Source organism: Micromys minutus (assembly GCF_963924665.1).
Source record: "Micromys minutus genome assembly, chromosome: 3".
NCBI lineage: Eukaryota > Metazoa > Chordata > Mammalia > Rodentia > Muridae > Micromys > Micromys minutus.
In genome coordinates this window covers 24,732,694-24,803,972 of record NC_137972.1, presented here as the reverse complement: position 1 = coordinate 24,803,972, position 71,279 = coordinate 24,732,694, and the positions used below count along the sequence as shown (strand labels likewise).

At 43.9% G+C, this 71,279-nt stretch overlaps 3 protein-coding genes across 5 annotated transcripts in view; 1 reads left to right on the top strand and 2 right to left on the bottom strand.

Moving 5' to 3' along the window:
* Positions 1-6,280, bottom strand: part of KLRG1 (killer cell lectin like receptor G1) — a gene marked incomplete at both ends in the record, with an annotated part of 12,207 nt that extends 5,927 nt beyond the window's left edge. The window contains 3 exons of the mRNA XM_080914412.1: positions 484-656; positions 2,617-2,721; positions 6,199-6,280. Of these exons, the coding sequence (XP_080770538.1) occupies positions 484-656; positions 2,617-2,721; positions 6,199-6,280 (360 nt within the window). The remainder of the gene's footprint in view (positions 1-483; positions 657-2,616; positions 2,722-6,198) is intronic.
* Positions 6,281-32,893: 26,613 nt separating this feature from the next.
* On the top strand, positions 32,894-41,535 carry M6PR (mannose-6-phosphate receptor, cation dependent). Its single transcript, XM_080913869.1, has 7 exons — positions 32,894-33,259; positions 36,240-36,419; positions 37,048-37,214; positions 39,069-39,178; positions 39,316-39,446; positions 39,952-40,078; positions 40,212-41,535. The coding sequence occupies exons 2-7, from the start codon at positions 36,241-36,243 to the stop codon at positions 40,332-40,334; spliced, it is 837 nt and encodes a 278-aa protein (XP_080769995.1). The 5' UTR covers positions 32,894-33,259; position 36,240; the 3' UTR covers positions 40,335-41,535.
* Positions 41,536-41,647: 112 nt separating this feature from the next.
* PHC1 (polyhomeotic homolog 1) lies at positions 41,648-62,980 on the bottom strand. 3 transcript variants are annotated; one of them, XM_080913830.1, is made up of 15 exons: positions 62,776-62,980; positions 60,032-60,189; positions 58,196-58,306; positions 57,258-57,338; positions 56,503-56,652; positions 55,710-55,865; positions 49,122-49,611; positions 46,833-47,623; positions 46,108-46,255; positions 45,666-45,877; positions 44,702-44,816; positions 44,029-44,137; positions 43,725-43,875; positions 43,147-43,378; positions 41,648-42,531 (listed from the first exon to the last, which is right to left on the bottom strand). In XM_080913830.1, exons 2-15 carry the CDS (start codon positions 60,143-60,145, stop codon positions 42,377-42,379), a joined length of 3,015 nt encoding a protein of 1,004 aa, XP_080769956.1. In that variant the 5' UTR covers positions 60,146-60,189; positions 62,776-62,980; the 3' UTR covers positions 41,648-42,376. The 3 variants fall into 3 exon arrangements, with proteins under 3 accessions (XP_080769956.1, XP_080769955.1, XP_080769957.1); XM_080913829.1 differs by lacking the exon at positions 62,776-62,980 and adding an exon at positions 62,680-62,756; XM_080913831.1 differs by lacking the exons at positions 55,710-55,865; positions 62,776-62,980 and adding an exon at positions 62,680-62,756.
* Positions 62,981-71,279: the final 8,299 nt, after the last annotated feature.

Here is a 71,279-nt window from a genome sequence, read left to right as displayed (position 1 = left end):
AACACTCAGCAGAGGACATTTAAGTCCCTGTGTGTAGCCCTTTGTCCCTGTGGCCCCTCCCTCTCAAGTTCCACTGACTCCTGTATAGAACTGACCTGTACGTTTCAGAACGTCATGCCTCATGTAACTAGGACTGTGTTCTAAGTCTACTTCTTCTCTGCAGTGCTTACCACCATCTTACCACCATGCATGCACTCACACACGCACATATGCACACCATGGCATGCGTGCACACAAATAAATAATGTTCAAACACATTAGTAAACAATTGCTTAAAAAGATAAACACATACACAAATGCAGATAAATTAATATTTAAACACACACAAAGAGCTAGGAGGCTGAGGAAGGAAAACCACAAGTTCAAAGCCAGCCTGGACTACACAGGAAGATGTCATCTAAAAGGAGGGAGAGAATAGAGGAGATGAAAGGAAGAAAGGGAGGGAGGAATAGCTCTATAATGTTTCTACATGTTTACATTTACCAGTCCTTGGTTGTCTGGAAATGTAAGGAGATGTGAGCCTTTGGCTGCACAGAATTCCAGACTAGAGTTCCAGTCCTTTTCCTCCACTGAGATATAGTAACAGTGGCTACCATTCCTCATCCAGAAGTTGGGGCAGCGGGGGCATTGGGAACACATAAAGGAGTCCTTGGAGCCTAGAAGGAAAAAGGACACAGTTCACATGTTTATGGACCAAATCATCTTGGGAAGTTGTACTGGCTGATTTTGTGTCAACTTGACACAAGCTGGAGTTATCACAGAGAAAGGAGACTCCATTGAGGAAATGCTTCCATGAGATCCAGCCGTAAGGCATTTTCTCAACTAGTGATCAAGGGAGGAGGTCCCAGCCTATTGTGGGTGGTGCCATCCCTGGGCTGGTAGACCTGTATTCTATAAGAAAGTAGGCTGAGCAAGCCAGGGGAAGCAAGGCAGTAAGTGACATCCTTCCATGGCCTCTGCATCAGCTCCTGCTTCCTGACCTGCTTGGGTTCCAGTCCTGACTTCCTTTGGTGATGAACAGCGATATGAAAGTGTAAGCTGAAAAAAACCCTTTTCTCCACAACTTGCTTCTTGGTCATGATGTTTTGTGTAGGAATAGAAACCCTGACTAAGATAGAAGTAAAAAGGAGAAACAGGAAAACATGGCCTCTCCAGTGTCTACCTTGCCCTACCCCCTTTCAAACTAAGGTTTAGGGAAATCTGTAACAATGACCTCAAACTAAATGGTCCACAATGTCCAACTCATCACTTCTGAAGTGCTTTCCACCAAGCAGACATAGATTCTGAGCAAATGTCTTATCACCCTGAAGAGCACATGTACACTGAAAATTGTCAGTATCCATGAGATATACACACAGCACATAAAGGATGCATATGCTATCATGGTACATGTCTAGGTACTGTCTCTGTATCCCCAGTGAGTTCACATTATCAGAATCTTTCACCAAGTCCAGTCTCAAGACAGCATATAGGAGGTGTATAGGAAAAGGAGACAAACTAGAAAGAACGAACTGATGTGATCATCTGGAACCAATAGGAACTGGGAAAAGATTCATCTTCAGCCAAAGTTACTACTTAAACATAATTTTTTTCTAACAGAAAAGCACATCAGATACCAAAGTCAAAAGTGATAGAATTCTCATTGCCAGATTCCTCTAGAAGATACAATCCTCAGTCCTTCAAAGAGCTTGAAATGAGTGGCCACTGTGTAAACATCTCGGGGACTTAGAAATAAGGTTCCATGACCTATTGATTTTTTTTTTCTTCCATAAGACTCATTTGCATAAAATCACCATAAGTCATCCCACCACAGGACACATGTACATACATGAACAACTGTGGTACACATACATATTCTAGATCGAGAACTAGAAGTTAGGAAAAACTTCCTGTGTGTTTTTGTGAGGATTTCTATTCCTGCACAAATCATCATGACCAAGAAGCAAGTTGGGGAGGAAAGGGTTTATTCATCTTACACTTCTACATCGTTGTTCATCACCAAAGGAAGTCAGGACTGGAACTCAAGTAGGTCAGGAAGCAGGAGCTGATGCAGAGGCCATGGAGGGATGTTACTTACTGGCTTGCTTCCCCTGGCTTGCTCAGCCTGCTTTCTTATAGAACCCAGGTCTACCAGCCCAGGGATGGCACCACCCACAATGGGCTGGACCCTCCTCCCTTGATCACTAGTTGAGAAAATGTCTTATAGCTGGATCTCATGGAGGCATTTCCTCAACTGAGGCTCCTTTCTCTGTGATAACTCCAGCTTGTGTCAAGTTGACACAAAACTAGCCAGTACACCCTGTCACACAAAGATTAGGTAACTTCCTGAGGAAAGGCTACACTGGGTGTCAGGCTGAAGTCCTCAGACTGAGGTGTCAGATAGCATTTGGTGGTTTCCAGCCTTTTCCAGACAACTGTAGCGTAATCGGCCTGGATCGGAAGAGTTCCAACTTCCTGGGAGTTTTTCTGCTGAAAGTTAGGGCCTGGATAGGAAGTGCAGAGTGCGGCTGAACCCTACGGATGCTCCAGTCAACTCTGTCAAACCTTGTCACTTGCCGTCATCTCGCTTTGTAATATAAAACGAAAGGTTAATTTGGAGGCCAAGTTAGCACTCACCACAGCACAGGATCCGCTGGTACATCAGTAGACTCATGAGAATCACAGTCAAAAGCCCCAAAGACACCATCACCAGGTAGGAAACACAGGGCCGGTGAAAGACAGCTGCAGAGACAAAATCCATGGCAAAATGCTTGAGCCCAGTGCAGAAGCTCAGGCACGAGCCTCTGGTCTCTTGAAGCAATTCTGTCTGGGAGGACAGAAACCCAGGCCACAGGAGGTCCTCTCCCGGTTAGGGTGAGCGCTTGCTCTGTAGTTAAAGGGAACCCCTGCCTTTGCAAACTGTGGCTTCTGAACTCTCACACTAGGACAGAGAGCCAGTGTGTAGACAAGCTGTACCTTTTAGGGACTGAAGGATAATTAGTCATAATTTACCAGAACTGAAAAGCACTTTGCCTTTTGGCTCAGCCATTTCTCCTTGAGACACATTTTTCTAGGTACACACACATGTGCAAAACATACTCATAAGGCAACTTGTGGCAGTAACATCTGCAGGAAGGCCAACTGTCTAAAAAAATCTACCAACCATGAAATATGTAGCTTCTGAAGATGGATTCTTCTAAAGCGAATGTGAAGTGAATTTAAATATAGCCAAGATCACTGCTCAGTCTTTCAGCCAAGATCGGTTGTGGTACTTCACCCAGGCATATATATTTGATAGTGTTTCCCTTTTAAAGAGGAAGTGGGTGGTTAGGAGCAGAAACAGAGGGAGAGGTTTTTGGGTTTTTTTTTTTTTTTTTTTTTTTTTTGCTTTTCATATTTTTATTTATGTGTTTATTTTGTATCCTTCTAATTTGAATCTGGCACTCCAATTTTAAATAAATAAAACTTAAGCTGAAATAAAGTAAACTTTGTCTCAGAAGTACTTGATATAATCCACCTTGTTTTGCAAGGAACTACTACATGTATAGGGCCTTGTGTTTGATCATGGAGCATTGTGTCCTATTAATTATGTGCCATACTTTCTCTAAGAATACTGTATTTCTAGTTTGAGAATGAAAGTGTTTTGCCCAGATTTTTGTTTACAAAATCATTGGTGTCTTATAATTTGATGGTATGAAAATTATGTGTAAAGAAAAATTATAGACTTTTTTTTTTTATTCCTTTGTTTATCTTGAAAGAACACAATTATTTTAAAATTGGGTGAGGTAGCCCATGTCTGTAATGGTGGCCCTTAGGATTCAGGGATTCAGCCCGGCAAATTTGAGGCCAGCTTGGGGTACGTGAGATTCTGTCTCAGAAAGAAAGAGAGAGAGATTTTAGTTTTCCTATTGTAGTCGCGTGTACCTTCTCAAGTTTTAGGTAAACTGTTCTTAGACATTTGAATCGGTAAAGAATTCTCAATTTCTTAAGGGAATTTCATAATGAGAGAGACTTCATGAGTTCTGCATGACAAATGCTTTCACTCAGGAATCCCAAACCCCCAGCGTTGTAGGGAAACAAACAACGACAAAAATAAATTTCATCTTTAGCCTCGGCACTGGGAAAACTGAGGCAGGTAGATTGCGTTTGAGGCCAGCCTGGTCTACAGGGTGAGTTCCAGTATAGCCAGTGCCACATAGAGAGACCCTGTCTGAAAAGGTAAAATTGACAAGGGGAGGGGGAGGAGAGTGGGGTGGGCAAAGGGAATAACATTTTAAATGTAAATAATATCTAATAAGTAAAAGGAAAAAAGATAAAATTAAAATGAACAATTAGAAATACACCAGATCTGTAGCACAGATGACATTTCTGTCACTTATGCCCACCCCAACCCTAACCCCAAACAGGGTCTCTCTTGTAGCCCTGGCTGCCCTGGAACTTGTTCTGCAGACCAGGTAAGCCTTGAACTCAGAGATCTGCCTGCCTCTGTGTCCTGAGTGCTGTGATTAAAGGTGTGGGCCAAGTCCAGCTGTGTAAATGACTTCTTAATGAAATTAAAAACCCTCATTTTAGTTGTGATTTGGTAAATGAAAAAAAAATGTTATCAAATTATAGTTGTATTTGGGTAGCCACCATCTGACTTAGAGTAAAACAAAAGTTTTATTTTATGAATATATTAGCTCCAACTATTATTAGGTTCTTCGCTTAAAATATATTATATAACACATTACTAAGTTCTACACTCCAAAATATACATTCCTCTTGACTTAGCATTTCTATTCCTCACAAATTAGAGCAGATATTAGAAAGGAAAGACCACAGATAAAAAGATGTATAGCTCTATATAATTTACAGAAACAGAAGTAAATCTAAATGCCCATGATTTAGAAAACATGGCAATGTTTTCAAAGGTGCGTTAAAAATTGTAACAAAAAGAAGGGAGTGGGGATAATAAAAAAATTATCAAAATTTTTTATGATAAAATTACATAACAGAGAAGGATCTAAAAACCTATGGAAGAGACTGTGTCCTGGAGTCACCTGCTTGACGTGCAAAATCAAAGATTAATTTTGAGATTGACATCGATCCCTGTCTCAGACAGAATCTGCCTAAAGAAGGGGGTTTTGTGGGTACCATTGGTGGTCTCTGACTCCCCCAGACCTGTAGCCTTCTGTAGCATCCAATGCCTTTCCCTTCTCACCACCACTGAGTTGCAACCAAAGAAAGGGGGGGGAGGTGGGCTAAGAAACAGGAAACAAATCTACATGTATGAATCCATTTCTCATCTCAAGAAACCTTACCATTATCCCTTAATAAGACTGTTGCTTTCTTCACTCGTGGTTAGTGAAACAGACATGGTGGGATGTCAGTCACTAAAACCTACAGGCAAAATTCCTGATCGATAAAGAGTAGCATGCTTGTCTACGTGCATAGAATCCTTAAGAATAAAGAAAAAAATGTAACAACAAAAAAGATAGAGTTGCCATTGCTGGGCCTGATCTGGGATCACAGAAGTAGGTGTCCCATCATGGCTACACTCCACACCACAGGCCCACATCACAGATCCACACTGCAAACTGATCCTCAGTATTCCTTCAGTGTTCTCCGTTGTGCGCTCTCTCCTTCCAGTCATCCCCCTCTCCTCCCAGTCAGTGATCCCCCCTCTCCTCCCAGTGATACCCCCTCTTCCCAGTCTTCCCCCTCTCCTCCCAGTCAGTGATCCCCCCTCTCCTCCCAGTCAGTGATCCCCCCTCTCCTTTCAGTCATCCCCCTCTCCTCCCAGTCTTCCCCCTCTCCTCCCAGTCTTCCCCCTCTCCTCCCAGTCAGTGATCCCCCCTCTCCTTCCAGTCATCCCCCTCTCTTCCCAGTCTTCCCCCTCTCCTCCCAGTCTTCCCCCTCTCCTTCCAGTCATCCCCCTCTCTTCCCAGTCTTCCCCCTCTCCTCCCAGTGTTCCCCCTCTCATCCCAGTCTTCCCCCTCTCCTCCCAGTCTTCCCCCTCTCCTCCCAGTCTTCCCCCTCTCCTCCCAGTCATCCTCCTCCTCCCAGTCAGTCATGCCTCCCTCTCCTCCCAGTCTTCCCCCTCTCCTCCCAGTCTTCCCCCTCTCCTCCCAGTCATCCTCCTCCTCCCAGTCAGTCATGCCTCCCTCTCCTCCCAGTCATTCCCCCCACCCCCACCTCTCACCCTCGGCACAGCCTTCAGTGCTGATGTGCCTAACTCACCTTTGAGCCTCCATGTGGAGTCACTCTGGACTTGCTGTGCAGCAGGCAACTCTAAGGTTGAGTAGATAGGGCTGTCAGCCATCTCTGCCAAATGCCTTTCACACTCGGTGGGAGTGCCGACCATAAAGCAGAGTGAGAAGCACCAGTGAGGAACAGCCCATCCTGTGAAGTAGCAGCAAGGAGACTTGACCAAAACAGAAATGATGTGTCAGGAAATGATTCAGGTTCTAGGGCTGATACAGAAATTGATAATCAAATTGTTCTTCAAAGGCAGCACACCCCGAAGATGCTTGCTAGATACACACTGACTCCCAGGTTATCTTGCTCTGTGGGGATCATAGTGTCCAAGCCCAGAAGTCTGTGTATGAACTCTGCAGTAAGTGTGAATAGTTCCTAGAATTCGTCACAGTGTCTCTTCCCCTTCTAGAAGAGACCAACACCTAGCAGATCTCTTCATCCCATGGACCTGTTGAGCAGGAATAGCTAATGCAATGAACTGTGACTACGTGGGCCTATTTCATGGAAGAAACACAGGCTCCCTTGGATTTTGTGAGTGTGACATAGCAGTCACTGTCTTGCCCAGAACACCATGACCTTTTCTCATTGCTTTACCTTCCTAGGCAAAGACAATTACAAAGAGAAACAAATTCTAAAGCGCCTGCTTTTTCTGCTAGGAGAAAGGCTAACAAAAACTCAAGTAAAAAAAGCATAAAAGTGGTCTTTGAGGAAGAAGAGAGTAAAGTGAGCAGGACTGACTCTCCACCATGGCTTCGCCCAGGGAGAAGGAATCTTACTTAACAGGTTAGCAGTCACTCTCACCAACCAGGCACCAGAGACTGGCATTCTGAGCTATTAATGTGGCCAGAAGTTGTATGGCCCAGTTACTGATAAGAGTTCTGTAGGGGAAGGTACCTGAAAGACTTTGGACTAAAAACTAGGATGCTCCTGCATGAGGCAGAGCTCTATCTCCACAGCACACCCTCCTGTACTGCCAAGGGCTGCCAACAGAGATGGTGTAGTGCTTGCTACATGTACTAACACACACACACACACACATGCCACCCCTAAAAAACACCAAAAAAGGTCCACCAGTGACTTAGCCACAGACATGAGGACAAACACTAACACCGTTAAAAAGAATTTAATATCAAATTTAGTGTATACTTGTAGTAAATCAGTGTTTAAAAGGAAGGAAATTCCACCATATGCTGTGACTGGTGTGGTGATGCTTGCCTTTAATTCCAGCACTGAGAAGGCTAAGGCAGGAGGATCGTGAGTTCAAGGCTAGCCTGGCTGCACGGGGCATTAGTTGATATTCTGATCACCATGACAAATCATTGAGAATAGCACATTAGTGGGGAGACGGGGTCTCACAGATGAGGGGAAAGTGGTACTTCATGGTGGAAAGTTCTAGTGACAGGAGCTTGAGACAGCTGGGCCCATTGAACCTGTACGTCAGGACACAGTGAGAGATGAAGTTGTGTTCTGCCCATGCTTTCCTTTTCATTCAAAGGGACCATTCTTCATAGATGATGCTACCCACACTTGGGTAGATCCTCCCATCTCAGCAACTCAGTTTGGAAAACCCTTCACAGATGCACACCGAGATGTGTCTCCTAAGTGATTCTAGGGGGGAGGACCCCAACCTTCCTAACACTGCGACCCTTTAATACAGCCCTTCATTCAGTGGCAACCCCTCCAACTACTAAATTATTTCATTGCTACTCCGTAACTGTCATTTTGCTAGTTATGAATCGTAATGTGTATATCTGATGTGCAGGATGTCCGATGTGGAGGTCTCCACCCACAGGCTGAGACGTGCTCTTCTGTATCCTGTCAAGTTGACCAACCGCATTAACCATCACAGGTCCACCCTTGCCAAACTGACACTCAGACATAACACTTTAAACCACAGTCTGGAGGAAAAAGCAGGCGACAAGAAACACACATGAGCTAAAGACTGGAGTCGGCGAACAAAAACTGTAACAACTTGAAAATTATGTTTGGACACTTGTTAAAAAGTAGGAGCAGAATGAATAAAAAGGCTGAAGAAATGAAAACTATAAGAGAGAATCAGCCAAATAATCCGGAACGATGTTGAGGTTTGGTCTGCTGCTCTGTGGTGCAATGCTAAATTCTATTCCTGAAGGTCTTGGCCTAGGAGAGGCTTCTCCTGGTTACAAGCTTTTGTGGTGCAAACCTCATTCCTTGATTTAAAATTATTGGTTAAATACAATTGGTCACAGCCAGTTACCAGAGGAGGTGAGTTTGGAGTGACCTGGTTGGGGGTGGGAGACAAGAAAAGGAGGAAGGAGGGGAGAGAGGAAGCTGCCATTAATGGAGATAGACTAAGATCATACAGGCCAAGAGAGACAGTGAGTGTCTGGGGTACACCCTGGGGAGGCAGCCAGGCCGGCAGTTAAAAGGGTAGATTAGAAGTGACCCCCTAGTGATTGTCAAGGCCAAATAGAATAACCATTGTCTGGGTTTCATTTATTTGTAAGCTAGTCGGGGAGAAGCTCAAGGTGGTTCTACTACAGAATAATATTCATGACCTTTAAAAATAACTGAATGTGGTTAATAGCAAATTGGAACATGCGGAAGGGAAGCTCGGTGAACATGAACAAGCTGTAGGATGATATCGAGTAATATAAGTACGACCAGGAGGCTGGGGAGTATCAGTAAAGTGCTTGCCCGGCAAACTTAGAACCTGAGTTCATGTCCCCAGCACCCACATAAAAAGCCAGTCTTGTGGCCAAGCGTCTGCAGTCCCTACACTGGGACAGTGCAGACAGGAGATCCCTGTGGCTCTCCGGGCAGCCAGCCAAACTGATGAGCTATAGGTTCAGTGAGAGACTCTGTCTCAAATTAACAGCAACAACTATAACAAGAATAAGGTCGGACAATTGCAGAAGACACCCAACATTAACCTCTGACCTCTACATGCACACACACATACATACGCACCTGAGCAAGGGGGTGAGGGTTAAAGTAGAAACTTAAGGGTTCTTTGGAAAGTCAGTTGTTGTTTTTGCTGGGCAAATGCACTAAGGAACATTTAGCTGAAATGGACACAGGAGAAAGGCTAAGGCAGACTCATGAAGGGACGCTCGGCTGAAGCAGACACAGGAGAGAGGATGTGGAAGGACATGTGATGAAGAATCCTTTGCTAACGACCAACACCTATTGGTCCCCCTTATATTATAAAGTTGAGCTGTATTTGTTGGGACTCTATAGAGAGAAACACACCAAAAACCTTGTGATAGTGTGCTGCAGTTTCTTCAGCTTCCAGAGACTCAGGATGACTGGTAAAGTGATGTCAGCTGAGGCAGGGCACATGGAGGACACGTGATGTGTGCAGGGTATAAACTGAACTCAGTGGCAGGGCAGAGCTTGGCTTGCTGGTGCAGCTGTGGTCTCAAGTCTTCCCTGAGAGAGGCACAGCTGAGAACTTCTGCTGTCCCTCCTGCTGACTCAAGCCTTAAAAATAGGTTAAAAAAAATTAAAGTTACAGGGGGTAGAGATGGACAACTGGGAGGGGCACTCAACAAATGAAAAAAAAATAGATAAAAAAATCTAGGACTGAAGAGATGGCTCAGTGGTTAAGAGCACTGACTGCTCTTCCAGAGGTCCTGAGTTCAAATCCCAGCAACCACATGGTGGCTCACAAACATCTGTAATGTGGTCAGATGCCCTCTTCTGGTGTATCTGAAGACAGCTACAGTGTACTCACATACATGAAATAAATTTTTTTAAAAAGAAATCTATACAGGGCTGGTAAGAGCACTTGTCACACAAACATAAGGTAATGAGTTCGAATCCGAAGCATCAATGTAAAATATCAGGTACATCGGCACACATCTACAATGCCAAATATTGTGCTGAGTGGAGACAGGAGAATGGCTAGGACTTGCTGGTTGCCATCCGAACTCCAGATTCAGAGAGAGACCGTCTCCAAGGAAAAGCATGATACGGTCATTTTATGTCCTCCTCTGGCCTCCATGTGCACAGACCCCTGCACACACATACACTACACACACTCAACACTCACACTTACATGGAAAAAGACTATATAAGCCAATGAATGATAAACAGCGACGCCTGAAAGAGTGCATCATTGGTAAGAGCCACAAAACGACATAGGTTTTTCTTAATGCTCCAGGGATCAGAAGCCTCCAGTCACTGAGATGAAAGTCACTGAAATGACTGTCCCTCTGGAAGCAATCGATGTCCTTCATTGTTGTCCTGGGGACTGAATGCTGCCTGCATCCACCACCTTCAAAGTCTCATTTCACCTTCCTCCACTGTTGTATGTTTTCTAATCTTCTCACTGACTCCCCCTATTGGAAGCACAAGGACAATCCAGCATAATCCCTCATTAAGTTTTTTTTTTTAACTTATTAATTTTACATCCCACTCACTGCCCCCCCCCCCTGTACTGGCTGGTTTTGTGTCAAGTTGACACAATCTGAAATTATCACAGAGAAAAGGAGCCTCAGTGGAGGAAATGCCTCCATGAGATCCAGCTATAAGGCATTTTCTCAACTAGTGTTGGGAGTGAGGGTGGGGCAGCCCATTGTGGGTGGTGCCATCCCTGGGCTGGTAGACCTGGGTTCTATAAGAAAGCAGGCAGAGCAAGCCAGGGGAAGCAAGCCAATAAGTAACATCTCTCCATGGCCTCTACATCAGCTTCTGCTTCCTGACCTGCTTGAGTTCCACTTCCTTTGGTGATGAACAGCAGTGTGGAAGTGTAAGCTGAATAAACCCTTTCCTCCACAACTTACTTCTTGGTGGTTTGTGCAGGAATAGAAATGCTGACTAATCTTGACTAGCCCTTACTAGCCCTAAGACACACCCCTCCCACAATCCTCCTCTCCTCCTCTGATTGGGAGACCTTCCTGGGTATAACCCAACCCTAGCACATCAAGGCTCTGTGAGGCTAGGTGCCTCTTCCCACTGAAACCACAAAAGGCAGGCCAGCTAGTAGAACACATCCCACCAACAGCTTTTGGGTTAACCTCTACTCCAGTTTTTTTAGACCCGTATGAAGACCAAGCTATACATCTGCTACCTATGTGCAGGGAGGCCTAAGTCCAACCCGTGTGTGTTCTTTGGTTGATGGTTCAGTCCTTGATAGTCCCAAAGGTCCAGGTTAATTGACTCTGTTGGTCTTCCTATCACCTTAGGAGCCACAATCCTTCCTCCTGTTCTTCCATAAAAGTTTCCAAGCCCCATCCACTGTTTGGCTGTGGGTGTCTTCATCTATCTGAGTCAGCTGCCAGGTGGAGCCTCTCAGAGGACAGCCATGCTAGACTCCTGTCTGCAGCATAACAGAGCATCATTGATAGTGTCAGGGATTGGCGCTTGCCCGTGGGATTGGTCTCAAGTTGGGTTGAGTTATTGTTTGGCCATTCCTTCAGTCTCTGCTCCATTCCCGGTCCCTCCATTTCTTGTAGACAGGATAAATTTTGGGTTAAAAGTTTTGTGGGTATTGGTGTTCCTATTGCTCCACTGGGGTTCCTGCCTGGCTGGTTACAGGAGGAAGCCTCTTCGGGTTTCTTACCCCCCAATGCTGTTAGTCACAGCTAAGGACAACCCCCTTTGATTCTTGGTACCTCCCTTATCCCAGGTCTCTGTGTCTTCCTGGAATCAGGCCTATAATCCTAGTACTTAGGAAGCTGAAGTTGGAGGATCAAAAGTTCCAAGCCAGCCTGGGTGCATAGTAGTGCACACACACACACACACACACACACACAGAGAGAGAGAGAGAGAGAGAGAGAGAGAGAGAGAGAGAGAGAGAGAGAGTCACAACTACAGAGTCCCTTTTGCCTTATAAGATAATGGGATTTATTACTAAGCCTGTCACAAATGGTCAGATTAACATAAAACAAAATAGACCTATATCTATACAAAGATACCTTTCATGATTATATTAGTCATCGTACAGAGCCTATCTAACAACTACAAGTGAACACGTGGACTCAGTTCAAAATTTCAAAACATTAAAAGCAAAACTTACTGAAAGTGAAATCAACAAATATATAATCATGTAAAAATTTTTAATTTCTTTCCTCAGGAACTGACAAAAGTACTAAGTAATAATAATAATAATAATAATAATAATAATAATAACAACAGTAGTTATTTTAAGAAACTGTTTTTCACTAATAATTTTCTTCTTGATAGGAAAACTACTGCCCAGATGTAAGACTTCAGACTTTGGCTCAATTCAATACCCCAGAGTCCTTCTAGAGCCAAGAAAGACACGCTTAACCTGTTGGTTTAACCCACAAAATGAATAATGGCTTTATTTCTCTTCTCTCTTTAGAAGCAATGTGGGAGAGATCTTGCTGTGATTTTAGCCACTCTATCTAAGGCCCTGAAAATATCCTGGGGTCAGCACAAGTCCAGCCTTAGAGACCCAGTAGATGGATGCTCTAATGGACTTTGATTTGGACATTTTTAAAAAATTCAGTTTAAGGTTTCTCGGAGTCTCTGCCTAGGGCATTTGCCTTTGCCTCTCTTCTGTGTGTCTTTCCAGGCTCAGTCAATTCTCCACATTACTGAGATAAGAGTAACTTCCTTTCACCTTTCTGCCTCTTCTTAAGTGTGCTTTCCCTAGCAGTGAACATTCTGGGTTTCCTTGGCTCTCTAGTGCTTTGTTAGCTCCTCACTGTGTGGAGACTTTCTGTCCCACCTTGGAGCCAGTTTAAACAGTGTGGCTTTTTTCCCCTACCTCTTTGTCCTGGCAACAGCTAAAATTTACAGCCTGCCTGCCCTAAGGGGTTTCCTGTAGTGGATAATAAAATTGTCCTTGAGCTTAAAAAAAAAAAAAAAAAAAAAAAAAGTAGTAATTTAAAGCATTTCAACCACAGCACTGCCCACCTTGATCTAATTAAATTTACCCCAAAAATTACATTGAACAAGTAGAGAATACAAGGGTTTTTTTCCAAGTCTAAAAAAAAAGCAAAGTTCATAAAAAACCAGATGGTGTATGGAGCTATAATATACATTTCAATAAATTTGAAATACTGGGATATTTTCATCTTTATTTATTAATGGTGTGCATGTGCGTGTGTGCGTGTGCGTGTGCGTGTGCGTGTGTGTGTGTGTGTGTGTGTGTGTGTGTTGGGGGGGAGGGAGATCGGGAGTACACATATGCCACTCTGTGCATGTGTAAATCAAAGAACAGAGGTAGTTTTCCTCTCTTGCTTTTGTGGTCATTCTGGGGATCAAATTCAGGTCACTGGGGCTTGTGCAGAAAGAACTTCACCATCTGAACCATTTCACATGCCCAGTATTAGGGTATTAAATGTATCCTATAGCTGAAAAAAAAATCAACAAGGAAAAAAAATCTCAACAATTGTTTAAGTATTTGAAAATTAAAATTCACTTCTAAATGACTCATAAGCCATTAAAATAAAAGAAAAAAAATAAAATAAGTGAGGTAGAATGTGAGCATTTGCTAATCGGCTGACATGATGCTTAGAGAAACTCTTGCAATTCTCAATGAATAGGGAACAGATTAATACAATCTGACTTTAAAAGTCAGTGATAGGAAGACAGCTACAAATTAAAACCAGAAAAAAAAGAAGAGTGCTGAGAATAAAAATAATTCCAAGTCACATTTTAGTAATAGTAGGAAATTTAGAAAAAACTAAATTTGGTTCATTAATGAGATTAAGGTTGATAAAGATCTCAAAAGACAGATAAAGAAGACACTGGCCACAGGTCAGGATAAAACCCAGTAGTATGTGTGCACGTGTGTGGCTAGTGCCCTTGGGACTGAAGTTACAGACAGTTGTAAGCTATTGTGTGTGTGCTGGGAATTGAACCCAGGCTCTCTAGAAGACAGGCAACTCTCCTAACCTAAGAGCCATCTCTTCATCCCATAATGAATTTTTAGAAGAAAGAACAGAGCATTGTAATATACACTATAATCCTAGCATTCAGGAGGCAGAAAGAGGAAGATCGTTTTTAAATTCAAGGTCAGTCTGGGTCACAAAGCAAGATGGTCTCTACCACCCCTTAAAAGACAAAAAGTTTGAAGCTTGAAGTCTAATTTTACCTTAAGGAAAAAGAAAACAACAAAGTCCAGTATTAGAAGGAAGGAAATGATGGAGGTCAGAGCATGAATACATACAGAACATAGGGACAAAGGAAGAAACAAAGGGGAAAACTAAGCTGTTTTTAAAGGATACGCAAAATCTACAAACCTCGGGCTGGTTTAACCACAAGAAAAAAGGCTCAAACAGCTAAAAATCAGCCTTTGGTAATGTGGACATTGCTGATCAATAAGTATGGGAGACCGTTCCTTTGTCAAGTGTCTGCTATAATTTCTTTCTTTGACTCAATATGGCTTTCATTGTAGAAGTCCTTAACATCCGGGTTGAATTTATGCCTCGGGGTTTTGTTTATTTCTTTGTTTATTGTACTTTACTTTATTTTACTCTTTAACTATCACGAGTGCTGAAAGGACCAGAGTTGGCACAGGACACAGCAAAACCAAGATTTATCTGCCCCATAGAACAAAGACAGGGCATAGGAGACAGTGGAGAAAGAAGGCAAGAGAGAGGAGGAAGAAGGACAAAGCACTGCCTCTAGATATAGAGGAAACAGATATGGCCCTAGGCAAATGGCAGTTCATAAACAGAAAAAGGAAAAAGCGGTGGATAAGGTGTTTAATTTTGATTGGACAGGTTAATTAGGACAGCCAAGGGGGGCTTTAGATTGCTGGGCTTCGATACTTTGATAGCCAGACCTTGGCAGTGAGCCTCAGGAGGAGGAAGGGGCCAAATAAGGGAACAGACCTTGGTTGCCAGCTTTAGGAATGTAATGTAACAGGTTTTTAATCAAGGGAGAGAAGGGTAAAGGTGAAATGTGTCAGCAGAGGCTTGCTTGTCATTCCCAAGCTTGCTCGGAAAAGGAAAAAGTGATATCCGGTTGTAAGGAAATCTAATCTCCTCACATGGGGCACCAATGCTGTTAAAAGGTGACATCCCGGGTTTCAGCACCAATGTTAGGAAAAGGATGAAGAATGGGGGGAGGGGTATGGCCCATGGAGGTGCGGTGAGGCCTGGAGGAAAGGGAGATGCCTTTGGGGGCCCCATGTTGGGAATCCCTTCCCCCTGAGGGACCAGCCACATGATGGTATAGTACAGAATAGAGTTCATTCAAGTCATGGGGGAGTTAAAAGGGTAGTAGAGGCAGAGAGAGAGAAGAGTAGAGAGATAGAGAAGTAGAAGCCGGCCATGAGCACATGGAGAAAGGGGGGAAGGGAAGGGGGAGAAAAGGGACAAGGGGTAGAGTAAGAGCAAGAGAGAAAGGAGGGGACAAGAGAGAGAGCAACAGCCCCTTTTATAGTGTCAGGTAACTGAGGGGTGGGGTATACCTGGCTGTTGCTAGACAACTGAGGGGTGGAGTTTACAGAGTGCCAACATTTAGGGCCTTTCACTTGAGATTTTTTTTTTCTTTGACTTTTTTTTCCCAGAAAAAATCCATTTTTATCGCATAGAAAACTCCCAAAATTTTAAGCTAGAAATGAAAGAGAAGGCTCCTTGTGCAAAAAAAAAAAAAAAAAAAAAAAAAATGGTCAACTCCAAGTGGATCAAAGACTTTAAGGTATGAGACTAGGAGGCGAAAGCATGGGAGAACCATTTCAAGATGGCAACAGCAACATGTCCTAGTCAGGTTCTAAGAGCTTGTGGTGGTTTGTATATGATCAGCCCAGGGAGTGGCATGATTAGAGAAGGTGTGCCGCTGTGAGCGTGGGCTTTAAGACCCTCATTCTAGCTGCCTGGAAGCCAGTATATGCGAGCTACCTTCAGATAAAGATGTAGAACTCTCAGCTCCTCCTGCACCATGCCTACCTAGATGCTGCCATGCTTCACCTTAGTGGTAATGAACTAAACCTCTGACCATGTAAGCCAAACCCAATTAAATGTTGTCCTTAGAAGAGTTGTTTTGGTCATGGTGTCTGTTCACAGCAGTAAAACCCTAAGACATCTCTCTTCCAGAAAAGCAGTTTATGAAGCATGCTCAGCAATCAGCAGGTGGGGAGGGGCAGATCTCTGTGACAGACACATAGTAACTATGGGCCTCAACCTTCCCCCTCACCCTGCTACCTAGCAACACGAGGTGCCTATTATGGGCTAATCACCACCTACTTGGCATAGGACCTACCCCTTTTCTCTGAAGCTTATAAGAGGGGACCCTCATTTTGCCTCATTGGACTGAACTCAGAGACTCCACTGATGTGTCCTCCTATGGAGCTAAGAATTTTCCCAAAAAGGACAAACAAGATGGCTCAGCAAGAAAGCAAACACCACCAAGGCAACCTGAGTTCAAGGCCCAGGACCTACCCAGTTGTCCTCTGACCTCAACATATACATCATGTTTTGAATGCACCAATACACACACACACACACACACACACACACACACACACACACACGATTCCACTGGGCTGGGACTTAGCAAAGACTGTCAGTTGTCACCTGCTGCCATTACCTGCACCAGGTAAAGTATAAAAAGACAGCTTGGTACACCCCCCATCCCCCACCCCAGTCTCTCTCACACTCTCTTTCTCTCTCTGTTCCCACGTGTTCCCAGCCGGCCTCTTTTTTTCTCTTTCTGTCCTTTCTGTCTTCCTCTGTCCCCTTTCTCGTGGCTCTGCTTCTGGCTGCCTCTACCCCTTCATCAGGCCCTCACTCCCCTGCCGTCCCCCAAATAAACTCCTTTATACCAGGTGTGTCCTATGGCATGATTTCTCAGGGGGGACACATTGGTACGAGCCCACCAGGTACCCCTGGCTGCTGCCAAATTGTATTTTATAACAATAATCTCTCCAGTAAATTTCTTACACCGAAGGACAAGCCACTTCATCAATGTCTTTCTTGAACCCTGGATTCTAAGAACTCAGATAATGGTGCTAAAACTTGGGTGTGTACATCGAGGAACAGATAACTCCATAGGGACCCCCAAATGCCTTTGCTACGGTTTTTCCACACCCACACTGGCCTCTGGCTGCACCTGCCTCTCAGGCTTCTGGGACATCTGTCATCTCTGGCCTAAGTAAAATTCCTCATCGAGTCAGATGTTTGGGATCAGACAGGTTGCCCTAAACAAGCTAAGTCTAAGAATGCTAAATTCCAGCCCAATCCCCTTCTGGTGACACTGGTCACATGTTCGGGATAAAATCAAGTAGTATGAAACACCAATTCTGGCTTTCCCCTTCATATAAGGTGAGAAAAGACTTGAGCACTCCAGGGTGTGGTGGTGGGGGGGGGGGTTACTGTAGAAATGAAGAAGAGCACCAGCCAGAGGCATCTGGAAAAATCCAGAGACAGGCGAGAAAGTAAGGTTCAATGTGACCAGTAACCTGAACTGGGCCACGAGAGAAGAATGCTGGTGAGCGAGAAAGAGAGAGGAGAAAGAGGAGAGGGGGCCAGAGAGACCCAAGACAGATGGGGTGGGGGGCAAATGGACCAAGAGAGAGCCAAGAAGATTCATTGCTAAAATGCTAAGGTTATACCGGAAAGAGAAGCTTGGGGAGGGGAAGCCCAGGAGCTGGAGTTTAGGGTAGGGTGTAGAGGGTAAAAGTGCTCATGCGCACGGATAAGCTCTGAAGAACCCAGTAAAGTTAAACTCTGGTGTCCTTCAAAGGAAGCTGATGTTTAACTGCCCTCCTGGAATGCTGGGAATGGATGTAGGTTGTGACCTGCTGATCCTTTGTTTTCTAGTGAGGTAGGCTCTGCCCCTGACTCCCAAGATTTATCTTTTTTTTTTTTTTTTTTTTTTGAGTTAATTTTTTTTGAACAACTTTATTTTAAAAAACAAAGATAAAAGAACAAATTTTAAGCATTTTTGCATAAAAGTATACGAATACATTTTTGTCAGTGCTTGGCTTTTTTTTTTCCCAAAGGTTTGATAGTGTGCATTAAGGTCTTACAGTTACAATGAGCAAAAAGTACATGTAAACATATACCCCAGAGACACTCCAATATACAACAAAGACGCATGCACCACAATGTTTATAGCAGCTCTATTTATAATAGCCAGAAGCTGGAAAGAACCCAGATGTCCTTCAGTAGATGAATGAATACAAAAATTGTGGTACATTTACACAATGGAGTACTACTCAGCTATCAGAAACAATGACCTAACAAAATTCTTAAGAAAATGGCTACATCTAGAGAATATCATCCTGAGTGAGATAACCCAGTCACAAAAGAACAAACATAATATGCTGTCACTGATAATGGGATACTAACTCCAGAAAGCTCTGAACACCCCAGAAACAATTCACAAACTGCGTGAAGTTCAAGAAAAAAAAAAAAAAAAACATTATGCTCAATCCTTACACACAAAGAAAACTTTGACTAATTCCAGGTTACATCCAAAATTTATCTTTTACTTACCCCAGATCCTTTCCCTCTAAATCTTGAGCTTTGCTTTAGGCCATTAAAGGAAGAGGGAGTAAGAGGAGAGAGGTGACAAAGAATTGGGTTCCCCATTGTGTCTGTTTAAGGAAAAGCGCTGTGGCCTGTCAGGCCACACCCTGACTCCCACGGATATTATGTTTACCTCAGACCCTTATCTTGAGCATTGTTCCTAAGTCAGCAAGAACCCCTCTATGAACAAAGCGTATGTATGTACTTCGGAAAGACCTTCAGTGTAAACATGTCTTAAGCTTTGTCTACTCACCACCCACTGAACTGAGTTATCAGAAAACTAGCTTCCCAAATGGTGATGCCCTTACATATGGCTAAAATAAACCGATAGTCCCACTCTCAAAGTCTTGGCCCAACACCGATACCCAATCCGGCTGATTCTCTTTTTCCTTCACTGTGAAGCCTGCAGGTGCCCTCCAGAATAGGGGACAGGGTGGGCAGAGCTGTGAGGAGCCACAGGTATTTAAGGAGCCTGGAAGCCAGCTTACGCTTTGGTACGCTAAGAGGTACCTCTGTTAGCCCTTTGTCTCCAGTTTCTCTTGGACCGGACACCCATCTGCCCACTTGGCCACCAGACTTCATAATGGTATCTCAAAACAACCCCAAACTCAGCTTCAGCCAGCAAAAAGTAAAATAAAAATAAAAATAAAAAGCAAGCCCGGAGGCCTTCCTAACCTCGTCCACCCGCTCCTCTAGCTGGCCTGTCCACTTACACCCTGATCCTTTCACAGACACAACGGGGGACCCTAACTCTTCCCCACCCACCCTATCTCCTCTCACTCTTCCTTGCCAGTGCACAGTCCTTGTACCTCAGCAGGAAAAACAAACAAACAAACAAACAAAAACCCAACAACAACAACCTGAAGCAGCTGGAGGACACCTAACTGCAGCTTTTTTCTGTGTGTGTCCAAAGGGTTGCAAGCTGAGGTCAGCTTTCCTCCCCAGCCAGTCACCCAGCGCTGATCAGATAGTGCGGAGCTCTAACGTACAGGCTGCCTCAGCACGCTTCTTCCTCTCCTTGGAGCTTCTCCGTAAAAGCACCCCTGTTTCTCTGCTTCCCACTATTTTTTCCTGGTCCAGCTCTGCTGAGCCCAGCCCTCGCCCTCCTGGTCGGCACACCACCCCTAACTCCTCGCAGCCCCCTTGCCAGCTCGCCATCTCACCCCCACCCCTACCCCTACCCAGCCTCCAAAACCTCACTCTAGCACCATTTCCAAAAGGGGAAATGGACCACGCCTCCACTCGAAGTGTCCCCTCCTGGCCCGAAGGAAGAAAAGCGAATAGCCACCTTCTCAGCCTCCCTAGAAAGATGAGTCCTTCCCCATTCCCCTGAATCCAGTCTCGGCCTATGAAGAAACCCCCTCCAGCTCAGTACGTCTTACTCTAACCAGCCGCTTCACAACTCCACCTCCGGAGTCAGATCATGACCCTAGCCTATCCAGACATCATTATGTTATGAATATAAATTATATTTGGGGATAATAACTAAGTTCTACAGTGTAATTTCCTGAAGTGTTCATTAAAAATGCAATTGTTCAGGTGACCCAAAAAGGCGAGGGGAGGGTGTTTTCAGGACTTTAAAAACGAAATAAAGCAACGAAGAAACATCTAATGGGAAAGACCGGAGAAAGGAGAAGTTCCATCAGGCCTTGACAGCCGGAAAATGGGCCACAGAAAGATAATAAAGATGGCAAACTTCCTGCTTCTCCCTTGGCCTCCTGACCAGACCGAACAGCTGATTTACTTTCTCTCACCCTGCCAGGAGGAGGTCCCTGCCAGCTAACCAGGAAAGACTAGCTAGATGAACTCAAGGCCTGACCTCAACCTGGTCTCCCGAAGTTGTGGGCTTAGCAGCTTTCCTGGTCCAAACTGGCCAGTCCTAATTATACCTTCATTCGGTTTGAATTGCCCCATGTCTTTGTCTGCAGAGAGTAAGACTGGAAAAAGGAGCTTTTCCCCCACCCCTCACCCCATCCCACCCCACCCCGGTACCGGGCTGGGGACTCAACTTCTCCAGTTCAACTCCAATCATTTCCCCCTTGGAGATAACTTATCTTTCTTTCCTTCCTTCCTTCCTTCCTTCCTTCCTTCCTTCCTTCCTTCCTTCCTGTTGTGATTCTGTAAACCCCACCCTTCAATTACCTGGCAGTAGCCAGGTATGCTCTGCCCCAGTGACCTAACACTATAAAAGGGGCTGCTTGCCCCCTCCTCTCTCTCTTGGCCTCTCTTGCCTCCTGGCTCTCTTGCTCTCCCCACATACCCCTCCTCTTCCCCTTCCCTTCCCCCCTCTCTTTCCACGTGCTCATGACTGGCCTCTACTCCTCTATTCCTCTCTCTCTCTTTCTCTCTCTCTCTCCCTCCCTCCCTCCCTCCCTCTCTCTCTCTCTCTCTCTCTCTCTCTCTCTCTCTCTCTCTCTCTCTCTCTCTCTCTCTCTCTCTCTCTCTCTCTCTCTGCCTCTACCACCCTCTTAACTCAACCATGACCTGAATAAACTCTATTCTGTACTTTACTGTCGTGTGGCTGGTCCCTCAGGGGGAAGGAATGGTTTCAACATGGGCCCCCCAGAGGCATCTCCCTTTCCCCCAGGCCTTGCCACACCTCCATGGGCCATATGCCCCCTATTCTATTCATCCTTCCCCTAACATTGGTGCTGAAACCCGGGACGTCATCTTTTCACAACATTGATGCCCTGTGACTTTTCCTTTCAGTAACTTTTCCTTTCATTGGTGCCCCATCATCTTTTCCTTACACTTCCTTCCTTCCTTCCTTCCTTCCTTCCTTCCTTCCTTTCTTCTTTTTTTTTTTCCTGTGGACAGTGTTTGTCTGTGTAGCCCCAGTGGTCCTAGAACTAGCTTTGTAGACCAGGCTGGCCTCAGACTCAGAGATCTGTCTGCTTCTGCCTTCTGAGTGCTGGGATTAAAGGTGCACATCACCATCGCCCAGCCGGTAAGCATTGTTAATCTCTGGGCCATCTCTCCAACCCAGTGTTGTGTGTTTCTTTACCTTAAATAAAAGTATTCAGAGGTGGGGGTTGGGGGGAGATGGCTCAGTGGTTAAAAGCATGGGCTGTTCTTCCAGAGGAGCCACATTCAATTCCCAGCACCCACATGGCACCTCACCTCTGTCTGTAATTCCAGTTCCAGGGGTCCCACACCCTTACATACACTATGGGCAGTCAAAACACTAATGCACATAAAATGAAAATAAATTAATTAATGTTTTAAAAGAAATATTTTTCATCTGTTGTTTCTACCTATGTGGTTGAGGTCCCCTCACTCCTCACCCTCCGCCTTTTAATTCTTTAACTGGTAAAGAAAACAAACCCAAAAAATAAATAAATAAACCTCTAGGAACAGGCATAAGTTGTATGTTGGATAAAGAAGGTTAAAGAAAAAAGAAAGTGCTTTTAGATGAGAAGAGATGTAAGGTTTGGTCAGTTCAACACAGTTTAGAATCCCCTGGGAAGATGGTCTCAACGAAGGACAGCCTAGACTGGGTTGGCCTGTGAACCATCTTCGGAATTGCCTTTATTGCTTTAATAGAAAGGGAGGATCTGCCCTATGGGCAGCCCCATTCTCCAGTGAGAGATCCTGAACTGTGGGAGTGAGCCAAGCACACACGTGCACATACGTTTTGTCTTTTATCTTGATTCTGGGCATGACAGGCTGCTTCAAGTTCCTGCTGCCTTGACTTCACTGCAATGATAGACTGGAATCAGAAATCTTATTTATTTTACCTCTATTTAAACCTTTCCCCCCTAGGTTGGTTTACATAAGGTATCTTATCACAGCAGCAGAACCAAAACTAAGCCAGCAGGTCAAAACTTGTTCTCACACAACTGTTCACCCCTATAAGACAACGGTCCCAGTAAACAGTTGGCAACACTTGAGCTTCGTAAAGGGTGTCGTGGTGAGAGCTAAGTGCACTGTAACCAAAGTTTGTTAAAAGCCTAAGATCTACATCTAGAGCAAGAGAGCAATGTATTTACAGTTAACTAGAGATTCCTTATGCATTTGGGATCTAGATGGACATGACATTTCAGTTTGACTTAAAGTACAAGATCTAGGCCAGGCATGGTTGAAGGGACTCTGGCCAGTGCAGCTCTGGCAAGCCTTGCCCTTTTCCCCTATTCCCTATGCCTTGCAAAAAACAAAACAAACAAACAAAAAACAAACAAACAAACAAAAAACCCTGCTAGATTATATTTCTAAAGCTATCCAACAAGGTCTAGTCCCTTATTTGGACAATTCCTCCTCCTGAGGCTGACTAACAAGGCCCAGTTCTCAAAGTATTGAAGTCCAGCAAGCAATCAAAAACCCCCTTTGGTTGACCTAATTAGCATATCCAATCAAAATATGCCACTGTGTCCTAGCCCATCCTCTCCTTCTCTTCTTAAAAGTTTCAACTGAAAGGTCATTGGCTGCTGCTTTTCTGAATCAGAAAGCAGCCACTTTGACTTTTCTTCCCTGCTTAATAAAGAATCCCTCCACGAAAGCAGGTGTTTAGGTGTGGTTTGTGCCTAATCCAGGGTAAAAAGGAAACCTCCTCCCCTGCTCTTGGGGGTCTCCTAACAATGGCTTGTTGCCCACACATTTATCCCAGCACTCAGGGTATTTATTTGAGTTCTAGAGCAGACATGGATACATATTGAGATCTTATCTTAAAGAAGGTACAAAATAAACACAGAGTATCACGTTCTTGAGAGTAAAAACAGATGGGAGGGAACAGTCAGATTAGAGAGACGGTAAAGTCGTTAGGAGTACATGCTGCTCTTACAGAGGACCAGGGTTCAGTTTTCCAACACCCACACCCATGGCTTACAAGTGCCTATGACTCTGGTTCCAGGGTACACAGCAGTCTCTTTCGGCCTCCTTGAACACTACTAGGGCACAAACACAGCACATACATACGTATAAGCAAAACACTTATACACATGAAAAAAATCTTTTTTTCTAACATGATGTGGGCAAATGAAAGGACAAAGGAGCCCCCATAAGGAGACATCCATTTGTTCTTAGCAGTATCCTATGCCCTCCAAAAGCAATTTCCCTGCCCTTTCATGTGCTACAGGTTTCTGTGACAGAAACCATACCCTGGGCGAGAAGTCTGAGTCTCTGAGCTGTGGTGAGGAAGTATTTCTTTTACATTCTTGAGTTGTTTCCTCAGCCTTTGGGGTCATAACAATTGCAGAATCACTATTTAAGTATATAAAGAATCATTTATCTCTTAGTACTTGATCATCTTACTAGAAAGCAAATCTTTACAGTTATGTTAAGAAAACAAAAGTAAAGTGGGACAATTTGTAACTGACCAATATTCTCCAAGTTCAAAGGTCAAATAAGATAACTAATTGGGACCTGTCTCTTATCTGGCTCCCATAGCTGAGGCCTGGGAAGCAATTGTAAGAAATGTTTATTGGAACAACTAGTGAAATTGTGCATGACACTGGATATTAGATAATAATAATATTGAGTTTATTTCATGGCTCCTGATTTTGATAATCATACTATTACTACCAAAAAATGTATTGTTCTTAGGAAATACACCCTGATATGTTTAATAGTAATGGAGACAGTGGTCAATAAATGATTCAAAAATCAACTAATGGGGGCAGAATCAGGGGAAAAGAGAATAAAATAAATGTAAACAATTGAACCGAAGCAGAGTCCTGTCTTATTTTATCTTTTGAGACAGGGTTCACTATGTAGCCCAAGCACTCTTTTGAGCCTGCAATCCTCCTGCCTCAGCTTCTCCAGTGCTGGGATTCAGCTAAGCACCATCACCTTTGAACTCCTTCTTGCCTCTCTCCCCGAACACATGCTAAATTAGTAAAAGTGAAAGCTGCAGAGACCAACTATGTACTTAACCTTTGAGATATATTCAATAATATCAGTTGGACAGGCATCAATAAATATCAAAATTAAAATCTGCTCCGAGGTGGTAAGTTAAATACATGCATAACAAGAAAGTACTGGTTTCCAAAAACCCCTAAGCAGAACAGAAGTGGGGCATAGGAAGGATGTGTTTGCTGGAGAAACCAGAGCAGAATCTGTTAACACAATCATACTGAAGTGTCAAGAGGTGGCAGGAGCTCTCCCCACACTGCTCCCCACCTGCTGGACAGCTTTTATCTGGGTCAGGAACCTTGAAGTCTGTTCTGTGAGGTAGAAATTTAAACATGCAGAAGCCCTTGGGATGGGCACAGGAGCCCTGTACTGGGGAGAGTCCACTCTGCTTCCCTCCCACAGAAGACTGGGTCCCCAACCTACTCACTCGAGATCTGTGCTTCCAACATGCCCCCCTCTCTGCAGCCCAACACTACAGCCCAACTACTTCAGATAATGGCTTAGAAGCAAGATTTCTGAAGTGGAGCTTGAAGTAATCCACAAAGCAGGTGGGGACCCTGGGAGCTAAACAGGCAAAAACAGATGAGACGGGGGACAGAGAAAGCATGATTGGAGAGGGATAGACAAAAATTCAGGATGCATACTGAGACATAAAACCCCAGTAGCTGGAAAGCTAATTTAAAACATTTTTGGGGGGCTGGAGAGATGGGTCAGCAGTTAAGAACACTGACTGCTCTTCCAGAGGACCTGAGTTCAAATCCCAGCTACCACATGGTGGCTCACAACCATCTGTTATGGGATCTGATGCCCTCTTCCAGTGTGTCTGAAGACAGCTACAGTCTACTTATAATAAATAAATAAATAAATCTTTAAAAACCACAATGTATTTTTAAAGGAGCTTTAACAGATGTGCCCTATGCGGATGAGCAATGCTGCCTTCGGAGGACAGATTTTTCTTCAATGAAAAAATTTGATGCTAGGCATAAGTTACTTTCCTATGAGCTCCAGAGGCACTTAATACAATTATAGGTTAGTTATTACCACTACTCTTGAATGCGCACCATAACTAAACGGGTCAGATTATTAGTAAAGAAGATACCACCGCACAGTTAGTTAACAAGATACCAAGAAACTGTTCTTGAACTGAGCAGGCACCCCCTGCTGGCTAGCATTCACAGTGTTAGAAGGCACTCTGCAGACCACCAAGAGAAGCTGATCATTAACTTTACCTAGCACTGGACCCTGCATGCTGAACTACCGATCTAGCAGGCAAGAGATGCCAACAGGTTCATGGTGTGTGACAGACTTCTCCTGAGAAGACAGGACACACATACACATGGCTGGCCTCCGAAAGGGAACCTGTGGAAGACCAAAGTAACTACTGGCACTGAAGTCCAATATGGTGAACCAATGAGGCACTGTTTATTGGGGTTACTAACAGGAATGTGGGAGAGGGGTCCCTTACAAGGAGTAGGGATGATCCAAAGGCAGCCACATCATCAGAAAGCCTAACCCAACCTAGGTGATGACTCCTAAAAACTACAGCCCTGAGCTCTCTACCTACTCTATCCAAACGTGGCTTTCTGACCTTAGTTTGGGTGGTCAGAGTCTCCACCCCAGCAACTCTGCACTGCCTTCTTCATTGTTGACATGGGCCCTAATGACTCTCCCAGGCTGCTGTTCTTTGGTACATGACCTGCTTAACTCCTGAGCCCCCCTCTGTCTTCCCATACCTCCTAGAAGAAATATCTCCATTTGGAGAAAAAGGTACTAGCCTGAGGAACATGCTATACAACAGTGCATGAATCGAAAGTCTATTGAAAGGGGTGACTGCTCTCTTGACTGGATCCGAGGACTTCCTTGGGAGGATATTGAGGTCTGGTGCAGGAAAACACTGTCAAAACCCAAGGCTGGGAAAGTATAGGCTCCAGGGCAGAGTCTGATGATAACGGTTTGCTAAGTAGTAGTGCTGTCAAACTGCCTTCTAAATATTTATGTTTATAGGCATAGAGCTGAGCTGTTTCAACCCTACTCAGAGAAGCTTCTTGCTGCAAGTCGATGCAGAGACTCATAACCATTCAAAATGCTGAGACTGAGTAACAGGTGGGACATCTATGTCAACCCCAGCTTCCTAAAGCTCAGGGGACATTTCAGAAGAGAGAGGTGAGAAGAAGGGGGGGGGGAGTGTGGCAGTTTGTGATGCAGGCCTTTTAATCCCAGTACTTGGGAGGCAGAGGCAAGCTGTTAACATATCTATGAGTTCGAGGCCAGCCTGATCTACAGGACAGCAAAGGCTACTCAGGAAAACCCTGTATCGAAAAGCCAAAACAAAACCAGCAATCACAAATAAATTTAAAATGGGGGCAGAAGTGATATGAAATGCTGTCTTCTGGACATGATATGGCTGTTGCCCATGAACTCACAACAGCGGTAGTCACCTGCACAAAATCACTCCCAACTGAGGGCCTGTTGGCAGTTAACAGGGGATTCGTTTTTCTCGCAAGGCAGGTGACTACTGTTAGGTGGCCAGTGACTCTGCAAATGACTCCAAACCTATTTGCACATGAGTATCCCTAGTTAGGCTCAGTGGATTATTGGGGATATTATTTAGATTGTGTGGGAGATATGTTGGTGTGGTCCAACAGGAAAATGGGGGGACTTAAAATACCTTATATATTTTTTCAAAGATTTGAGAAAAAAAAGAAAAAGGATATCAGTTCTTGAAAGAAACTACATTGTATCAAGGATTGTCCTGCACGTATCATCAAAATGTTGCATATAGTAATTGCTCATTAAATATGGGCTGGGTGATTAATTAAAGTAAGTCAGAGATAAGTCAAACACCCAACATTTAATACCATTGGTTAAACAGCAATCTATAAAGCTAAATAATATGCAACTATTAAAAAGTTTATTTGTGTGCCTGGGGATGTCGCTCAGCAGTAGAAGTATTTGTTTGATATGTGAAGGCCCAGAATATGAACCCCAAAATTGAAGAAAAGATTTACTTGTAGAGTTAAATGATATAAGGAATTCTTTTTTAATTTTTAAAGAAACAATTTTATGTTTGAAGGAAATATACACTTGTATATATTCAGTCAGTTACTGTATGGTTGTTATTTTGTTTGTTCTATTTTTCAATATTAAACTATTTTTATCATTACAAAATTTAGGGCTTTTTTTCTACTTACCCACCTTCCCCCAAGACAGTAAATATTCAATACTCACCTCATACACCTACCAAACCTAAATTGTATCAATTGATATGATAATGTATCAATTAATAATGTGAGCCACCTCTGAGATATATGCCTATAATCTCTGGCTCAAGAGGGAAAGGAAGGAAGATCTCAAACTCCCAGCCCTCCTGGGCTACATATCAAGATCCTGTCTAAAAGCAAGAATGAACAAAAACACTTTAACAACATGAACATTAATAACTACTGATATATACAAGTACACATATGCACACGTGCCTCTATCTCTTTCAGTCCAAGTCTATTCTAAAGCTGGGCAGAGCCCTTGTGGAGTTGGAATTTGAGGAGTTTGTGCTTATCCCATGCTGCCACGGGGCAGATGCTGAGCTGGTAGACACTGCTCTGGGGGTGGGAAAGCACAGTCTGAGATGTGGGAAAGCCTGAGCTGGTTCGGGGGTCCCCGGGCCTGTGATGAGGCTGGGCCTGTGGGGTTCTCAGATGCTTGGACATCCAGGAGCCACTGGGAGTTGTAGAAGAGCCAAGAACGGAGTCGGAACCTGAGGGCTGGGGACAGCATCTAACCCGGGGCCAGAGGGGGAAGCTCTGGCTTGTCCCAGAGGTGGAGCTCTGGCTTGACCTTAGCTTGGTGGAGGCAGTCTTGGTGGAGGTTGTGGCTGGGATCACAGAGCACAGAGGCCTTCTATGAGAGACTTAAGCTGCGGCTCTGTAGGCAAATGCCTTCTTCATGGCTCCCCACAGCAGATCTGGATGAGACAGTCCATGGTTCTAATCAGTTTACTGGTTGCTTGTGGTAGAAAATGGATGCATAACATACTCTGGGGGAGGGGGCTCTGAGATTAAATACCTTTTTCAGGGAGGAAGGTCTAGGAAGGGAAGCTTATTGGCTAAGCCCTCTGGGCCTCTAGGTATATCATTAGCATGGAGAACTCTATTCTGGGCCTACATGACTGTGGTCACATCTCTTTTATGTGAGAAGCATGGCATATGTCCCAAGTCAGGAGTCTGGCAGGGAGTTGGGAGTCACCTAAGCCTCAGGTGTGTGCTCACTGAGTTTTCAGGTCTCGACCTGGACTACCAAACTTCCTGGCATGGTCTTATGCCTCACATATCTGGTTTAACTTACGAGTCTGCAAAACAAGATACTTCCTTCTAAGGCTGGAGTAAGGATTTAAGTGAAGAATCCTGTAAGTACTCTTTAAAAAGTGTGGTGGGGAGGCAGAGGCAAGTGGGCTCCTCTGATTTCAAGGTCAGCCTGGTCTACATAGTGAGTTCCAGGCCAACCAGGCCTACACAATGAGTACACATCTAATCTCAATAAATAAGCAAACAAACCCACAAGCAACCACTTGGCCCAGCTACACCACGCCTTGGCACATGCCCAGAGTACTCCACATCTGCTCCACAGGTCCCTGCTGCTCTGTGCACAACAGCTGGGGAGTGAAGACAACAGACTGCCCTTCAGCAGGACAATGGTTAATGACAATGTGGGTGGGACATGTCAACTGTGGAATACTATTCGACTGTCATGAGATAAGGGAGCAGAAAGTCCGAGGTAAGTGAATAGGTCTAGAAGAGATTCTGTTGGGTGAGGTAGCCCAGACTCAGAGAGACAAATGCTGCATTTCTCTGCCCTCTGTGGTTCCTAGTTCCAAATCCTCAGGTTGGATATGCACAGCAAACAGCAGAATCCAGGAACCTAAAAAAAGACCATGCAGTGGGGAGGAGGTGCTTGAAACTGGAACAGCAGGATACAGGTGACATGCTATGGGAAAAGGAAAGAGGGGACAGAAGTTTCAATTGAGCAGAGAGGAAGGAGGTCGGAAGGAGACAGGAGGAGGAGAAAGAGGGCCAAATAACACCACAGGTTTTTGATAAATCCTCATGTAATCTTATTTAGTATTTAGTAATCTTGTTTAATATTTGCCCAAAATTATACATAATGCACACACAGAGATAGACAGACAGACAGATCACACTATATATATGAAAGTTATACCACTTGGGCTGACCATGCTTCCCACAAGAACCACAGACTAACAAAACCCCCAGTGGAAAGCATGAAATGTCTCTCAAATAGTTGGTCCAAGTGACTCTCGAAACAATATAGACTATGGCTGCTTCCCTTGATTGCCTCTCAGAGGTCAAAGGCAAGCTTCCATTCCTGAAGACCCAACAGACAGGATACAGGGCTCAGACTACATGAGCTAGATTGGCCCGGAAGCCTCATTCCTGCAGCATTGCTTCCATGGTACCAGAAAATACTACACAAGGTGCCAGGGGAGGGAAGCAATAGTCCCATCCAGCTATAATACCTATAAATCACAGTGACCAACATAGCAAGAGATCCATTCAGTAAATGTCCCTCATATGTTGGTGGCAACCAACAGTTGTCTAACTGGACTTAAGGCTCACTCAATAGGAGGGAAATTATACCTGGTACTAGAAATCTAGCTTCCCAGGGCTGGTATGATCTTAGAAGAAAATACACTACCACATTGCAAGGTCAGGATAATTCCTAACTGCATTCTACATCATATCCTTATATCCAGAGATAAGTGTAATCTCGCCATACATCAAATAAACCTTTGCTCACAGCAAATGGAGACCGTTGTAGCTGGGTTTTACGACTTTGTGGATTCTTCTTTCCTCTGCCCTTCTCCACCTCTCTTTCACTTCCTCAGCCTCCTAACATGGGAGAAAAGAGGATAGAGAGGAAAGAGAAAAGGGAAGAGATCACTGAAATCTAATTTCCCTTCTTCTTGTTTCTTCTTCTTCTTCTTCTTCTTCTTCTTCTTCTTCTTCTTCTTCTTCTTCTTCTTCTTCTTCTTCTTCTTTTTTTTTTTTTTTTTTTTTTTTAGACATCCTAGGATTCTTTTTCTTTTTGCTGATATTTACATTTATTTTACTTTGCGTTTTATATAACTATAAAAATGTGTAAACTCATTGACTTATAACTAAATGAAAATACATTTGATAAGAGCCTATGTAAACCTTTGTGTCTAGCAATGTTTGTTCTATGAAATCTCACAAACAAATATTTGTCATGTATGTAATTATTACACTCTTTTTTTTTTTTACAGTTAAAAGACAGGACTTTTCAATTTTTATTTTTACTTCATTTTACAAACATCATGCAAAGAATACAGCCAGCAGAATTCCATGGAGTCTTGCCCCACAGTGCTATTCTATGCATTGGCAGAACCATGAGTGTGACCATGTAGTATACAGAAAATCATACTTCTAAAAGTTCTTGTTTCTTCTTTGAGCACAACTACTAACAAACTGAAACCAACCCTCCCCCGATGGCCAACAATCAACAACCAGCAACCAACAAACAGCAACCAGCAACCAGCAGCCAACAACCAGCAACCAACAACCAGCAACCAGCAGCCAACAACCAGCAACCAACAGCCAGCAACCAGCAGCCAACAACCAGCAACCAACAACCAGCAACCAGCAGCCAACAACCAGCAACCAACAACCAGCAACCAGCAGCCAACAACCAGCAACCAACAGCCAGCCCTGCCTCTCTTCATATACCCTCTGAAAAGTTTTCAGAATTCCAAATATCACTGCAGAGACTAAATGCAACTGGCCAAAAATCACACTCCTGCCAGAGCACACGGTGAATCATAGTCAGCTGCTATGGAAAATCTGAAGCAGCCCTAAGTCCCACACCTGGGATTAAAATGAAAATGTTCTTATAATTTTTATGTGTGTGTGTGTGTTTTTTTTTTTTAGAGAAACTACAATTCCAAAATTCTCACTACAGACCGTCACAGAAAATCATGGCAGAGCACTGTGCAGGGATCAGCAAGTGGTGAAGGCCCTGCCGCAGTGGATACCTCCACATCACAGCTCCTGCATCTGTGACTCGGGGAACATTAAAAAAAAAAAAAAAAAAAAAAAAAAAAAAAAAGAGGGGGACTGGAAAAACCATAAGATCTGGAATACCAGGAAGTCTGGTGTGAAACAGTTTCTCATAGAAATGGTCACATAAACATGATCTAAACAATGGTGATATCAATATGCTAAGAAGGGGGGAGTCTCACACAGCCCCACCCCTAAACAAAGAACTACAGGCAATTAATAACTTCTGGGAGAGGAAGAGTTAACCTTTCCCCAGGCCGAGCCCACTAAGTTGCTATTCTATACAATTGATCATCTTTGAAATCATAGCCACACAAACATAAACATAGATCCAGCAGGTTGTAGTGTATTTATGCAAATGTATGTGACAATTACAATTAAAGAAAAAGAGGCTATCGATTTGAGTAGGGGACACAGAGAGAGATAGGTGAAGGAGGCTTTGGAAGAACTGGAAGAAGGAAACAGAGGAAAGGGAAGTAATTACATTTGAATTAAAATGTATTAAAGCTTTTAAGTTAACTTTTTAAAAAAGTATGGGTCACAGCAGTGTTAGCAGTTTCAAACACAATGCTACCTCTGACATGAATCCCTGTTTAAGCAGACTGAGGGAAGTGCATGCAAAAGCATGTGAGAGTCAAAAGGGCATGACCAGCTAAAGCCAAAAGAAGCTTCAGAGGAAGCAATGAGTAACCTGGAGAGCGATTCCAGGAAGCCGTAACAGTTTCAAACCAAGCTCTAAGAACAAGCTGTTTGAGACCGTGGATAATAAATCCAAGGAGCCTTCAAATGACCTTACCAAAGGCACAAAGATACCCTGGCCCCCAAACAAAAGTGCAGGCTACGGGACCAGCACACATAGGGCAGAAACCTTGATAAACAGAGTATGTTTATCTAGCAATATGCCACAAGAGGACAAAGACATAGCAGAGGTAACAGTAACAATATTATGTCCTGAGAGAATTAGAAAATTCTGAACAAAGAAAATCAAGACATGTAGGACCCTAACGTTCCACTGTCTGGGTGGTTGAGTCAACTGCAGATCAGAAGCGATCGCACCCGACTGATAGCTAAACAGCGCCACACAGAGGCCACCATGGTAGCAGAAGAGTCCTAGAAACTACAACTCCCAGAGAGCTCTAGGCGAGGGAACTACAACTCCCAGCCGACCTAGGGAGCGCCGATCTCCGTAATTCCGTAGATCGCCCTCACGTACCACCTTCATCCGGACCTATTGGGACACCTGGCGCGTGAATGGAGAGCGCCCGCCCAGAGTCCCTAGAGGCAGAGCTCGAACCTCATTGGTAGAAAGGTGACCCGAAAAGAAGAAACTGATCTGGACCGTCTCGGAGTGATTGGGGTTGATGGGACCGGGGAAACAGTGAACTAGGCTGCTGACCAATCAGCGTTCAGAAGAAAACAGGGAGCGAAGGTTCTGCGGTCACATGCCGCGGAGTCTAGTGGGAGGAGCAGTTGCTCAGCAGGCTCTCGTTGCTTCCTGTTTCCGGCTTCTGGAGCGGGGCGCTGCGCGGCGCCTAGGGGAGCGCTGGCTTCAGTGAGGAATCGAGGGACTGGGGTCTGCGCCCCCGCACCCCTGATCTCCGGCCGCGTCTCCCAGCCCCAGAGACACATTCTTGGGAGCTTCTGAGGCTCACTTGCTCTGTTTTCCCGTGACACGTGAGTGTTGGGGGCGTGGAGGAAGCGGGCTGGGGTCCTTGCACACCTCTGCACTGAAGGAGACTTGGACCGGGAGACTCGCTCGGCCCTGGTTCTAGCCGAAGATCCTGCTAGGGAGCCCTAGGGAGGACTAGATGCAAAAGGCATGAGATCGGAAAACGTCAGATTTATAGGACTGAGGAAGAGGAGTTCTAAGATCAGAGAGGGGTTTAAGATGTTGTGAAGGTGGGAAAAAGAAAGTGCAAGTGTGTGAATTGTTACTGGATGCTTGTAGAGAGAATTTTTGACCTGTTTCACGGGAGTAAAGAGGCGTCATTTTGGGGGTAAGGTATGACTTTGAGCAGATGGAAGGCAAAAATTTCCAGAATCCTGAAAGAAGTTCGAGGAAGGTCTTTTAGCGTGGTGCGGAAAAGAGTAACAGGAGTATCTTGTGTTTCTGTGGAGACTCTTAAAGCATAGAACTACCTCCTTGAGTCACTTTAAACATCAGGCCTTTCTGCCAGTTGAGACTGATCTTAGAAGTGTTGGCTGCAATGAACCAGGAGGAAGAAAATAAAACCCTCCATTAGAAAATGGAAAACGGCCATGGGTGGAAAAGTAAGTCCAAGGCTGAGGTCAGCAGTTGCCCAACCCCTAACTTAGTCCTTGGCCGTCCTGTAAAGAATGTTTCAGCACCGCCAACAGATCTCTCTATAGAATAAGAAAATCAAAGGGTTATTTTCATGAGATCCGGTTTTACCGCATCGAGACAAATGCTTACACTCTGGATCTCTTTGGACCATGTTAAGAAGGGACTGCCCAGCTTCAGTTCCATACTGCTCACTATTTGGGCCCGTGGTTACCAGAAGATTGTCAATGTATGCCTTCATGGCATTAGTCATCCAGGTTGATCCAGCAACTTCATCCATCTAATATTTGTGTGATCTAGGACAAGTAACTCAGTAGGCAGTCCTGAGCCTCAGTCCCCTCATCTTTTCTAGGCTATAGAACTAAGGATGCAAGTAAAGCATTTAAGGCATATGCCACACTGAATCAAAGAGAAGCAGTTCAAACTTCCAGTCAGATTTTAAGCTGGGAAGAGTGTAAAATTATTCTTCTAGTGCCTGCCTACCATGGCTTGTTTTAATTCTTCATCCTATCCCAGTTTTGTGACATTCTTTGCCCTAATTTGGGAAGAGAAAGCAGCAACAGTTAACAAATGAGGAAATAACTTGGAGACCAGAGTGCACAGCATTCATTCTGTGAGCGCATCCCTCCAAAATACGTACTGGGGAGAAAGCACTTTAGAGCCCAGAATGTTAACATTTTTAAATTCAATCCTGAGAGGACTTGAGGAAATTGGCACCAAGTAGGCTAACAGAGGAGCTCTAGGTGAGTTGACCTGTTGAGCAATAGCTGAGCTCAGGAAAGGGGAGAGCTTAACTCTGGGCTCTTTGTTACACTACATTAAATTGTGAGGAAGAGCTTCTTCCCCTTCCTGCTCTGTTTTACAAAGAAGAAAGGCAGCTCTGCTTTGCTCCCTGCTGGAGAGATGGCTCTAAGCCATCTTTGCTTACTCCATTAACTGTGTTGGTGGTTTTTGTTCCATCTGTCCTGTAGTTTTTATTTGTGATATGGGGACAGTTAAATGTAATTCCTAAGGTTTGGGGAGGACTGACTAGTTAATGTATGTTAGCATCTCAGGTAGTGCCTGGCTTGAAGGCTGTTAAATATATCCTGTAGTGTCAAATTTGAGATGTGTTAGGAGTGCCCTGGACCTCTTGGCTACATGTGATTACTGCGTGGAAATACCTTGTTTGCGTTCGTAAATTGAGGTGTGGGGTATGGGTAAGTGTGTTGCCCTTCCTGCATGTGGGAAATAGAAGCTCTGATGTCCCTTTCAGGAAGAAAGGGAAATGAATTTAGAGCACAGGGTTGGAGCTTTCACCTTCTTGTTGTAGAGAATGTCTGGAAGGGTTAACTGTATAAAAGCAGTGAAACCATTATAAAATCAGTAATGGCACTGGTCTTAAGGGTTACTAGTAGGTACTAATAGAGCCTTGTACAAGCATCAGTCACTATGGCCTAACTGTGAAGATGGGGATAGCCAACTTTTCAGCATCAAAATAGGACATTGTCATCCACAAATATGTTGGGCTGCATTCACAGATGGGGTTGTGTCTCATGGGCCATGGTATGGATGGGCCTCTTAGAATATTACAAACAGAAAGTGAACTCAGAACTTTAGCGTGTAAAAAGACAACCAACTGAAAGTCTAGCTGGCCTTCAGATTTGTGACTTGGAAGGGCAAAGATAGATTTTGGAAGAGTTTCAATCATTCACTTTGACACAGTGAGTTTTCTTCTGTGATTGGATGGTTTTTCAGAGAAATGGCACATAGGTACTTGAGGTAAGTTAAAGTGTTATGGTTGCTTCACCCATACTCCACATGCTTCCAGTGAATGTGAAGAAAGATTGTTGGATGCTCCCTACTGATATGTTAGGGCCCAGCATAGTCAAGCTTCTCTCTCTTCTTTACATCTTTTATAATAACTTCAAGCTAGACATGGTCGAGGATCTGTGTGAGTCATGATTGGGAAGGCCATTGATTTAGGCTTTATTTATAAACTAGTATTTGACTTTAAAACACAGCGTAACACATAAATTTTCATCAAACAGTAATAATAAGCTGAGTGCATACTATGATTCTTTTCTTCCTCTAACCCCCTCTCCCCCATTTGTTTTGCTGGGTGTTTGGTTTTTAGAAGTTTTTGAGACAGGGTGTCTCACCAAGTATCTCTTGCTGGCCTCAAACTCGCAGAGTTCCATCTGGATCTGCCTCTGAGTATGAAGATTAAAGACATTTGACTACACTGAGCCATTTGAAGCAGAGTCATGCTTTTTGCATAATCAAAGTGCCATTACTTTTTGCCCAGTTGTGTGACTGATCTATTTTCTTTCTCTCCGGATCCTGCCTTCACCTCCAACACTCTTCCAAAAGGATGTTCCCCTTCTCTGGCCGCTGGAGGACTGAACTGTTGTTGTTGCTACTCCTGGCTGTGGCTGTGAGAGAATCCTGGCAGATAGAAGAAAAATCTTGTGACCTGGTAGGAGAAAAGGACAAGGAGTCAAAGAATGAGGTGGCTCTCCTGGAGAGGTTACGGCCACTGTTTAACAAAAGGTAGAGGAGAATCGGAGAGGGAAGAAACTGTCTGTATTAAGGGTCTTTTCTCTCTGATGAGTTTACTTCAACTTTAATGTGGGAGGAGGGCACGAGTGATATGGGCCCCAATGTGAACTTTAGCAGTTATTGGTTTTATTTGGCTGTAATACATTCCCCTCTTTAATGACAAGTTCACAGCCATGTTACCATGTATGTTTTTCTTCTCTTTCACAGAAAAGTTATCAGTTTCTAAAGACTGGGTCCAAAACACCTGCTTGTAGAAATTGGAACATTACGTATATAGCTTTATATAAGAAAACTTTAGAAACATCAGACACATTTAAACATATACATGTCAAAGTATGTCTTCATCTGTGTTAGGGAATCTTCAGATGAACATGAAAATGGCCCTTAAACATGAGACTGCCCCATGAAAACAGACAGATTTTTATGGAGCTAGAATGGGTATTCTAGAATGTATTGCTGTCTTGGACGGTATATTTGAACTTACTATCAACATGTAGGACAGTCTATAAGGCCACAAATAACTCGTAATTCAACAGATGTGCCTTTGATGGGAGGGAATACTCTGCTTTTTACTGAGCATGGTAACTAGTAATACTGTTCTCTTTCTACTTTTCTATAGTTTTGAGAGTACTGTGGGCCAGGGCTCAGACACATACAGCTACATATTCAGAGTATGCCGGGAAGCTAGCAACCACTCCTCTGGGGCAGGCCTGGTCCAGATCAACAAAAGTAATGAGAAGGAGACAGTGGTTGGGAGAATCAACGAGACTCACATCTTCAATGGAAGTAAGATATTTCCTGCTGACTAATCCCAAACCAGTCCTCCAATAATACTGTGTTGGCCTTCTCCAGCTTTTCAAGTGTGTCATGTTACATGGAACTGGTCTAGACTGTAAACTCACAGTGCCTAGTCCAGAGCTGCTCAGATCACCTCTATGTTTGAAGACAGTGCAAAACTTTCAGAAAAAGAATTTAAGACTGGGAATACAGTTCAGAGTAGGGCATTTGCCCACATGCACAAAGTTCTGCTTTTGATCCTTTATACCACAAAAAAGGAAAACAAAAAGGGATGGAAAAGCAAATGTGAGTATGAGTGACTGAGAATGAAAGTGAATCCGAATCCAGCCAGAATTTCAGACAGCCTCGAGTCCCCTCCAGTCACCTAAATGCTTTATCAGTTCCATACCAGCCACTGCCATTTCTTATCAAATTAACTAATATTAAATTTTAAGATAACTTTTTTTTTGTGCAAACCAGTAAGTCTGTTTAAGGGGAAACATCCTCTACTTGTACTGAGTTGTGTTTTTCAAATGTTGTTAAAGTATGTGCTGGAGGGAGTAGCTGTGGCTGATCTCTTCCCATAAACAGATAAATTATCCAGTGTAGATATTCACTATGTAAATAATAAAAACAAATTCTTGACCAAACTCACTCTCCTAGTGCGATGGTGTTTTAGTTACTGTTCTCTTGCTATAAGTTGACCAAGACAACTGTTTAAGAAAGTATTTAATTGGAGGCTTATGTTTTCAGAGGTTAGTCCACTCTCTCCACATAGGGGAGCATGGCAGGTCACAGGTACCTGTGGTGCTGGAGAAGTAGCTACATCCTGATCTAGGTAAAATGATGGGGAAACACTCTGGGCCTGGCATGGGCTTCTGAAACCTCAAAGCCCACCCCCAGTGATATACTTCCTCCAAAAGGCCACACCTCCTAATCTTTACAATCCTTTCAAATAGCTCTACTCCCTAGTGACTTAACCAGTCAAATAAATGTAAGAGCCTATGGGGGCCGTTGTTATTCAGACCACCACAGATAGTTTTAAGACACTAACTTTAAAATCTTGTTTTTTCATATGCAAAGTTGAACGAATCCTTACTTGGTTGTTAAACAATATTTTACAAAGAACTTTAAACATAGTGAATAAATACTTGCTCATCTCCCTGCTGCCTAGCAATCTTGTGGAATCTCCTCTCCTTTTGCATTGTGTTGAGAAAATGTGCATCAGTGTTAAAAGCTTGGATAGAAATTGTTTTTACACTATTTGTTGCCTACCTTTAATATTAAAAAATAAGATTAATCTTACATATCTGGTTATTGCTCTCCTAAAACAAGGGAATAAAAAGTTTTCTCAAGAAACAAATTTTAAGGACAGGTAAGGAGGCTCATACCTGTGACCTCAAAACTTGGAAGGCAGAGGCACAAAGATCACAAGTTGGAGGCCAGCCTAGTCTACATAATTACTGAGTTAAAGCCAGCCAGAGCTACATAGCAAAACTCTTGTCTTCTAAAAAAGAAAAATTTTAGGGCTGGAGAGACAGCTCAGTGGTTAAGAATACTTCCAGAGTTCGAGTTCAATTCCTGGCAAGCACATGGTGGCTCACAGCCATCTGTAATGGGATCTGATGCCCTCTTATGGGGTGTCTGAAGACAACTACAGTGTACTCATATAAACAAATCTTTAAAAATGTATTATTTATATATATAAACAACATAATATACATATATGTTTAAATAATATATTTTTTTAAAAATTTAATTTAGTGTCCAGATAGTTCCGGTAGCTTATTCCACTCCGCCATACTACCCACTGTTGCCTCTGCTTCCCCCACACTTAACAGTATTATTCTTGTCCCTCCTCAGGTAATTGGATCATGCTGATATATAAAGGGGGCGACGAATATGACAACCACTGTGGTAAAGAGCAGCGCCGTGCAGTGGTGATGATCTCCTGCAATCGACACACACTAGCGGTAAGGGATCCTGGGACATCTTGGAACCAGGAGCAGCAAATGTTTAGGGTTTATGTATTCTTTTTGGGCAGTCTTATTTGTTGGGTGCAAGCGGAAAGAAGACATACATAATTACTGTTTGGTCCTCTCATCGTCAGGGTAATTTCAACCCAGTGTCTGAGGAACGAGGCAAAGTTCAGGATTGCTTCTACCTCTTTGAGATGGATAGCAGCCTAGCCTGTTCCCCAGAGGTCTCACACCTCAGTGTGGGCTCCATCTTACTTGTCATGTGAGTACTTTGCACCTTCTCAGCATGTGTGTTTACAGATAGATTCAAAGAAATTAAGCTAGGGAGGATAGTTTGGTGTCAGAACGCTTAATCAGTATGCATGAGGTCCTATGTTCAATCCCTGGCAGTAGTGAAAAATACAAAAAAAAAATTTTTTTTTGAACAGTCTTACTTTGTACCTATAGCTACGCTACCCTCAAACTCAAGAGCATCTCTGTCTTCCATGAGCTGGTATTAAAGATGTACCTGACCAGACCTGGCTTCTCAAAAATGGATTAGTGCCAATAAATGATTTGCGTTTGAAGATTGGTTTATGTAGAGTGTCTCCCCTGTGTAGCTCTGGCTCGCCTCTGCCTCCCAAGTGCTGGGATTAAAGGTGTGCACCACCATACCCCACAGCTGAGCCTCTCAGGAAGGCTGGACACTTGGCCTTCTCAGTGCTATTAGAGGTATGTGGTGCCACTTCAAGGTTGATAGTTTTTTAAGTGTTTGTCTTCCTGTCTAGATTTGCATCACTGGTTGCTGTCTATATCATCGGGGGTTTCTTATACCAGCGGCTGGTAGTGGGGGCCAAGGGAATGGAACAGTTTCCTCATCTGGCCTTCTGGCAGGATCTTGGCAACCTAGTAGCTGTAAGTAGCAAAGTTAATTTGGGCTATGCCTTGGGTTTTGGGTGTTCTCTAGGAAAAAACATTGTCAGTTTGAAACCATATCATCTGCTTCACTCTAAGATAATGAAGATTGTTTCCTTTGCTTTCTCTCTAGGATGGTTGTGACTTCGTGTGCCGTTCCAAACCCCGAAATGTGCCTGCAGCATATCGCGGAGTCGGGGATGACCAGCTGGGGGAAGAATCGGAAGAAAGGGATGATCATTTGCTACCAATGTGATTGCACTTTTAATGTCTAGCCACCTCTTCAGTCCCCAAACCAAAGCATACTCAGCCAGACTTCTCAAGCCTTCTCTTGTCTCTCACCTCACCATTAATATTCTTGCTTTCCAGTTGGCTTTTGATTTGACCCTAACCTGCCTCCCTTTGCTCCTGCTGTTTTTCCTCTGCACAAGTACAGTGGAAGGCAGACAGTCATAGGGCCTGTGGGGTACACTCCTTCACCCCAGGAAGAGCAAGGACAGATAAATAGGCAGAAAGGCATGAGCCCTGGCCGTGAAGGTTCCACAAGTTGAGACACTGGATTCTCTCATTAAAGAGCAAAGCTTACTTGTACCTTTGGTTGCCTCATGTTGTTCCTGTCCCCACAGTAGTCTCATGAGGATCTGAGTGTAGCCCAAATACTCCCATTTGCTTTGAGCCGGGAATTAGTCACCTGATTGTCCCTTGTGTGGGATTAGGACAGGAGAGAGGGGGAATATGAAATTTCCCAAATACAGGATTCTAAGGCGCCATCACATTGTTTATAGGTCTTTGAGTGACTTTTTTGAATTGGGCTCTAGGCTATGGTTATAAATCCATAGGTAACCCAAATGCCTAATCAAGTAGTTCTTTTCTAAAGTAAACAGACCCTGTGTCACCTTGTGGTAGTCTCGCCAGCCAGCCTTGTTCTTCCTCATCTTCCTTTACTAATACTTGCAAACGTGAACTGCACTTTTCTCACAAGTGTGTAGTTTGGCTTTTTATACTTTCCTCAATCTTAAAGGAAGGGAACGGAAGCAGAAGTGGACATGGAGGCTCTGCGGGTCTCTGCTATGGGTGGGGACACTGCTGCACCTGTCCCTCCTGCTGGCTCAGGGAAGTGTCTGACCCAGTTATCTATGGGAAAAGGTCTTTAATCTTCTATTTCTTTCTGTTTAGGCCATGTGTCCAGGCTGATCTTTCTATAATAGTGAACTCCTAGGCCACTAAGTAACAGCAGTTCGTCTGAGCACAGGAGATGTGGAAAAGGCAGGGCCACTTGTTACCTTTAGGGAAAATGAATGACGTCATTCCTATTCCTCAATACCCTTGCAATGGCAGTGGAAATTGTTTTCTTTCTCTACAGGAAAAATAATGTTATTTTTAAAAAGGCTTCTCATTTGTTGTTTGCATCCTAACCCTGGTGTTTAAAATGAAAAATAATATACCACTTTTGTACAAAAACAGTAATTAAAAAACATAAAAAACATGCTGGCTTTGTCATTTGTGTTAAGGAGAAAGCAGTGGAATGCAGTAAGAAGAGACCAATTTTCATCCTTTTACTGAGGAAAAAAATATTTAATATTTTGTATAAGGAATAGTGCCTAAGGCAGGTGCTTACAATCCTGACCTCAGCCCCACACACTCCTGTTTTGTAAAGCTATAGGACAGAGCAGAGTTGGAAAAGAAAGGGTTGAAGATCAGAACAGTTGGGAGCGGGGATGCAGAAAGAATGACAACAGCCACACATGTGGGTTAAACACTTTTCATCCCTGCAGCAAATCAGATACCAGCCAAGTGTCTATAGTGGCTGGTGACCCTGCCGTGGATGCAGAAGAGACTTTGATATTAAGGGAGAAAACGGTAACAGAAAACCGAGCTACAGCCACAGTGAGACTCCAGGAGTACCGGATTTGCTACTCAGGTCGTAAGCTAGGAAAGCCGACCTCCCCACTGGGGAGGCAAACCTACATTTCACCCATTTCCTTGCCTTACCATATAGGACATTCCTCCATGGAGAAGGGAGATCCTGGCTAGTCACTCCACTCCAGGGTATGGCTAAGCAGTCCTAGTCTCTAGTCTGCCTGCCTAAAAACTGGGTTAGGGTAGGTATGAATCGTGAGAAAGTTTTTAAGTAAAACCCAGGGAAAACGTCAAAGCTGCCACCGTGTAGCACCAGCAACCAATCCTTGCAGTTTGGCCTCCAGGCCCCACACGGGTCACACAAGAGGAACAGTTCTTCCCAGGTTATAACCTGAACAGTCAGGCATCTGCCTTAGGCTGAGTTGTACAAAGGGTCACTTAGGTCTCCTTGAGGACATTGATCTTGGCACAGATCTTGAGAGCGGGACCTAATTTGATGTTCATGGCACTCATAAGATGTTCTTCTTTAAGTAATAAAAGGGCCTGTCCATCAATCTCCTGGGAACGAAACTCTTCTGCAATCTCTTGGCAGCCTAAAAGAAAAAGGTGGGAAAACATGAGAAACTGCATGGCAGCTTCAGAAAATGGAAAGAAACTAAAACAGGTCTAGTGATGGCTAGTCTAAAACACTGTCCTCAGTTCAGTAATAGAAAGTCTGAGGCAAACCTGAAGGCAAGAGAAATTGGAACTGCTGGCTACTCCATATAGCATCAAGCAAGTAGTAAGTTCATCAAAGAAATAACATCAAAACTACACTCATGGTTTCTTTTACATTGGCAAAAACTTAACAGCTTTTCCAACATTTTCTCAAAGGGACAAATACCAAAGAGCAATGGTGTTCAATGGAAGCAGTCCTGCCCTAAAGTCAACTAAGGTCTCTGCTTACGGACTTCTGGAAGTCACGCATGCTCAGTTACTCACACCAAATACATTATCCAAAAACCAAGTGAGCAATATGTTTAATACAGAGTAAAAACAAATACCAAAGAACTGTGGACACTGACCAATGGTGCTGGCCCTGGAGGAAATTAATAAACCACACTATCGGACTGAGTAACTGCCTAACACAGCCCAGCAGCTTATAAGTCAGTCTGGTGGGATGACCTAGGGAAAATGAGGACCTGGTTCTGCTGAAGGGCCACCAATACCTTGTAGGGAAGCAATAAACTCGTAGACCTCCTCGACGCTCCATTGACTAGGATTACTGGACAAGAACACAGGGTTGATGCCCTGTAACTCTGGTGTGGATGGGGTTGTAATGGTGTTTCCTAGATCACGTTCTCCGTGCCCAGCTCTTACTGACAGTGGTCCAGGAGATGTTGGGGAGAGTGCTTCATCATAGCTGGAATTATCTGAGCCCCGACTGGAGTCCTCTTGACCCTTGAAAAGAGATAGCAAAACAGGCCAGTGAGAGCAACACGTGAAGGTCTGTCCTTACAGGTGAGCTAAAGCTGTATCTCACTTGCAAATGCACAACTACCTTAAAGCACCATTCAAATGTAAACCAGCTGACTGTCCCAGGAATTATTTCAAGTGCAGAAAAGAACTGCACAAACTTGTAGTCAGGTAAAAGGAGACAGGACAGAGTCGCTTACAATATGAATCAATAAAGTCAGTGTCAAACTAAAGTTCTGAGAGTTCTGTATCCAGGACTAAGAGAAGGAACTCCGGGGTGGGGGGTGGGGGGCATTTTACATACTAGCTTGCTCTGCAATAGCTTGCTCACCCTATGGCGCTTGCCCTGAATCTTAGCACGAGCAATGTCAGAGGAGCTGCGGCGGGGTCCACGCCTCCGAACACGTGCATAGCTGGCTTCCTGAAACTCTTTCATTTTTTTCCTCTTCAAGCGGAACTGGTGACTACAGCTCACATTGTACCTATACATGAGGGACATACAAGATTGCTGTCACAGTGCTATGAAAATGAGATTCTAACTTGAGGAACAGAATAAAAAGCAAAGTATCGGCTATGAGAAGGGACAGCATCCAGTGGGAACCCCATGAGGGTGAGCTGGCTGGTGGCCACAGTACCTTTTTGCACATGTCATGGAGCAGAACCTCTTAGAGCCTCGAAACTGCTCTGCTGGGGCGTACTTCCCACAGTACTCACACTTGAGGAGATTTCCCTTCTTATCTAACTCTGAAAAACAAGGCATTCTTGACTTACCATAGGTTTCTGCCATCCCTCATTTATTATTAGGCCCAGAGCTCAGTACTAATTTTCCTCAGGGTTTTCTGCAAAGATCTACAGTCTAACTGAAAACCCCTAATACCAAACACACTAAAGGCTTGACTCTCAAAAAGTATATGGACTGGTCTATCCCAGCATACAGGAAACGAAGGCAGGAAGGCGAATCTATCCTTAAGTGGTATAAAATAAGCTAGCCTGTTCTTTTAACTTGGTAAAGTTCCCTTATAGTTCTTTTGTATAGTTCCAAACACTCAGCAGAACTCATCTGTGCACAGATGGACTGACTGGGTGGGTACGGAAGTATGAGTAGTGGGTGTGGTTGGCCCATGTATAATCCCTAGACTTAGGAGGGTCTGAAGTTAAAGGCCAGTCTGGGCTACACAGTGAGACCTTGTCTCTAAAGAATAAAATCTAGGGATGCTGTTCATTTGTAGAACTTTTGCATAATATGAGATACACCCTGGGTTCAATCCCCACATCCATCCAGCATCTCGATGAACATCTGATACTTACCTACAGAGGGGCTGTCTCCCCCTAAAGGGCCACTTGGCTGACTCTCATTCAGCCCTGTCGGAAGGCCAGCCTGTAGTGGCTTCACAGTTTCTTTCAGGAACTGAGAACATCCCACCTGTCCCAGAGAAAGAGCAGTTAAGGCAGCCTAATTCCTTTCTGCCCTCTATAGCCTTTCATAGCCCCTTTGTCCCTGCTTAGATGAGTTCAGAGTTAATGGCCAAATCTGTCCCTGAAGGAATCCCATTCTTTATTTTCTTAAGATTTTTTTTTTGCGGGGGTGGGAGTGGAGTATTGAGGCAAAGTCCTATTATGTGGCTCTAGCTATCCTGGAGTTGCCATGTAGATTAGGCTGGCCTTAAATTCAGAGATCTATCTGCTCTTCTGCCCCTAAGGGCTCAAATTGAAAGTGTGTGCCATTCCTAGCCAGGTGTGCAGGCACATAACTCAAGTGCTGGAGTTGGTACAATTGGGGATATGGGTGCTGAGAAAGCAACTCAGGTCCTCTGAAAGAATGCTGTATTTATTCATTTAACTGCGGCGGCATCTCTCCAAGCCCCAGAACCGTTCAAGATGGCAGACAAGGGCTTTTTTCACCTAAGACTAGGGTTCCTACACTTGCTCCCTCATATTATGAGCTTTCTTCCACAAAGCTGCAATGAATTACAAGTCAAGAAAGATCACTGAGGTTTGCTCCTGGTTTCCTTCATTACAAAGGAACCTAATGTACTCAACCAAACCCCATTGTTTAAAGAGCTACCTTTTCTTCTGCTTTCAGGAGTTTCACTTTCTGGCCCACAAACTCCCCTGTCCCTCCCCCTCTAATAAGTGAGCACATAATGAGCCATTCTCTAATGATGGAATGTTCTACACTTTCCTTCTTTTAGAGAAATGTGAGAAAAAAAAAAAAAAAAGAGATCACCTCTCCCTTCCCAATCCCACTTTCAGCACCAGGCCCTGCCCTCACCGGGAAAGGCTCTGCTCCTTCCTGGATAACAAAGCCTTCAATGATGTGCGTGAGAATCTGGGGCTTCACAATGGCCTGTGGGGGTTTTGAGTCCCCCATCTGTCTGGACACCAAGGCCAGAGTAGGAGGTGGTGCTGATGGGGTAGGGGCCAAGGCTACTAGATCACTGTTTGAAGGATTAGCATTCAAACTGGCCACTGGTTCAGCTTTCTCTGAAAAACAAACACACATAAGAAGCGTTCAGATGATAACTGACTTGCCCACTACCAAACCTGACCCTCCACAACACGCTCATCTCTGATCATCCACCCATGTGTCTCTATCTACTTTTTGCTCACCACGTTCTGGCCCATTTCCTACTAAGTTAGATTTATCTTTTGGCTCACTGAAAACACTTCTTTGTTCTCCGGAACCAGTAAGATTTTAGAAGTTGGCTACTCACCTCCAAGACTGTTCTTCTCCTCTATTACCTTTGGGCTCTCCGCTGCTGGTGATGCTTTTGAAGGAAGCACAGAGCCCAATGCAGAGAGGTCATCTCTCTCCTCCTCAGACTCAGCTTTGCGTTTCACAGCTAAGGTTTGGGCTTTACCCTAGAAGAGGAATAAACAAGATTAAAGTGTAAAAGGAAAACTTTAACTGCATACTTCCTGAAAGCACTCTGAGTTCCAGATCCAGATGCCCAAATGTGTTTACTTCCTTTGATATACTAAACTTCTTGGTCACCCCAATATGTATAACTTCTGCATCAGGACAAGAAAGACATCACTAAGTCCTAGCTAGAAGCTGAAAGACTCACTGAAGACCAACTAAGAACTATTGGCTTTACAAAGACAGATCTGGTTAAGAAGCTCTTGATGGAATCAGCATACACACACAGACACACACACACCCTAAGATAGTAACAAACTTAGGAATTTGAAGTTTAGGCATTTTATATATAACTGTATATTTGCATATATATTTATGTATATACTGATATATACATATAACACACATAAACATATATATAAAAACACATTCTTTTAAAAAAAAATAGCACATGCATGCCACAATCTCCTTCCCAACTCTTCATTCTCCTATTAAACTAAGTTCTACTTCCACTCAGTCCAGTGTCCACTAGGATGTGGATGGGTAGTAATGCCTTCAAAATGACTAAACATCACTCACCGGCAGGTGCACTGACTGCATGTAGAAAGCAGCAGGGACCTGGGCCACAACTGGAGAGGAGGCTGTAGGCCCACCCTTTACCACATGTGCTGTTCCCTGCACAGGAGCAAGGGTCATCCCAGCAGCCAATGTAGGAGGACATTCTTGAAGTGCACCAGGAGCTTGTGATGAAGGTGGCGAGGAGGCCAGATGGGCCTGGCCTGGCTGGACTGCCCCTGGCATTCCTCGGGATGTAGGTACAGCAGCTGCCAGCTGTGCTAATCCCAAAGCCTGTGCCTGGGCTGTACCTGGCTGCCGGGTCCCGACAACTTGCACAGGGATGTGTGGGGGAGGCTGCTGTGTAGCTGACATCTTAGCAGCTCCTAGTTGAGGAGGTTTGATAGGAGCTACAGGAGGTTTGGATTGAATGGGAATAGGTGGTTTGGGGGTTGGTTCAGGTGGAAGAGACAGGGGTGAAGACTGAAGCATGGGCTGGACCACCAGAGTCTGGGCTTGCTGTTGCGACTGGGAAGGTGGGACCTGCTGAGTAGGGGGGACCTGGGATGGCTGAGGGGCAGTGAGGGTTGTTGCTTGCTGCTGCTGCTGCTGCTGCTGCTGCTGCTGTTGTTGCTGCTGCTGCTGCTGGGCCAACTGGAGGTGAGTAGCTGTGTGAAGTAGCTGCGACTGGCGGTGTTGAAACTGTTGCTGGTGGTGGATGGCGATCTGCTGCTGGATCACCACTTGCTTCTGCTGGAGGTGGATCTGCTGCTGTTGCTGAATCAGTGAATGAGGCTGGATCTGTGTGTACGTGGCTATGTGTGAAGCAAGCCAGAATGGAACAAAGGAGAAAAGGAACAGATAGTGATAATCCTCCTAAATTAAAACAAAAGCTTCTCTGTAAGATATACCCAAGGTAAGACTCGATGAATGGAAATCTCATTATTTGGGAATTAGTGAACAGAAATATGGCCTGCATGGGGCCATGGAGCTTGAACATAATTTTATTCATACTCTTTCCTCTCAGTCAAACAGTGCTGACCACCTCCAGGACAAAGATCTCAAGGAAATAACTAAGAGCACAGCCTGGAAGCTCAGGTACTCAAGAGTCCTCATGCAAGTCAAGGTCTGCCTGAGCAGCTTAATGAACTGTTTCTCAAAATACAAAGTTAAAAAGAAAGACAGGACCAGGTATAGGTCTGTGAGAGAAACTAGGCTCAGCATGCTCAAAAAAAAAAAAAAAAAGACGAAGAAGAAGAAGAAGAAAGGAAGGGAGGGAGAGAGGGAGGGAGAGGACAGGAGAGGAGAAGAAAGGAAGAGACAAATGGAGCATAGCTCCTTAAATTAGCAATAATCTTCAGCCATTTCTATTCCTTATTGTGCTATAACTACCCAACCCTTCCACTCGGTACTGAGCAAAGAATGGTTGACTCCCTCCTTCATTATCACAGGGTCGAACCTGTGTTTATTCATGTTCACATCGTTAGAACTCATTCTGGTATTTCACATAAGATGTATTTAATATTCACCAACAGAATAAATACTCAAGAGTTAAAGTATCACTGTCCTCTATGAATGCCTCCATTTTCAAAGTTCATCACATTAAGTCACCACCTAAAAAGTCTTAAGAGCAGACACGCTCTGACCACTCTTGTCTCCTCTGCTGCAAACTTAGACAGTCTCTGCCCTGCATGTTACCAGACTGTCCAAAGAACACACAAAGTATGCGCTCTGAAAGCACTGGGAGAAGAGAAAAGCTATGGTGTGTAAGTATCTCATTTTTGTGATGAAATTATCCAATTATATCAATGACTGACCCAGTCTCAAAACAAATACAAACCAGGCTTATTGTTATTAACTCAAGTTTGTCCTTATCATCGCATGGTCAACCACACTAAGCCACAGCTCCACCTGCTGGTCTTATGTGTCCCTGGGTATTTACACTATAGGGACACACTGAATAAATACCACAAGGAACATGAGACCAGGAAATCTGACTTTCAAAGATGTATCTCTAGCACATTTGTCAATTCCATCAAAATCGAGTGAATGAATAAACTGAATAAAAGAAACTACACAAAGTTGTTTATAAGCTGCTTAGAGGAAACTAAGATCTCCATCCATTTACTATCCTGTCTCTGAGCTAGCATGTTCAAGTCCAAAGATTCTCTTTTCTTCTGCCATTCCATACCCTAGAGCTTTCTGATTTTTTTGTTTTGTTTTTAAATGCTTGTGTGGGACGAGGTAAGGGTGCTCTAAATATTCCAAATTTCTTCTGAGAAATTAATGACATCATGAGAGATGGCACCTTACCTGAGCTAATAAGGGTCTGGCTGGGGGCAGGTGTGGCTGTCCGAGTCAAGTTCATGCCCACACTCTGCTGGCCACTCCCATCTGCTTCTGCCTTCTTGGCCGCTGTACTTTCTGCCTCTGTTTGGCTTCCCTGGCTCACAGTCACTGTTTGAGCTGCAGGTAAGGGCTGTACCACTCCTGTGCCCTTCCGGGGACAGCTTCCACCAGCCAGTCCTGAAGAAGGCAACTGACCCAAACCCCCAGGCGCCTGGCCACTTCCACCTGGACCCATGGAGCCTGGGAGGTTATTCCCACTGCCTCCACCAGCTTGGCTAAGGTTGAGTGACTGGCCTGAGGCACCAGATGAAGCCTGTGCCACAGCTAGAGCCTGACTAGAAGCCTGGGAGAGGCCAGAAACAGAAGTTCCAGGAGGGATAGCCTTCTGAGTGGAGCCGGGCATTTGGGGTCCTTGAGCTGAGGCCTGTTGGTTCCTCACTGCCAAGTTCTGCACCTGGAAGATATTAATATATACATATATATGTGTGTGTGTGTTTGTCCAAGTATTGTAAATTCCTGTGACTGACTCATAAGCAGAAAACTAGCAACACTGTAACACTCCACAGCCCACCTGACTGAGCCCTGACTTCTACACCAGTTAGGTCCCTTCAGTTTCTGGAAGAGCTTCTTTGTAAATACAATGTTATGTACTATCAAATTTCAACAAAATTCCCTCAAAATATATCTCTGACTTTCTCTTTCCTCATATTCACTCAGCATCTGTTAAATACCTACTGCACTTCAGGTACTGGCTTGGATAGTGGAAATACAGGAGTTAAATGCTCCTGCTGCATGGTTTGTTAGAGTAGAAAATCAACAAGCATAACCCAACAATATACACATAAATATAAACAAACTTTACAGGAGAACATAAACTCAACCCTGACTGGGAGGCTAAAGTCTTCTAAAACAGATGATGTCTGTCCTGAGGCTCAGAGAAGACACAGGGAAATACCTAAAGGCACACCTAAGCCACAGAACTAAAACATAATGTGATGTTTTAATATAAACATTTTATTGTTTGAAATATAGGGAGCAGGAAAAGAAGAAAGAAGAAAGGTAGCTGGGGCTAGGGAGGCACTTTGCTAAGTCACTAAGGGCCTTCAGTGTTAAAAGAAACAGTCTGAATTGTAACTGTCTTGTTTATTATTAACAGTCCTAGAAAATAACAGTGCTGGCATGAACACAAAGGGAGAGGAAAATAGTTTCCTGGTTGATTCTATTCACCAGAATACATCACAGTTAGTCTTAATAATCAGAACAAGCTCAGTAAAATCCACAGCTGAGTCTATTACTTAAAAATATTCTGAGGGACAAACTGTCACCACCTTAATGATGACTGTTGTCACTGTACCCTAATGGTGACAGTCCACATGTTTACACACCCACATATCCACACTAGAACTCCACAAGGGACACTGCACACGGCAGATGAATAACGCAGAATAATAACCCAGACCAACCAACAATCACCAAAGAGGACTATATACAGACAACAGAATATTACACAAAAATTAAAGAATGACTAGAAAACAAAAGTATATTGTCAATATGCTGTGAAGAAAGTATTGTCAGGCCAGATGCAGAGCCTCGCTGCTGCTGTCCATGTTACTCAGGCCAAGGCAAGAGGAAAGCAAGTCCATTATTCAAGGCTAGTCTGACCAACATAGCAAAATTCTATCTCAAAGCACAAATGAAACTCTATTCTCAAAAAGATTACACATAGCTAAGTTTCCTATAAATTTAAATATAAACATATCATTTCAAAATACATAACAATATTTATATTACATACTACTGTTTATATATTGTTATATATTATATGCATGTATGCATATAAACACATGATACCTAGAAACTGCTTCAAATTAATTCATGGTTAATTAATCAGACAGAGGGCTAGAGCCTATACGAAATGGCCACCTATTGGTAATTATTGAAACTGAATGGTAAAAACACAGATTTAGATTTTGTGTATACATTTGAATTTTCCATTAAAATTAATTTTCAAAGTAAATTTTAGAAATATGTAAAGAGATTTTAAAAAAGCTGTATTAAAGGAAACCAAGGGAAGGATGATCCTAGAAATTAGTACATATACTCAGTACCATGGATAAGAACAGACACAGTGAAAAATGCTTTTTACATTGTTTTGGGGATTCAACCAGGGCATCTTCTACACACAAGGCCAGCACTTCACCACTGAGCTACACCCCCAGGTGCTTGCCACTTCTATTAAAAAAAAAAAAAAAAACTGAGTAAAAGGCTTGAGAGATGGCTCAGGAGCTAAGATCTTACTGATCCCAGCATCTACCCTCTCAGCCCTGCATGCATGCACTGCACATACACTCATGCAGGCACACACTTGTACAAAAATAATTCATTTTTATTTAAAACTGAATTTTTAAAAAAGTAAGCCATGAGAGGAACAATAGTAAGATGGTAACAAACCACATCACTAGAACCAATCAAATTCTGTGTACGAGGTAATATTTTTAAAAAGTAACAAAATACCTTTCTTGTTTTCACTGTATATACATGCGTGTTATGTATGTGCAGGTGCTCATGAATATGTGGGTACAGATACACATATGTACATGTGCATGTGTAGGTCAAAAGATGCCACTATGCAATTCCTCAGGCACCACCTTTTCTGAGGCAAGGTTTCTCACTGTCCTGGAACTTACGTACTGGATGGAGTAGGCTAACGTCTCACCACGGCTGGAATTACAAGCAAGCACCACCATGACTGGGTGGGTGGGTCGTGCTTTGCTTTGTTTTTTAATGTGGGTTGTGAAAACGGAACTCCGGTCCTGGAGCTTCCAGGAGCACTTTGCCTGAGCCATCCCTGGGATTTTGTTTGTATTAAAGTCATCTCGATAGAAACATGGAAGAAGCCTAGAGGTAGTCATGACTAAAGTCAGGAAGACCACTTCCAACACAAGAACAATAGAGCCAGGTAAAGTAGAAACTTGAATCAGAACAGTGGGACAGAGAAGGCCAGCTTTGCAGAGGTGCCTGGAATTCTCTTCAGCACTGAGAGCTAGACTGCTTACTCAGCTTCTCTTCTGCAATGGCCATTCCACTTTTCCATTCTCCCTACACTCAGAACCACCCTCTCTGCTCCCCTCCCTCCACCTCTGAGAGACAATGAAGACCCACCCTCCCTGCATTACCAGGCCCTCTCACTCCCCTTCCTCCTACCAAGGGCACTCCTCGGCTCCAGTCCTCACGCCTGTCATAGCAACTCTTACCCTTGGCTCTATCAGCCTCTCCTGACTGTGTGATCTGCCTGCACCCCTCCCGCTGCCTGTACCCGCTTCCCCAGCCGCAGCCTCCTTTCCTCATGACTAAATTCTTGTGAATCCACTAAACCCATTCACACTCTCCACGCATACTTCAAACTCAATATTCCTTCAAGTTCAATCCCCCTCCAACTCCTCTAAAGTAGATCCTCCTCCAAACTAAAAAATCCATTCTTGTTTTCCTCTTTACACTAAAAGAAATGAGTGGCTCCTACCCCTATCCCCATACCCACACCAGTCTTGCAAGATCCTATTCCTTTGTCTTCCAGTTACTACAGTCTAGACCTTCTCTCTTCTCTGCTGTTCTTTCCTGCTTCCCTCCGTCGCCCCATCACCTTTCATAGGGGTTTGTCCCAACCCTCTGAGCTCTACTACATGTTCTCTTCAGTCCAGGTGCTCTCCATAACAATTGTTAATATTTCCTTAACTTCCAAAGACGTGCCGTTCATATCTACCATTTTCACCTCAGCTCCAAGCTAGCTCTCCTAAACTCAATGATCACGCCCAGAGATGCTCAGTATCTCATGCATGTCTCAAAAACATTTCTAATTTGGCATGTCCAAAACTGAACTTCAACCTAATTCCTCGTCTTCAGTGTTCATACCATAAAGAGCACCAACCGCTCTGTTCCAGGCCTCAGACCTGGCACTCCTTCTGTTCCCCAAACTCTGAACCAGTTTCCTCCACCTTCAGGAATACTTGTTACTCTCGTATCCATGGACCCCTCCACCTTTAGTGCTGAGCACCCAAACACCATCTCTCTCCTAAATGATTCATTTCCCTAGTAACACATACAACACAGCTCTCCCTACTACTTTCATACTAAAGCCTTTTTATAGCTTTATACCTTTATAAAGCTTTCTAATTAATTACCCTTGATAAAAGACCTAAAATCCTAAACAGAGTCCCAAAGCCCTGTGAGGTAAGTTTCCTTCCAATGGTCTAGTCCTCCAAGAAAATAAGCCATCTTGTAATTCCTCAAGCAAGCCAGTTCTTCTTTCTTCAAGATCTTTAGAACTCATGTTCTCGAGCATTCAACAGCTCCTCACAGCCATACATGGTTAACTTCTATAAAGACAATTTTAAATGTCACCTCCTTGATTTCTAGCCCATCCCACGACTGAGTTCCCGTCTTTATTCTTAGAACGCCTTATTCTTGCTAATGAGGCAATTAGTATACCACTTAGGTAACTGTTTGCTTAATAGCACTTTAAGGATCCATGCTCTCCAAACATGTAGTTATCATGACTTTCCTGAGCATCCAAAACTACACACTGGTAATAGTTAACTAATAGTAACAGTTAACAATCTTAAATATTAAGTCCAGATGTGATACAAGTCAATCAGCCCTCACAATACATCATACATTAGGTACACTCTATCTGTGAAGAGATCACAGTAGAAAGACTAATGTAGATCACGTGTCCAAGGTGATCTAAATTAGACAGTTAAATGCAGAACTGGGGCCTAACCCAGACAGCAGGTGCACATTCTAACTGCTGTGCTCATACTGAGGTTCAGTGGATGGAAGGATGATGGATGGGTGAATGGATTGATGGATGGATGGATGGATGGATGGATGGATGGATGGATGGATGGGTGGATAGATGGATGGATGATGGATGGATGGATGGGTGGATAGATGGATGGATAGATGATGGATGGATGGATGATGGATGGATGGATGGGTGGATAGATGGATGGATGGATGATGGATGGATGGATGGATGATGGATAGATGGATGGATGGGTGGATAGATAGATGGATGGATGATGGATGGATGGATGGGTGGATAGATGGATGGATGGATGATGGATGGATGGATGATTAAACTAAAGAACTGATATGAAAACACAACCAGACTCCTCTTTGTCTATTACTGCTAGAACAGCCTGCAAAGGTATTTTATGATTAGATGACACCAAGAGTCTTTTAGGAGACACATGTTCCTTGATCGTTTCTCAAGTATTGTCTTATTCTGTTCATCTGCTGTTCAATAGCCAATAATGGTCTCTGCTATCCATAAAGTTTCTTGGGTTTTTTTTTGGGGGGGGGGCTGTTATTGTTTTGCAGGATTTTTGTTTTGTTTTATTTTGTTTTGTTTTAAAGACAGGGTTTCTGTGTAGTCCTGGCTCTCCTGAGACTGTAGATCAGACTGGCTTCAAACTCACAGAAATCTGTCTGCTCCTGCCTTGAGTCCCAGGCACCATTGCCCGGCTGCCTATAAACTTAACTACAACCTCCTTTCCTTGGCTTTTAGTCTCCTTCCACCACTCGACATCTCCTACCATTAGGCTCATTGTTTCTTTGTTTTGTTTTTGACAAAACTGGAGATCAACCCAATGCTTGACAGGCCCTACTGCAGAGCCACATCAGAGCCCTACTGTCTCTACTACCCAGCCTCCCCAAGGGTCTGATTTCTGTAAATGAATGGTGGTGCCTTCTGAGCTGCTCTTCTTCCTCAGTTCTCTCCTCACTCCAAATCAATCAGCTAATCCCTTAAGACTCCACTCAAGTATCCTGCAAGTAATACAGTCGGTTCTGGAAACTCAGGGGCACAGCACTGCTGTCCCCTTAAGCTCTCTCAAGATCTGGCTCATCTCTTCTTAGTGCTCCGAAACTCTGAACACATATCCAAGCACAATATGCTATGCAGTTTCTGACAGACTAGACGAATGAGACAACTATATGTAAGGCCCCAGTTTACATCTCATACATGTTTAAAATTAAAACACATGTATATTGGGGAAAAGTCACAAAAAACAATGGGAAGAAAGACTTTACTGATGAAACAGGAACAGGAACAGGAGACTGGAAGTTGGGAACTGTAGTAAGTTAAGAGCAGAAGGAACCAAACATCCTACCAGCAACTCAGCCAGGCCTACTTCACATCTACCTTAACAGAATTCCCTTCAACATCCCTGTCTTCACATGACATTTCTATGAGGAGATTAAGAGACTCAACAAAGCTAAGCTACAGAGGACAAAAGGATGCCCTAAAAATTAACTTGTACTGTGAGATGTCCAGATCCATGGGGATCATTTTAGGTGATTCTACTTCCTTCTTTAGCTCAAAGCAACTCAAGTACTTTAAGGGAGTTTTTCTTTGCGGAGTTGAGGAAAGGGAAGCTGAAACAGACACACATAAGAATGAGAAGAATCAGTAAAGGGGCCAAGTGTGGGGCCTGGCCTGTGGTCATCCCCTTCATGCTCCCGGGCTTCTCCACAGTGAGTGGTGCCACTGACCTGATCTGCATCTGCATGAACTCCAGGAGACTGAGCGGGCGGCACCTCCTGCTGGACGGCAGCCACTGCCCCATTAGGCATCAGGATGAGCTGGGAGGCTAGAGGCACATTCCGGCCCAAGGTCCGGTTAACCTGCAATAGGTTGCCCAGCTGTGGCTGGCGAGGAGAGGAGGAAGGAGAGTAAAAGGAAGAAAAGAGAAGACAGAAGAGATGGAAGGAAAGGACCACAAGACAAAAAACAGCAGGTATTAGACAGCTGAGCCTGCCCTTTTCCACACCAACCCAAGAACCTCTCCTCCAAATGTCAGGAATCATCCGGAAGGAAACCTGGAATGTGCAGAAGACTACGAATGATAACAGAGTCAAACATCAAAGACATTCAGACAGTGAGGATTGTAGAACACATGGTTCTACACAGAAACAGATTAGCTGAGAGACACCTACAATTTGTGTACTCAAGTTGCACGTTTAAAGACTAGACTACACCTAACACTGACCTGTCAAATATCAATGCCACCTCCTCCAGCAGAGGATCTCAGCACTATCTAAAAGCATCTTTTCTAGCCTACATAAGGCATGAGAAGTAGATCGGCTTGTCTTAAAAACGTGGATGACCAGAATGAAATAAAACAGCCTTTAGACCGTGGGTATCGCCCAGGGGCTAAGCGCTTGCCTAGTATGCATGAGGCCCTGGGTTCCCTTGATAGCACTGAAAAAATACTTTCATTCTTTGCCAGGGAAGATAAATTATGAATGGCAACCCAGGACAATGGTGGTGGTGACTATGACTTACCCGCAGATACATCTGGGCCTGGGACTGGTTGAGAGGTGGGGAAGTGGTGTTCCCCAGTAACACAGACTGGGTCAGGGTGGTAGCACTGGGGGAGCTCACACTCTGGGATCGGCTGATGAGCTGAGCCGCTGACGTCGTCGCCAGATTGATCTGTGCAGTACAGAGAGGAACCAGGGCTGAGGACTTGGGTAGAAATCAAGGAAAATACACAGCTGGCAACTTGAGAGTGGTATAATCAAGAACAGGATGTCACTTTCATGAAGTCAAGGGAAATAAATGGTAGCTTCCATCCAACACTTCATCCTAGCTACTTTGGAATATTACCAAAGCAAAAAGACAACCAAAAAGAAAGGAAGCCCACAATCAGTTTTAATACTTGAGCAGGCAAAGAAAAGAAATGAAACAAATTTTCTTTCTCTGGAAAAGCAACCTTTCATTTGTTATCTCTTCTTCTCCAAGAGTTTCTCCTTCCTTCTTTAGGCTTGCCCATTTAAAGGCTCCTGTACAGTAGGTCATACACAGTAGTGCACATCTGTAATACCAGCACTCAGGAGGCAGAGGCAGGAGGATCACTATAAGTATGAAGCCAGTATGGACACACAGGTTCAAATAGGTTTCTTTTTTTTTTTTTTTTTTTTTTTTGGCCAATCTCTAATTAAGAGATATAGATACCCACTGGTGACAAAATCAACCTCCCAGATCAGCTGCAAAGACCAGACCTTGACAGATACTGCTCTCAAGGAGACAGCACTCACCGAGGCCTGGGTGGTGGCGGTCTGCTGTTGGGCAGTGCTGCTGTTTGGGGAGCTAGCCTGACGACTGGCAGCAATCGTGGCCTGTTCAAGGGGAAGCATAAGAGAAACAGTGAAAAGGCTGTGTCTCCTGGTCTTGCAGCATCAATCCATGAACAAAACAGAAATCCCAGATAACAACAGAGACTGTATGCTGGAGTATGAAAAACATTCATCACTATTCATGATATGTCACATGACCACATAAGCCTGCACAGGAACGTCAGGCAGACAGACGGGCAGCCTGTACTGTTACTCCAGCTTCAGCCCACATCTCCAGTCACTGATAAATCTAACGCAGACTAGTCCAACATAACATCAAATGAGCTGTTTTCTACTACGTATAACAAGTAGTAAGCGGGATGATAAAAAGTTCAGTAACTTATTTAATACAATACATACAGAATAAATACTATCATTTGGGGAGGGATGGCAGATGGAACTGAATCCAGAGTTTTACACATTTAAGGTATGTGATTTTGCCTCAGAGATCCAACTCTGCCCCCAAATATAATCAGTGCAATATTAAAAGGACATCAAAATTATTGAGATTTCTTACCTTCTTTTTGTCAACTGATGTCTTCTAAAATCTTAATGTCATGTCAATTTGAACTAGTCACATTTCTAGTACTCAATAGCTATATATTAGTAGTACATATTATTACTACACATTAGATAGAACTTAGTAGTACATATTACTACAACACAGCTATTCCACCTCTGAAGAGTCTCCCACAGTTCATACTTCAATCCCATAATCTAAAACCATCCTTTCTCCAACAAGTACAGGTGGCAAAGGAAGGCTTTGGTGTGGGATGCAGATTGCCCCAAACTGCTTCCCTACCCTAAACATGCAGTACCTCACCCCTCCCTCCTGTCCCAGATGGCTGCTGACCTCTCACCTGCTGAACAGCTGCCAGGCTATGCAGCTGGGCATTACTGAGCTGCTGCTGGAGCATGAACTGGTGGAAATATTGAGCTGCATTAGGTTGCCGCTGCAGTGCTTGCAGAGCCTAGAAGACAGGATACAATATTTAGAACCTTCACTCCTAACTCTATGTACATCACTGTTGCAAAGGGACTCAGGAAGGAGAACCATAGGAAACAACATCAGCATCCGATCTCTCCTTACGATGCTGGATCCAGTAGTCTATTCAGCCATCTAAACCAACAGAGACAACTGACTATATGGCCTGTCCTTACATATAAAGAAGCAGACCAGTGCATATGAACTTTTACTTCTCAAAATAAGACCTGAAAATATATAGCAAGATCTAGACAAACTACAAATAAATGGGATACTGACTAATATAAGGAAAAGCTAGACATGGAGGCAGATGCCTATAATCCCAGCACTCAAAAAGTTGAAGTGGGAAAATGATGAGTTCCAGGCCAGCCATGATAACAGAGTAAGCCATGTCTCAAATAAATAAATCAATACACAAACTAATAATAAAAGGAAAAAGCGATATACCGTAGGTATCCAGCAGAGATACAGGTCCTTAAGTGTTCAAAGACAGATGATAGCACCACGGTAGTAACTTCTGAACAATTCTACCAGGCAAAACTCAACTAACTGACATTTCCAAATACCTACTATATCATGTCCATGGCTACTTACAAAAATGACAGGGATCATTTTAGTGTCAACTGTATTTTGCTATGCTCTTGTTCTTTAATAATTACAACCATTCTACCAGTCTTTTAAGAAAACTGTTTCATTTCCAAGCAGAACATTTAAAGTATAGAATTTGCTATTTGTCCAAAAGTAAATGTCTAAAAGGTCACTGATACTTTTACTACTCAAAATAATTTAAGGCCCCAAACTGAAAACTTGACAACTGAAGCAGGAAAGAGCTCTGTGGGAAGTGCACCAGTAGCACAACTCCAAGAACCTGAGTTCAAGTCTCAGAACAACTTAAAACAAAAGGCCAGGTGCAGTGGCGCACATCTGTAATGCAGCACTCTATGAGACGGCAGACAGAGACAGAAGCTCGAGGGCCAACGGCACCTACATACACTGCACAGCATAAACAAAACACTTAAGTGTCCACTGACCTCCACATACACAGCACTACAGACAACAAACACGCATACACACACATGTAAATAGTAAGTAAATGTTTTTAAACAATGAAAAGAAATGGTAAATTAAAAAGAAATGGTAAATTAAATAAAAAGAAATGGTAAGTTAAAACCTAATTACTAGACTGATCCTTATTTATTCATGTGTGAACTTTATAGTATTTCGTATTGAATCAATTAACTACATTCTCCAGCTCTATCTTTTCATAGTTTTATTTCAAGACAGGTTCTCAAGCTGGAGAGATGGCTCAGAGGTTAAGAGCACTGACTGCTCTTCCCGAGGTCCTGAGTTCAATTCCCTGCAACCACATGGTGGCTCACAACCATCTGTAATGGGATCTGATGCCCTCTTCTGGTATGTCTGAGGATAGCTACAGTGCACTCATATATATATATTTTTTTTAATGTTTTAAAAAGAAAGACAGGTTCTCACCAAGTGGCCCAAGCTGGACTTGAACTTAGAACAAGCAAACCCAGAGTGAAATTTGGTCATTTCATTTTGTTTTAAGCAATGTACCAACTTTGTAAAGTGCTAAGGTTCTTTAGTGGAAGAAAGCTCACTCTGTACTGGGAAAGAGCCTGGGGATGATGATCTTCTGGTAGGTATCTCTGCCTCACCCAAGCCGATAGCACAGACCTCAGTTGAGCCTCACCTGCACTGCTTGCCGTTCATACAGGGACATTTGTGCTATCTGGGGCCGAGAACTGGCCCCCGAGCTGGAACTCCCATTGGTCGAACTAGAGTTCTGCTCACTCTCCGTTTCCATGATAGCGTTCCAGGGTCCCCAAGAATGGTGCTCTGACTCAAGCCCTAGACAGGAATCAGTAAAAGGTTAAAGTTATACCTCGAATCAAAAATGTTGTTTCATGTCATTATTATTCAAAAATCACAGTAAATCCACAAAGTATCTAAGAATCTTCCTCTGAGATCTTACAACTCCCAAATCTGCAATATCTTCCTCACTCCACTATCTTTTCAAGCTAGTGTCTTGAAAAAGTCTTTTCACTGTCTTAAAAGAAAAAGGAAAACAAACAAACAAAAAAAAAACTTTACATACCCCCTCTTGGCTACCATTAAAGCAAATGGCCAGACTACAAGCAAGCCACCTCACAATACTACAGTACAAAAGCCACCTTTCGTCCCCGAGCATTTCAACAGTTTAAAACCGACCCATTCAAAACTTGCTGTTATTTTTACCCCCACCATCATTATCATGCTCACAATGGACAGCATTTCCAGTGACACTTCTAGTTGCCTTCTTTCCTTGGCCCAACTCTGCTATGCTTTACAGTGCTGTATGGTAAATACTATGGTCTCCATTTTGTAATAGGGGGAACAAGGATCTTCTGTGTACCAAGTCTTTACACTACTTTGTCTCTTCCCAGAACCAAAAAAAAAAAAAAAAAAAAAAGAAGCAAACAACAAAACTGTCATCAAAGCAGTATCACTCAGTGTGAGAATCCCCTGTCCTCATTTCCTGGAGGAGAGCCCTGAGAGACTGACCAGGTAGACAGAGTGGACAGGTCCTGGAAGCGGAGAAATGTTGGGGACAGAAGAGCTAGCCCACATATCCAAGGTCAAGCTACTAATGGGCCTGTCACTTCTCCTTTTATAACTTCAGTGTCCCTATTAGCAAATAAGTAACCAAGTGAACATGTTACATACTCTCAAGTATGTGCGACACTAAAGTATAAGAATCTACCCTCTGGCACCTACATCAAAACTAGGAAAATTAAATTTAAAAAAATACATGCATATCAAAAAAGAAAAGAAACAAAGCAAACAGAAACACTCTTCAAAAGCAGCAGGAAAATGACATCATTTTACTCCTTATTTTTCTGTTCTTTCATTCAGTTTACACTGTAAATTCTTTACTTTTGAAACGAGGGGCTACTAGAAATATCAGGTCACCCAGGCAATATCTGACTTGGGAATATAAATGTCCGGCCATAGTTTCTTCTAGGGGCTGTCTCTAGTTTCATTAGATGAATGAATTTATTTCAGGAATGCATCTCAAACAAGTAAGCAAAAGTCAAAGTCTTGGCCTTGGCCATTAAAGTTTAGTTCTCCCCCAATTCTCTCCCCACATCGATACTGTCACATATTGTCCCTAGAGAACTCTACCCATTTTAGGAACAAACAAATGCCACTCCACACACGGATATAATGGAAGAGGTACAGACAGGGTAGCCTATCAACTTTGGTCTACCTTTCTCCCCACATCTTTTGCCAAAATATCAAAGCACTGAACAGATACAGACCCATGAATCCTCAATATCAGCATGTGAAGGAAAGAAAGTGGGTAAGGATTAGAGGTAGCACGGCACAGTTGAACAGATTACTGGACTTAACTCACTGGACTCGGAGACAGAAGACCCTGTTACTTGCAATAGAGGCTTATATAAAAAACGTTCATCAATTCGATGACCCCCTCAATTTCCCCCAGATCGTGAAACAGAGAAGGGCCAATTTAAAGTCTTTTCCACCAGGGAAACAACTGCCATCAAAAACCTCGAAGGCACACAAATCTATGTCTTAAAAATCCTCTTTTTTTTCCCATTAACGTTGAGTTCCAGATTCAATGAAGAAAGTGAAGATAGCAAACCGTTTAGGTGGCAAGCTCAAGTTAAAAATTAAAACTGAGAGAAGAGTGAATGGCCATCGTAAACGGTACCACCATCTGGGTGTGGGTGTGTAAGGATTCAACCGGGTTAAGATGCACACCGATGGGAAGGGACTAGAAAGTAATATTGAGATGGACATACTACTGGGCCTATTGGGTCAGGTGTTGGAAGAAGTCAATACCCTCGAGTATAAAACTCTGTTGCAGTAAGAATGGAGTGAGAAGCAAGGGGTGAGAGGTGCCTCGGGAAGACTCTCAGGGGTTCTTGTTCTTCACAAAACCGTCATAAAAACGCAGTTCCAAAGAGAAAACAAACACACCGGGAGAAGGGGGTGGATACAGTGCTGTGCCCGAAGCGAACGGACTCGGTAAGCAGGGAAATGGACATTCTAATAGTAGGGAGCCAAGCAGGGGGGTGGGGGGATAGAAGTCGAGGAACTGAGAGATTGGGCAGCCCGGCGGTGCGCGAGAAGCAGGGAGAGACAGCATGCTCGGATGGAAGGACCAAAGTCGGGGAAGGGAGAAATGAATGAGAAGACGAGCGATCAGAGGCAGCGAGGTGATGGACAGACAGCACTGAGCACAGCGAACGCAAAGCACGGAGACCGGGACGCGCAGCACCGAAGCATCGCAGAGCGCAGCGGAGCGGGAGGCAGGAGCGCGGCTGGGGGAGGTACCTGGGCGTTGCACACGCCGAGGTGGCTGAGGAAACATCCCCGCGCCGCCGAGACCCCGGGATGCGGCCCCTCCCCGGCCCGCGGCCGCCCGGTTACCTTCGCGCCCGGCTCCGCACCCGAGTCCTCGCGGGGGGCGTCCACCTCAGGGGCGGGGAGGGGGGTCGTTCGGCCTCGGCGGCGCGCCGCCTCCTCCCCTTCCTGGAGGGGCGGGGGCCCAGGCGCGGTGGGAGGTGCCCGGCGCGGCCGCCGCTCCCCGCCCCTCCCGCCGTCCGGGTGCCGGCCGCGCCGCGGCTCGCCAGGCCGGGGGCTCGCGCGGGCCTGTCACTTCCTGCCCCGCCGCGAGGGTGGGGGCCGAGGCCGGGGGGCCGCGGGCAGGCGGGGAGGGGGCTGCGGGGAGGTGCTTCCGGGGCAGCCGACCCCTCCTCCGGCCCGCCCCCTGCCCGCGCCCGCCCTCGCGCGCGTCCCTCGCTTCCTGTCGGCGCCCGTTGCCATGGCGACGCAGCTCCCGGGCCTCCTAGCTCTAGGCCGGAGTGTGTTGGGTTTTTTTTTTTCTTTTTTTTTTTTTTTTCCGCCCCTGGCTCTGGCTCTCTTTCTCCTCCTTTCTTCCCCCCTTCTTTCTCTCCGAATTCCGCTCGCCGTCTGAAAGCACGAAGCTAAGAAGGCGCTGGCCTCTAGAGGGGGACTCACCTCGGAGAAGAGAGGGAGATGGGAGAGGGGAGGGAAGTGACGTGAAAGGGGGGGAAAAGAAGGTATTTTCTGCAGCTTCTGGGAATAGGGGCTCGAAAGAAAGGATCAAAGGGACTAGCAAGCCGAGAGGGAGGAAGCGGAGCAAAGACCCTTGAGAAACGACGGTTTGTGAAAGGAAATAGAGCAGAGGGACGGGAAAAGGAGGAAAGAAAAAACTTTGAGATTGAGGGAACGGCGAGAGAATGCTGATTGTTTAATCCCTTGCCTCAACTCCAAGAAGGCGGGAAACAACGCCGCACAGAAACTGAACCCGTTAGACGCTGCAATTAATTTAAAAGCAGGAGCCTGATGCAACTTGCTTTGAATAATATTTAAGTCTGTGATTTCAAGGTTGATTGTGTGTTTCTGGATCTCTAAAGTCACACGCACATGTTAAAGAATCAGAACGCCCAAAACAATGGAAAAGGCGGGGTGTAAAGAGATGAACAATGGTGCTGCCTTTGGGAAGGCAGTGCATACGGTGGGGGAGCCTCGTTTTATTTGTAACACAAATTTAACAGTCTCTCCTGGCTCTTGGAACACCTACTGTGTGCCGGCCACTCTTGGAAGCTTGATTTAAAAAAAAAAAAAAAAAAAAAAAACAGAGCATAGATAGTGAAGATAATTGCTCTTCTTAACCTTTACCTACTGTAGGGTGTTACCTTATGATAATAGCTGAGATTTGTGCTTTTAACTGTAGCCGTTTGCTAACCTCAGCCATAATTAGTTGTTTTCTCGAGCCCACTCTTCACTGAAAACCCATGTGTAATTAATTTGTATTTAGAGAAAAAAAATTGAAGCATTCGCATTATAAATTAGATGTATTTGTATCAGTATCAACTCCTACTCTTAATTTGTATAGCCAGATCTCCGTAAAGTAAGATCTTTAGGAGGCTTCTAGGAACCAGTTAAACAAGTATGCAAACCCCAAAGGGCAGCCAAGGGACTGGAGAGGCAGTAACAAGGGCGTGGGGAGGTGAAAGGGTTTGCTGCCAGGCCAAGGATGATAGGTGTTGGCTGGGGATGAATGGAAACATTCTGGCAAGATCTCTCCTGGTTAAAAACCACATGGAGAATTAACCCACGTAACTCAAACCTAGAACTTTAGCAGCTCAAAGAAGGTAAAAGCTTTCTTGGGGAGGCTTATGGATGGCGTATGGAGCCTCAACAGTATTTAATACCAAAAAAGAACAATCTAAAGATGATTTTCAGATTTATATACCCTTCCAGGACAAGAAACAGAGCTCCTATTGGAAAACTATCAGCACTAATGAGTCTGGATATGATCTGTAATATATGCCCAAAAGAAAGAATCCAGATGCTAGAGGTTGTAGCCTTACTTTCCCAATAACCTATGGGGTTTGTATAGCTTATTGTATAGCCTTTTCCCATTGTACTTCAGCTCCCCTTAACAGGGAAGAATTGTTCCTGCTTCCTAGAGCTACATTCCACCTCAAGTTTTTTGGGTTTTTTGTTGTTTTGGGTTTTCTTTGTTTTGTTTTGTTTGGGTTTGGTTTTCTTTCAATCCAGTACCATTGGTTTCTCATCTAATGGATGGTAGTAGGAGATTGAAAAGTAGCATAATTTTTTTAGCTTCTGATCTGACATTAGCTAGGAATCACCCATTGCAGCACAGACTGCCATTGATCATGGGCCAGGAGTTCAGTTCTCATGTAAAGATTTCCAAAATTCGTAAGTTTTCCGGTTCATAGGTCCAAATAATTTCCACCAAAATAAATTGTACTTGGTTTTAAAAAAAAAAAAAAAAAGTGTCAGCAGCAAATTAAACTTACAGGAAAGCCTCCATCCACAAGAAAATCATTTTCATACCCTGAATTACCTTGAGAACAGTTCACCTCCACCAGAGAAAGCAAAGCAAAATTGTTTTGTTCCCTGATGGATCTTAAGCTGAGTTTCCCCTTCCCTGCCTCCCCCTGTTTGTTAAACTTTCTCATTTTCATTTAACAATTCTTCTGGAATTAGCCTTTTCTCTTTCAAAACAAACGGTTCAATTGAGGGGAGGCTAGGTAACTTCTTTGCTCTACAGGACACTGAATGTCATTAGCCTAAACAGGTGTAAAGGAAATGCATTCGGCCTGTTTTGCAGAGAGCTGAGCCCTCCTGCAACTCCTTAGCTACCTCAAGGGCTGGGATTTGGAAGGGAATTTGGAGCAACTAAAACGAACAAAAAGTAAGGTAGTGGAATCTCGATCATCCACTGAGCACGGAACCGTGTTCTTCAAGCTGATGTATGAAGAGACAGCTCTTACTATCGTTACTATCAACCAACCCAGTGAAAACCAGGAGCACGTTTTTATGCAAATATGGGAAGAATGTAGTAGTAAAATAAGGCACTAACCGCCTGTATTCTAAACTACACCACATCACCAACTTCCACATCCCACTCCATCTTGTGGCAAGTTCTTCCTAAGGTCTAGCTGGAAGAGAGGAAGGTGAACTTTAAGAGCATTTTGAGACTCCGATATTTAAAGCCAAGTGCTGTCCAACTAACTCCCTTGGTTTCCAGCAGAGAAAAGGGCATTTCAGGGCTAGAACTAACCCAATCGATTATTGATTATTGGTCGTTCTCCAGCTTATCTAAACCATTCTCTATGGTTTGTTTGGCTTACACCACTGTTTAGTCATAATTTAGTGAAGTTAATTCGTCGATGAGTTTAATGAACTTATCATTTATAGGACAAGACAATCTTTGTGCATTGCATTTACTTTTAAAAGGCTTCAAGTGTGCTCTTCTCGTCGGTATTTCAGAAGTTAGAATACAAATTTATGATGATATCCAACACCAGATTTATACACTGTGGGGTTATGTTCCCCAGGCCAAGAAAGCTCAGCATCCGTGAAGACGTCTAAGGGGGGAAAACAATTAAAAATATACCCGGAGCATCTGCTGTAGCTTCAGAGACCTGGAATTTAGCCCTCCAGAGAGTTGTTTTGGGTCAATTATAATGTTTACAGATGAATAACGGTAAAGCTTGGGAAAGTTAACTTGTTCAGGGTTCCTTCCTGGGGACTTAAGTTTTGGAGTAAGAATTTTCAATTAAGTCTGAGTCACGCCACAGCTCAGAACCACCTCCAGCCACAGCATGAAAAGGAGATGTGAAATTTCCATTCAGGTGCTCAGCTCTGAATGCAGACAAGTTTGGCATTTGCCATTTAGAGGTGCCTGCAATGGACGATCCACTCTGACTTCGTTAATGTCTCCAGTCACTGATCCAAAAGACACTGTGTGGGTGAGAAGTGGGGGAATGCCTTATCGAACAAGAAAGAGAAATAACGTGCACCCAAAGTCCCTAAATTTCGTTTCTGGGGTTGTCGACTTGTAAGGGAGCCTAATTTTCTTCCGGTCATGAAGCCTGTGAGTGTGCTCCGTTGCACAGCAAAGGGGAAGTAATGCTGTTTATCAGCCGCCCTCTAAACAACAGGAGATGCCGGCGCATTATCAGAGAGGCTCCAGCGTGGTGGGAGATGTGTGAAAGTGGAGACAGGAAGACAAGATGCAGAGCAGTGGGCATGACCTAAGAGCTACTCAACCTGTTCTCACTGACTTTAAAACACCAGGCAGCAGCTGATCAAGCAATGGGGGAAGCCTCTGGAACAGCCGTTCTCAACCAGTAGGCCCCGACTCCACGGGGATCACACATCAGATCTTTTGCATATCAGATATTTATATTAGGATCTACAACGGCAAAACTACAGTTACGAAGTAACAATGAATAATTTTATGGTATGAGGAACTGTATTAAAGGGTCCTAGCATTAGGAAAGTTGAGAACCATTCTTCTAGAAGCTAGAAAAAAAAAATTAACTAAATGAATTTCCCCCCAGCCCCCAAGCTCTGACAAAAGAGAACACAGCCTTCCTAACACATTGACTATCACCCAATGAAATGCATGTGGAATTTCTGACCTACCGAACTGTAAAGTAATACGTGTGTCAATTTAAGCCAGGAAATTTGTAGTGGAATATTATAGTAGCTGTCATATAACAAGTAACCATGTTTGAAAATTCGTAATAGAAGAATGTATTCCACAAATAATGCACAAGCTTTCGGTCATGCGACATTCTGAGTAGCGTGATTCAGTCTCTCTCCACAGGCCACCTTGTTTCTTCCCACCCTGGATATGAATCATGCCTCGAGTGTACCACAACATACTGTCAACTGCCAGTCACTTAGCCCAGCTTGCTTAGCAAATTGACTCCAGGTCGCGGTTTTATCAGGTTATTCAGGATACCCTTTCATGAGTTATTAATCTCTTTAATAAATAATAATAATAATTAAACTGTCTCAAAAGGAAGTTCGATGACCATTTTAATAGAGCTTAAAAGAAAAACAAGGCAAGCAAGTTATAAATCTCTGTGGCTGCTGAGCGGAGAAAGATGGAGAAGAGTCAGCCAGGCTTTTGAGTCAGGGTCAAAAAGGCTGGCATGTTCACAGTGGTCAGAGCTGCTCAGTGGAGGGGGGCGGGGATGGGGAGTGTCAGAGACCAGGCAAGAAGCCTAGACTGTCAGGCAAAGTGGAGTGGAACAGGAAAACAGGACTTAGGCATTTAGAAAAGGGCAGAGGGGAATATAAATTTAAAACTCAAAATTAAATTTAGAACTCAAAAGCTGTCAGGCATAGAGGCAGGTGGATCTCTGTGAGTTACAAGACAGTCAGGGCTACACAGAGAAACCCTGTCTCAAAACACACAAACAGAAAAGCTGGGCAGTCTTAGCAGTAGAAATCCATCCAAAAACTACTGCTATGGTAGGGGCGTTTGACAAGGCTAAATAAACACATTATCTCTTTAGGAGGGTAGTTGTTTTTCTGGTCTTTATATACATCTTCATGTGAATCAGCTTCCCTGGGGGTTAAACTTCTGGTCAGATGATTGACAGGTACGGCTGGGTTAACATTTATGTTGCTTTGGGGGTTTTGAGGCATGGCCTAATTTAAGTAGCCCTGGCCTCAAACTCAATTCTTGCTTCTGCCTCCTGAGTGCTGGGATTAAAAATGTGAACAACCGTGCTGGGGTGTATGTGTCCAGACAGCTGAATTAACTCTTAAGGGAGGAGACAATAGTATGTGATTAATTTTTCAATCTTTGGAGCAGAATCTGAGACATTTGTGATGTTTTCCTTTCTTGTGTTACTAGAGAAACAGGAGGCGGAGAGCAAAGCTAGGCACGAGGAAGGGTTATCCTCAATGGCCTCCAAGGCTATTAATCCCTATCTAGGTACCCAGCATTCCCTCCTCAAGAGCTGAGACCCTAAAATCATATCAGAGATAGGCTGATGTAATAGGGGATTTCACCATGAAGACCCAGAGCTCCAATTTCAAAGCTGTCACTAAAGGGATAGTAGTGTGTGAAGGGAGCCAGCCTCATCACGCCTTCTAGGCAGCTGTGATGTCAGAGAGTGATAAGAGGCCAGAGCTGCTGTTTCTGGTGCTTCTGGCTCCGGCCAGGACAGGCCCGAGGGCGTTCCCAGCTTCTGGCAGAGGTTAGGAATGGAACCTGACTGAGCGCTATCGCTGTCCTTTCCCCTGGTTACAGCAGCTGTCTTCCAGAAAGCCTTCCCTAGTGACCGAACATAGCACAGTGCCGAGATCTTACCTCTGTCTCATCTATGGCTTCATATCATCCGAAACAGGTGAGGGTACTAAAGTAAGACGTGTCAGACAACATTTGCATGGCCTTTCTTGAAGTATGTGATTATGATTGGCCTGGTTTATAACCATTAATTTCTTACTGTATCAGCAAGTGACACTATTATGTTTGGTATATATCAGAAAAACAAACAAACAAACAAAAAAACAGTGTATATAGGGTTCCATATTATCTGTGATTTGTTTCAGGCAAGTGTGAGATGTCACAGAACATGTCCCCTATGGATTAGAGAGCAAGACTTTATTTTTAAAAGCAACAGAGCTAAGTATGTGCATCATGCTAAGTAAGTCTGTGCTAATAAGTAAGCACACAGGAATCCTCTTCTGTGGCAGCTTTCAGTGGTATGAAAAATAATTCTAAAGTATTATTTTCAAAAAGGTAGACTCTTAAGTCATGCAAATTTACAGTGAAGGTCAAAGACTTTATATTGATGCAGGAAGCAGCACTGAAGTCAGCCCACATGCATCCGAGAAGCCTGTGTGTCTCCAGACAATTTAGTAAGAATGATAGAGGCAGGTGGCTAGTCTGAACACAACTGATTAGTGACACACGTGGACCAGAACCTTCAGGATTATCTTTTCACACTAGATGGGAATTTGAAGCACTTGTTTCAACAATGACAACAACAAGAACAGAAAGAAACACTTGTACCTATAAAATAATCTGTACGCCCCTCTAAGTTATAAAGGAAATGAGGCAATAGGAAATCACAGATGAAGCCCAGACAGAACCAACAGAGTAACTTCTGCCTTCTAGTTCCAACTTTCAGGTAACTGTTTTAGCAAGTAAAAATCTGAGAAGCTGTTAGAGTTTCTGAAATCAGAAAGAATAAATAGGTGCAGCCACAGCAGTACTGTCTCCTGCCTAAGATCAGGGGTGACAGTTTATCAGTGTTTCTGGCCAATTTGCTTCCCCCTCACTCAAGGTAGAAACCCTGAGACTTTCATCCATATATCCCCCCATCCACCCAGATCTGATCTATCCTTTTATTCAGTATCAGCAAGACTGGGTTGCAGATCTCCTGAGAGACAGTCATGTCTGTGTGGATGTCCATCAAGACAGATGAGACACAAAAGCCTCCTCCCCTCCTGGAGTTTGTATCACAGTGAAGTAGGAGTGGCAGAAACTACATATAGAACCTCAGGCCTACTGCCTATTAGATGATGACCAACTCAACACTCAGACCTACTGCCTGTTAGATGATGACCAACTCAACACTCAGACCTACTGCCTGTTAGATGATGACCAACTCAACACTCAGGCCTACTGCCTGTTAGATGATGATCAACTCAACACTCAGACCTACTGCCTGTTAGATGATGACCAACACAACAGGAGAAAACATTAAGGGCTATTGTTGGGAGAATTGAAGGCTGGGTCTTAATGTTTAAGAAAAGTGACCGGGGAAGAAGACCTCACAGAGAAAGTCGAACCTAAGAAAAGACATGATAAGGAGCAAGACAGACTGTTCCTGTTCAGCAGTTAAGAGCACTTACTTTTGCAGAGGACCCCAGTTTGATACCCAGCACTCATAGGATGACTCAAAACCATATGTATCTCCAGTTCCAGGGGATCCAGGACCCTCTTCTGACTTCTGAGAATACCAGGTACACAGACGGTACACAGACATATTTGCAGATAAACATTCATACACACAAAAAATAAGTATGTCTAAAAAGGACTTCTTAAAGAAAATGACATGGCAAGGCTGAAAGGAAGGCCTGTGTATCTGCCCCAGGCAGAGGGACATATTCAGAGGGCTAAAAGAACAAAAAACTATGTGACCATACCATACGCAGAAAGCCCTGAAGAGGAGGTCAGAGCCAGAGAAAAGTAAAGATTATACCAAGAATCACTAGCTAACTCAGTGTTCCAAGCAGGGCCTGAGCCTAGACACAGGACAAAGCAAGAGCACAAGGGATAATACTAGAAAAGTCCTGAGATGTCCCAGAGATGCTGAGCTGACCTGAGGGACAAGAATGAACTCTGGAATGAGTGTCCTTGCTGTCCCTATTCCCCACGACTCCTCACCCCATTTCCATAAATCTCATGTCTGAAATAGAATGATGTTTTAGGGTATTAACATGCAACCTCAGACCGCTGGCTCTCCAAATAAAATGCACCCTGAAGATTCAATTCATAGGCTGAAGACATGGCTCAGTGGTTAACCCACAAGGTATTATTCCAGAGGACACAGGTTCAATTC

Coding starts and splice junctions, on each gene's coding strand:
- PHC1 (XM_080913829.1), bottom strand. CDS start 62,716: ATGTTTCCTCAGCCACCTCGGCGTGTGCAACGCCCAG. Junction 56,653..57,257: donor CCGCCACCACCCAGGCCTCG/GTGAGTGCTGTC, acceptor TGTACTGCACAG/ATCAATCTGGCGACGACGTC. Junction 42,532..43,146: donor GTTTATTGCTTCCCTACAAG/GTATTGGTGGCC, acceptor TTTTTCTTTTAG/GCTGCCAAGAGATTGCAGAA.
- M6PR (XM_080913869.1), top strand. CDS start 36,241: ATGTTCCCCTTCTCTGGCCGCTGGAGGACTGAACTGTTGTTGTTGCTA. Junction 37,215..39,068: donor GACTCACATCTTCAATGGAA/GTAAGATATTTC, acceptor GTCCCTCCTCAG/GTAATTGGATCATGCTGATA. Junction 39,179..39,315: donor GCAATCGACACACACTAGCG/GTAAGGGATCCT, acceptor TCTCATCGTCAG/GGTAATTTCAACCCAGTGTC.